General features: G+C 47.9%; 3 protein-coding genes and 3 long non-coding RNA genes across 15 annotated transcripts in view; 4 read left to right on the top strand and 2 right to left on the bottom strand.

Annotated features, from left to right (window-relative positions):
- Positions 1–18,461, top strand: part of Oga (O-GlcNAcase) — a 35,504-nt gene extending 17,043 nt beyond the window's left edge. For 2 of the 5 annotated variants that reach the window (XM_087600017.1, XM_087599947.1), the window contains exons 10-17: positions 723–1,336; positions 2,467–2,641; positions 5,821–5,906; positions 6,860–6,964; positions 9,764–9,849; positions 10,324–10,516; positions 13,653–13,812; positions 16,459–18,459. In XM_087600017.1, coding sequence (XP_087456143.1) covers positions 723–1,336; positions 2,467–2,641; positions 5,821–5,906; positions 6,860–6,964; positions 9,764–9,849; positions 10,324–10,516; positions 13,653–13,812; positions 16,459–16,595 — 1,556 coding nt within the window. In that variant the 3' untranslated portion in view covers positions 16,596–18,459. 5 annotated transcript variants of the gene reach the window in all.
- Positions 18,462–19,122: 661 nt separating this feature from the next.
- Npm3 (nucleophosmin/nucleoplasmin, 3) lies at positions 19,123–21,112 on the top strand. 2 transcript variants are annotated; one of them, NM_001401107.1, is made up of 6 exons: positions 19,123–19,284; positions 19,570–19,655; positions 19,881–20,000; positions 20,113–20,206; positions 20,539–20,649; positions 20,741–21,112. In NM_001401107.1, the coding sequence occupies exons 1-5, from the start codon at positions 19,167–19,169 to the stop codon at positions 20,640–20,642; spliced, it is 522 nt and encodes a 173-aa protein (NP_001388036.1). In that variant the 5' UTR covers positions 19,123–19,166; the 3' UTR covers positions 20,643–20,649; positions 20,741–21,112. The 2 variants fall into 2 exon arrangements, with proteins under 2 accessions (NP_001388036.1, XP_087440737.1); XM_087584611.1 differs by having other exon boundaries at positions 19,159–19,284; positions 20,539–20,653; positions 20,746–21,112.
- A 4,897-nt stretch (positions 21,113–26,009) lies between these two features.
- Fgf8 (fibroblast growth factor 8) lies at positions 26,010–32,261 on the top strand. 4 transcript variants are annotated; one of them, XM_087659651.1, is made up of 6 exons: positions 26,326–26,418; positions 26,519–26,747; positions 27,084–27,170; positions 27,401–27,581; positions 30,807–30,913; positions 31,796–32,255. In XM_087659651.1, the coding sequence occupies exons 1-6, from the start codon at positions 26,387–26,389 to the stop codon at positions 32,084–32,086; spliced, it is 927 nt and encodes a 308-aa protein (XP_087515777.1). In that variant the 5' UTR covers positions 26,326–26,386; the 3' UTR covers positions 32,087–32,255.
- Positions 28,342–31,960, bottom strand: LOC147997135 (uncharacterized). Its single transcript, XR_015655461.1, has 4 exons — positions 31,790–31,960; positions 30,567–30,879; positions 30,315–30,465; positions 28,342–28,688 (listed from the first exon to the last, which is right to left on the bottom strand). It is a non-coding gene; the product is annotated as an uncharacterized LOC147997135 (long non-coding RNA).
- Positions 32,262–37,701: 5,440 nt separating the features above from the next.
- On the top strand, positions 37,702–50,593 carry LOC102550220 (uncharacterized). Of its 2 annotated transcripts, none has more exons than XR_015653450.1 (5): positions 37,702–37,775; positions 38,229–38,410; positions 39,149–39,451; positions 41,531–41,616; positions 50,040–50,593. It is a non-coding gene; the product is annotated as an uncharacterized LOC102550220 (long non-coding RNA). The 2 variants fall into 2 exon arrangements; XR_015653449.1 differs by having other exon boundaries at positions 37,711–37,775; positions 38,237–38,410.
- On the bottom strand, positions 47,058–50,174 carry LOC147997134 (uncharacterized). Its single transcript, XR_015653451.1, has 5 exons — positions 48,825–50,174; positions 48,566–48,617; positions 47,887–48,043; positions 47,534–47,616; positions 47,058–47,278 (listed from the first exon to the last, which is right to left on the bottom strand). It is a non-coding gene; the product is annotated as an uncharacterized LOC147997134 (long non-coding RNA).
- Positions 50,594–69,263: the final 18,670 nt, after the last annotated feature.

The raw sequence follows: 69,263 nt of genomic DNA, 5'->3' as shown, positions 1-69,263 counted from the left end.
CATACATGACATGTGTGTGAATGTGCTCTGTAGGTTTTGGAGTCCCCTGGAGCTACAGTTACATGTAGTTGTCAGCTGCCTGCTGGGAATTGAACTCAGTTGCTCTGCACACACAGTACACACTTTCATTTGAAGACAGGGCAGGGTCTCACGTTGTAGCCTTGGATGTTCTGGAGACTTACTGTAGGCTAACCTTGAACTCTGGGAGATTCTACCTCCTGAGTGCTGGATTTTTTTTTTTTTTTAAAGATTTATTTATTATATATAAGTACACTGTAGCTGTCTTCAGACACACCAGAAGAGGGCATCGGATCTCCTTACAGGTGGTTGTGAGCCACCATGTGGTTGCTGGGATTTGAACTCAGGACCTCTGGAAGAGCAGTTGGGTGCTCTTAACCGCTGAGCCATCTCTCCAGCCCCCTGAGTGCTGGAATTAATAGCATGTGCCACCATGCCTGTCTACAGTATGCAGAACAGTGTGCCACAGTTTTTGATTAAGCTTATTGCTTGATTATGTGCACACACAGACGTGTACATACTGTGGCACAATTTTCATGAGTCAGTTCTTTCCATGGCAGTCCCAGGGATCCAACCCATGTTGTTGGGCTTGGTGGGTAGTGTCTTAACCCATTGGGCTATGTTCCTGGCCTGGGGTGGAGGGCAAGCATTTCCTAAAATGTGATGAGCCTAGTTTGTTTTGTTTCTTCCTCTTCCCATTGTAGGTAGACAGGTTGCACACAGTGGAGCTAAGACAAGCGTAGTGGACGGGACTCCGTTGGTTGCAGCACCTTCTTTAAATGCCACAACTGTAGTTACAACAGTTTACCAGGAGCCCATTATGAGCCAGGGAGCAGCTTTGAGTGGTGAGCCCTCAGCTCTGACCAAGGAAGAAGAAAAGAAACAGCCAGATGAGGAACCCATGGATATGGTGGTAGAGAAGCAAGAAGAGTCAGAGCACAAGAGTGACAACCAGATACTAACTGAGATCGTCGAAGCTAAAATGGCAGAGGAGTTGAAACCAATGGACACTGATAAGGAAAGCATAGCCGAGTCAAAATCCCCAGAGATGTCTATGCAGGAAGACTGCATTAACGACATCGCTCCTATGCAGACAGACGAGCAAGCAAACAAAGAGCAGTTTGTGCCAGGTCCAAATGAAAAACCTTTGTACGCTGCAGAACCAGTGACTCTGGAGGATTTACAGTTACTTGCTGATCTCTTCTACCTTCCTTATGAGCATGGACCCAAAGGAGCACAGATGCTACGGGAGTTCCAGTGGCTTCGAGCAAACAGTAGTGTTGTCAGTGTCAATTGCAAAGGGAAAGACTCTGAAAAAGTGAGTATGCTCACTGTCCTTCAGTGGCTTCTCACTGGTACCTGGAATGTGGACGGGTTTGTTTACAGAGTCTTAAAAGCATTTTAAAGTGTGTTTTGATTTGTTTGGCTGTCATGGAACTCAAAGATCTACTAGCCTTCACCTTACAAGTGGTGGGGTTAAAGGTGTGGCCACTACCGCCCAGCTTAAAGTTTATTTGTATTCAGTGCTGGTGTGTGTGTATGTGTGCATACAAGCGTTAGTCTGTGTTTCCATAGAGGGATCGATCCATTGGCTCTCCTGGAATCAGGCTTAGTGTTGTAAGCCCCTGATATGGATGGGTCCCTGGGTTTGAGACAGATTGTCAGGAGCAGTCCTATCTGCGCAGATTCTCAAGTATTAGGGCTGTGTGAGCCACCATTACCTGCCACGGAGAGCATTGGCTAATGCCTGCTGTGTTGGTTCCGGCACTTAAAGGAGGGAAGCAGGGGATCCAGGAGTTCAGGGTTGGTCTCCACTACCTCGGGTCGGGCTGACCTGGGTTATAGGAGACCCTGTCTCCCTCCTCCTCCCCCTCCCCCTCCCCAAGTTTCAGTTCTTCCTTTTCTCCGCTCACCCACACTGCTGTCAGGAGATTTCTATTTCATATATATGGATGTTTCCCTAAATAGATGTGTGTGCACTGCATTTGTGCCTGGTGCCTGAGTCCAGAACAGGGTATTACATTCCCTGGAACTAGAGTTAATGGGTGTTAGTGGAACCACTATGGGTGCTGGGAAACAAATTTGAGTGCCTTGTAAGAGCAACAAGTGGCTGAACTTGGGCCCTCTCTCTACCCTTGAGATTCTTAAGTGGACATAATTGTAACTGTAAACCTGACCATAATTAGAAATACGTTCCTTAAAATAATGGAGAGTTTTATACTGGATCTGGTGCCTTCACTTCCTTTGCTTGATGTTCTAGTTAGAAATGGAGGAAAGTCTGATCTAGGTATTTAACAGTTTAATTGTTCACCTAGAGTTTAAACCATGGTAATTGTTTAAGATAAATTGTGTATGCCCGATAAATAACTCAGTGTGTAACTCTTAGATCATTTTGTTAAACTTAAAATTTTTTAATCATTTCATTTTTTTCTTTTTAATTCTATATAGATTGAAGAATGGCGGTCACGAGCAGCCAAGTTTGAAGAAATGTGCGCACTAGTGATGGGGATGTTCACCCGGCTCTCCAACTGTGCCAACAGGACAATCCTTTATGACATGTACTCCTATGTGTGGGATATCAAGAGTATAATGTCTATGGTGAAGTCTTTTGTGCAGTGGTTAGGTAGGTGCACCGGCGGTGATCTCCTCTGCATTCATATATATTGTCCTTAAAAATTATCCCACAGGGAGAAAACCACTTAGGGAATTTGCAAATTTCCATGTTTTTCAGTTCTTTGCCTACATTTTTCTCAAAGGTGAACATAGCTAAAAAAACTTCAAAGCCTTAGTCATTGTTTTGAGCATATTAGTTTTTCTCCCTTGGGCTAATTTCCTAAATATCTTGGAAATATGTTAGAAAGTACTGACTTCAACGTGCTCTGACTGAATGCTCCCTGGATGGAGCCCTGAGAGAGTCCTCCACTGATCTGATGTGGAGGTAGAACTCTATGAGATGTGACTCCATGAGCGTTCTGCTGCTTGCTGTGTCTTGGTAACATTAGTGCTGTGTTGATAGAAAAACTGCTGAAATTACCCCAGGGGCCTGGCAAAGAGGAAGCCGTCCTCCCAGCCCTGTGCGCATGCGAGCTTTAGTGGAAGGCTATTCTGGTGCTACTTGGTAATTACTTCCTGTGGCTGCTCTTTATCCCTCTACCAGCTAATTGATTTTAGCACGGGATGGAAATTACAGTCCCCTATAAACTCTGCTTCATCCAGTGGACTTTTGTGTGCCTCTTTTTTCTTTTGGAAATTCCTAAACTTGGTAAAAAAGCGCCAGCATGGCCAAGTTTCTCCAGGGACCTCATTTCATTTTCAGGTTTCATGAATGGACGTACAGCACACAGCAGGCAGCAAAGCTAACTCCTGTGTCCATTTCATAGTAGGCACAGGTAGCGCAGCGGGGCTTCATAAGTAGATGTAAAATGGATGGTCTGAAACCGTCAGCGCCCAAGTTCTCTGTTCACATACATGTCTTTGGGCTCTTAAATATTAAGAAGAGAGAATGTGTGATTACTGATTTTAAAATATAGAAAGAACTGTATCTATTAGCACAGAGCCTTAATTAGCACCTTTGAGAAAAATAGGTGTCTCTATCTTAGACACCTATTAAGGGTGGCAGACATCTCCTTTTAGGCTCAGGGGAAACATCTCTATTGATAGTTGGATGATAGATAGCACTTAACTTCCAGGCTTCTTGCCAGGGAGTTATTAATCCTTACAGGGATTTACATCGTTAGTTTCTAAGGCCCCTAGGGATTTTGAACCCGAAATCCAGGCTATTTGAGAATATATCACTTAAATGTTACACTCCAGGGTTCAGCCCTCAGTATCACATCCTGCCCCCCAAATTCAAGAACTACTGTGAAAGTTAAATTTTATTATATCTAGTATTGTTCATTTTTCTTCTCAAGCTATCTCTGCCCTAGGCAGCAGTGAGGGTAGATCTCCCAAGTTGTACAGTCTCGGAAGGAACATCGTGGTTTTGAATAACTACCGTCAATGCTCAGTGCGGCTGTGCAGATGACCAGTTTCAGGGACTCGTGATTAGACTCCTTTGTTTTCTTCCTTTCTCCAGTCCAGCTGGCATTCAGTCCTTTAAAGAATGTGCTATGCAGTACTTTTGATGACTAACGACTTCTATTATCTTCTTCCCCATTGTGTACAGATGGGAGAGTCCTCAGCACAAGTGTCTACTACTATTGGATGGACAGCGGCAGATGTTCACAGCGCGTCCTGATTAATTAGTTTTAAGTTGAAGGGCTCTATCTGTGAGGTAGCTCAGGTAGAATGAATCTAGGGCAGTAGATATGAACTGAAGTCACGTTTGCGCAGCGTCTCAGGCATTAACCATGTTTTCATTTACACAGCTCTTCGCACATGCAGCTTTTACTGTACTAGTTGGAAGTGCTAGTTATGTTGGAGTCTCAAAGTGGAGGGTAGGGGAAATTGGCTGAATTTAAAGTTTGAGAAATATATTGGTGTTTTGTTTTTTTTTTTTTTTTTTTTTTTGTTTTGTGCTTTTTTTGGGGGGGGGCTTGTCATTTTTTTTCTATAGTGTAAATCACTGAATGGAATGGGGCAAGCTCTTGTTGTAGTTTAAATTTTGACCCATTTCATGTTTATTTTACAAATACTACATTTTATGGGGTTCATGTTGGTTTTTTTTCTTCTTTTGTGTGTATGTGTATATGTATGTTCTGGTTTTGCTTTGGGTTTTTTGTTTTGTTTTTGGGGGTTTTTTTTGTTTTGTTTTGTTTGCTTTTTTTGTTTTGTTTTGTTTTTTAAATAAATAACCCTACCCTTAAAACATAACAAACCTAGATGTGATCTTTTAATGGGCCGAATTGTCAACAAAAATTTGGTTTGCTTTGGGACTGTCTGACTAGCACACGGTGTCTTGTACTGATGAGACTGTTAACTTGAACAGGAGGTAGAAGGCTGTCTTCCAGTGGAAAAGAACTATGTTGCGCTGCTGTATCTTGTCAGAAAACTAGGCAGGTCATTTCTGTTTGGTGTCCAAACGTTAGCTATTAGTTATCTCCTGGCTGTTGGCTTTACTGCCTATGAGGCTGGCTGCCTTCAAGCCTGCTGTTCGCTGCCTGCATCCTTTACCTGTGGTGCTCTAGCAGATGCCTAAGAGCCACACATTGTCATACTTCTAAGAAGTGTGTTTTTAGCTTTAGACAATTATGAAATTTAGTTGGCTCTCCCTGGTTCTCGATCTTGTTAGATTGGCATATTTGACTGGCCGTGTCTGCATTAAGATAGTACTTGTTCACTAAAACCAAAATTTTTATTAATTCCATTTTTGTCAATAGTATCTGCTGACCTTAAGTTTTCTGACAAGATTGACTCCCTTTCCTTGTCCTGTACCCTTCCTCAAAATGTAAAATGTGACTTCAGACAGGTTTAATTCAGTTCCTTCATGGGCTGTGATAATAAAATGTCTATCTCATTGGCTTCAGTTTATGGTTACAGAATTTTACAATAGTTAAACAGTTGTTTTGATTTACTGTTGTATAAGGAATATAGAAGCTTTTATTTGGATAACCTCATTATTCCTTCTAAAAATTAAAGTGTAGAGCTGATTGGAAGTAGTGGTTTTCATTAACCAGAGGAAGGAGCAGAAGAATTGAAATGCTGTTACAAATTTTAAATAATTATTATCACAGCCTTGCCTTGAAACCCTTAATTAGAGCTTTTAGAGAGCTATTTCCAGTGTGTGTTAGTTTGTTGGACATTTTGAGACCCCAGGAAATCCCCTTTCTCGTAACGTTCTCCGCTTGGATCTGATCTCAACAGGGTGTCGTAGTCATTCTTCAGCACAGTTCTTAATTGGAGACCAAGAACCCTGGGCCTTTAGAGGTGGTCTAGCAGGAGAGTTCCAGGTATCAATATGATTCACAACTGAATTGACATTTTTCTTTGTTTTATGAGAAACCTTATGTTGCGCATCTGATGGCTGGAAGGATTGGTCTGCCGAAGGCTTTCTAGTCCCAAATTCAATTTAGTTACATAGCTGGATTTTTAAATCAAATTTTCCTCCTCTTTCACAGTAATTTCTGAAGGAGATGCTGTCAATCCCCCGCGCCTGCGAAGCGCAGCGGCTCTAGGTCTACACTTCACATTGTTTCTTTGCAGGTCGCACAGCATTTAAATCTGCGCCCGCAATGCACAATGCGCGCATGCTTGTCTGCCATAGGAAACTCCATGAGCAAAAAAAGATGGCTGATTATACAAGTGATTGACAAAGGGCTTAAAGGGCAGTTCCTTGGTAATTTAATGAGAATATACTTAAACAACAGAGACTTGTCTGCTAGTGACAGTCTGAACAAGACACGGGCTCTTGCTGCTGGGATTTGTTCATGGAATTTTCAGGTGCTCTCCTTTTCTCCCCCCAACAGGTGCTCTGCTGCGCACAGCAAACTGAAGCGCATTGCTTTGGGGATAAAGCGTCTCCTGGACAGATAACCCTCTTCAGACCAAACCTCTCCTCCTGACATTCTGTTCTGCCATCTTGTAGAAAGATGGTTCATTTAAGATTGGTTTTAAAAACATATTTATGTCATAATTGGACTAGTTTTTTTTTGTTTTGATTATAAAATTAGATTTCTATTAATATGCCATTAAAGCTGTGTATGTCAGTTTGGGTAATTTCTATTCTGAAACACCCCTCCCCCAGGAAAGAGGTATTATATTAGTAAAGTGTAGTATACCCTCCTCTTTAGGTCTGCCTGCAGTAGCCAGTTAATGTTAGTTGGTAATCTGCAGTGCACACTCATTGAAAGAAACGGGTGTCTCCTCAACACTAATCTGTCTCCCTTTTTTTCCCTTCCTACAGCGTTTGCTGCCAATTGATGGAGCAAATGATCTCTTTTTCCAACCACCCCCACTGACTCCTACCTCCAAGGTTTATACTATCAGACCTTATTTCCCTAAAGATGAGGTAACTTCCTTTTGCTTATCAATGTACTATATGGTTATATGCACCTTTACAACTTTGAACTAGATGGTTGAAAGAAATGCTTCTGTCTTTAATTACTGTTCACTTATTTGTTTATGGGATTAGGGATCAGACTCAGCTGCCACTGATCTTCATGCCTGCATTAGTCAGTCTTCCTTTAAACTACCCACGAAAGCCAGGCATGGGAGGTCGCAGCAGGCAGAGCTCTGATTTTGAGGCTGACTTGGTCTATACAGTGTGTTCCCGGCCATCCAAGGCTACATGGTAAGACTGTCTCAAAAAAGAAAAGAGATGGTCTTGTTTGGTCCGTGGTTTCGGTTCCTGGGCAGTCAGCTCCTTTCTTCTGTGTCATCATAGTACAGTGGCAGAGCAGAGCTGCTCATCCCAGGGCTGCCAGATGCCAGTCACAGTGACACTGCATCCTTCAAAAGATCCAGCAGTCCTCACGTCCTAGACTTCCTGCTGCCTTCCTAGAAGCCGATCAGCTGAGAACTAAACACATGGCCTTTGTGGGGAGTGGTGGGTTCCTGATGGAGATTGTGACTAGATGGCCAGCCCTTACAATACCACTGTGAGATTGAGGCAGTTAACTAAAACATTAAACCCGATGCTGAAACACTGAGGCTTAATTTAGGGAAATTGTAAGGAGGAGCCTAAGTAAGATATTTATCTCCTTTTGAACTTTTAATAACTTGAGCTGAGTCTTTTAATTCTTCCCTTTAAAAAGTCAAAATGGGGCTACATGTGTTGGGGCACACCTTGAATCTCAGTACTTGGGAGGCAGAGATGGGCAGATCTCTGTGAGTTCGAGGCCAGTCAGAACTACATGGTAAAACACTGTCTTAAAAGTTTGGGGGCTGGAGAGATGGCTCAGTGGTTAAGAGCACTGACTGCTCTTCCAGAGGGCCTGAGTTCAGTTCCCAGCAACCACATGGTGGCTCACAACCATCTGTAATGGGATCAGATGCCCTCCTCTGGTGTCTGAAGACAGAGAGAGTGTACTCATATACATAAAATAAATGTTTTTTTAAAAAATAAAATTTGGACCAGAGAGGTGGCTCATTAGTTATGCACACTTACTGCTCTTGCAGAGAAATGGAGACTATTCCCAGCACCTCATGGCAACTCAGAACTGCCTGTAACCCTAGTTCCAGGAGACCCAGAGCCATCTTTTGGCCCGTGGGCTCCCCCACACACATGGTCCACATACTCATCTCATCCAGGCAAACACATACAAGTACTAAGTGAGGTTTGGGGCCAGGTGAATAGCAAGTGTTCAGTGATTGAGATCTTACCAAGCATACACAGTGCTCTGCGTTGAATCACTAATATGTGGGGGAGGCAGGAAATATCCATTTAGACAATGAAATAACAGCTGGGTTTTGGTGGCACGAGGTTGTAATCCTGGCACTTAAGATGTTGAGGCAGAATTGGTACACGTTCAAGGCCATCATCGACCTTAGTTCTAAGACAACCCTAGCTAGGTGTGAAACCCTGTCTTTAAAAAAAAAAAAGCCCAGGGGGCTGTAGAGCGGGCTCAGCAGTTAAGAGGACTGCAGTTCTTTCAGAGGACCCAGAGTTAGTTCCCAGCACGCACATGGCTGCTCACAACTGTCTGTAATTCTAGGATCTGAGAGTCTCACATAGACACACAGGTAGGGAAAACACCAATGCTCATAAGATTAAAAAAATTAAATGTTTTTTTAAAAAAAAGCCCAGTAGGGGTTGGGGATTTAGCTCAGCGGTAGAGCACTTGCCTAGCAAGCGCAAGGCCCTGGGTTCGGTCCCCAGCTCCGAAAAAAAAAAAAAAAGAAAAGAAAAAAAAAAAAAAGCCCAGTAAATAAATAAAATGCCTAATTCACAGTAGGAATCACAAAATAGTACATCCTAATGATGTGTTGTCCTTGACTACTATTTCTCTCTGTCCTCTAATTTTCTATTGTAAAGTGCTTCCTGCCTGTTGACAGCTATTTACAAAAAAAGTTTCTGTAAAGACAGTAACATGCTTAAAGTGTTGTTGAACTATTTCAAAAAGTGAAGAATTAGCAAGGCCTTGTGGATCTATCCCAGAACCTGAGTCTGAGATCATAGGATCTGTCTGGGCAAGTTTGAAACTGTCCTCAAAAAAGAAAGGTTGAGAGACTCTTAAAAAGTTCACTAGCTTTTGTATCCACAATTTACTTTCAAAACTCATCTCCTAAGGCTGGAGAGATGGCTCAGTCAGTGGTTAAGAGCACTTCTATTCTCTTAAAGGAGAGCCTGAGTTCAGTCCTAGTAGCACCCTCTCTTCAGGCAGATCACAACTTCCTGTAACTAGCTCCCTGGGCATCAGGTACCTCAGAGAGCCTGTACTTAGATGCTCATACCCCATATGGAGACATGTGCACGGTTTTGAAGAAATAAAAATTAAAGGTCTCTCAAGTGTTCAGTCTTGATTAATGCCCTGCTTTTTCAACTAGTTTTACAGACATGATCCAATAACTAAAATGTACTGCTGGGGATCAAATGCAGTACCTTTTGTATGTCAGGTACCACTGAGCTCCATACCCAACTAATAATACTTAGAGTAATGAAGATCATTCTACCTTGCCCCATCCCTACTGAGGTAATGTTTCCCATAGGCCACACTTTTTTTATCTCAGACTTCGCGTGTAGCCCATTAAGCAGCATGGCTTTTACCTGTGCTCCTCCCTCAGCTCCTATGTGTTCCACACACAGCTGCTTACACTCGTTCTTCCTGACAGCTTTCTTGGTGTGTTCCTAACTAGATTATATTTCCAGGCTTCCGTGTACAAGATTTGCAGAGAAATGTATGATGATGGAGTGGGTTTACCTTTTCAAAGTCAGCCTGACCTTATTGGAGACAAGTATGTGATTCCTATTTGGTTTGCATCCTAGATAGATGTTCTTATAGCAAGTACTTTTGAGTTAAGGGGAGGTGTTAACTAGAAGGATTTTTTTTTTTTTAAATTCCAGTTTAATCTTAAATGTGAAAGCAGGACTGGAGAGATGGCTCAGTGGTTAAGAGCACTGACTGCTCTTCCAGAGGTCCTGAGTTCAATTCCCAGTAACTACATGGTGGCTCACAACCATCTGTGCTGGGTACCGATGCTCTCTTCTGGTGTGTCTGAAGACAGCTACAGTGTACTTATATATAGTAAATAAATAAATCTTTAAAAATGTGAAAGCAAATAATGTTTATTTTCAATCTTAAATGTAAAAGCGAATATGATGTCTATTTCAGTTTTTGCTATTTGAAGGTCGTGTTGGTAAGCTAGGTGTATTGTGAATCCTGTGTTACTAATTCACATGCTCACTCTGGCTTCCTTCTTTCTGAGCAGGTTAGTAGGAGGACTGCTTTCCCTCAGCCTGGATTACTGTTTTGTCCTCGAAGATGAAGATGGTATTTGTGGTTATGCCTTAGGCACTGTAGATGTGACCCCCTTCATTAAAAAGTGCAAAATTTCCTGGATTCCCTTCATGCAGGAGAAGTATACTAAGCCAAATGGAGACAAAGAGCTCTCAGAAGCTGAGGTAACTCACTGGTTTAGAATTATGATAATTTTAAAAAATTAAATTGTGGGGTTGGGGATTTAGTTCAGTGGTAGAGCGCTGGCCTAGCAGGTGCAAGGCCCTGGGTTCGATCCCCAGCCACAAAAAAAAAAAAAAAAGAAAAGAAAAAAAATTAAATTGTAAAATTCACCAAATGTGGTAGCACATACCTTTTGTCCAGCATTTATGAGGCAGACGTAGATTTGAGGCCAGCCTGGTCTACATACCGAGTTCCAGGCCAGCCAGATTGATAAAGGAAATTGTGTCTTTTTTTTTTTTTTTTTTTTAAAGAAAAAGCTCATGTAGACTGGGCTGGCCCTGCCTCCTGATGCTAAGACAAAAGGTATAAAAGGTTTGTGTCCCCACACCCAGCTTGCAGTGCTGCTTTTTTTTTTTTTTTTAACTATATTTTTATGCTGATTGGGATTGAATTTATGGCCTTGTGTGGACTGACGTTTTATTTCATGTGATGTACTTGGTTAGAAAATCAGTGCTTGCTTGTTTTAATGTTTTAAGTTTGTCTGCTGCGTGAGTGTTTTGTCTACGTGTATGTCTGTACCAGGTATGTACCAGGTACTCCCTTTGGCTATCAGATCTAGAACTGGAGTCCCATGGCTGTGAGCTGTGGTGTGGATCCTCCTGAGCCTCTGAAAAACAGCAAGAGCTGCTCATTCCTCAGCCACCTTTGCTCTGAATCACGTTTTTTTGGAGACAGAGTCAAATGTAGTAAAGGCTGTCCACAAACCTAAGGCTAGCCTTGAACTCCTGATCTTCTTCCCACTACACAAGTGACAGATAGTTGAGACTATCACTCGGCAGCTAATTGTCTTAAGGTTTTTTTTGTTTTGTTTTGTTTTTTAATAAAAATCCTGTCTGATGGCCACAGCTGGAGTCCTGAGTCTTGAGTGGAGATTCTAGTACGAGTTTTAAAAGATGATTGGAGAGTTCTTGATGGGGAGACTAGCATCATGTAGGTTGGGGGTATGGGAGAGCAGAGTTGTCCTGGGCATCAGTCCAGACCCCAGCTGGTGTTTAGTAATCATCAGTATTGGTAGTTTCTAGGGCACAGGAGCGGAAATGATTCCAGTGTGTGGGGGCTACAGAACCCTGTCACCATGCCTGGGATAGTCTGGGGTTGTCAGTCTTGTTCCCCCTTGTAGCCTCTGCAGAGGACAGTGAAAATCGTGACCCCAGCCTTTTGGATAGCAGCAGCTACCACCTTGGAGAACTCAGCATCTAGGGCAAGCATGACCATGCAGTGAGGCCCCAGTAATGACACTGCCCTGAGTCTGGTTGGGTCAGCCTAAATCTGCTTTTGTACTGGCAGAAATAAGCAAAAGAAAGGAAAAACAAAACAAAACAAAACAAAACCCTCATCCTTAAAAAAAGTGAGTAGTCTCAGATTTCTTGAGAGTCTGGGAGAAGAGGTTGATCTCCAGGTACAATCTTCCTGCTGGTTTTGGTGATGGGAATCCACCTGCAGCTCCAGTGAGACCCGTGTTGTGTGTGGCCCGTGTAGCTGGGTCCTGTGATCCTGTGTGGCTGATGCACTGGCCCCCATTACATCGTTCACTGACTGCTGTTTTCCCCAGGAGACTTTGCTCTTGTTGTGCTCTGGGTTCTACTCAGGGCCTTGAACGCTAGGCAAGCACTTGCCGCTGACCTAGATCTGCAGCGCTTTCCTCCTTCAAATAAAAGCTTAGTTAAGATCTGAGTCGTGAAGGGAAGCTGTGATTCTTTATTGTGTTGTAGCTATAGTCACACTTTGCAGATAAGATAAAGTACACAAACTCTTTAAGAGTTTCTTTAATAATTAATTTGTAGATTTCCAGGTCAAGTCTCAGTATAGAGTTTCAATCTATCCCTCGTTCATTTCCAACATCTCTCAAGGTTAGGAAAGCACTGGTCCATTATTAATAACCAATTCTGAACTATTTACCAGTCTTCCTACTGACATGCTTCCTCCATCGCAGTGCCCAGGTCAGAGTACAGCATTAATACTTGTCTATTTTCTTGGAAATGGGATTTTTTATGTTACATTGCCCTGGCTAACCTTAAACCTTCTGGACTCAAGATCTTCCTATCCTCCTGAATAGCTGAGTCAGATTTTCATTTGGTTTCTTTAAGTTTAATTTTCAAGACAGGGTCTCACTATGTAGCCCTGCCTGTCCTGGAACTAACTGGCCTTGAACTCAGAGAAGCCTCTGCCTCCCAGGGCTGGGATTACAGGTGTGTGCCATCATTCTGGGCCTTAGATTGTTATTTTCAAGTCTGTATATTGCTGAGGGTGGAATCTAAAGCCTCACACATGGAAGAAAGTGTTGTGTTGCTGCCTTTAGATTAGCTCTCTGGTCTTCTGAGATGGAATCTCCCTGAGTGGCCCAGCATTCGTGGAACTTAACCATGGCAGACCAGGCTGACTTTTAAACACACAGGACTCTGGAGGATACAGGCATGAATGACCACAACTGGTTTAAACAAACCATTTTAAAATGATTTTTTTGTATGTGTCTGTATGAGTATATGCATACATGTGTACCTGTGTACATACAGGGAGGCCTGAACTGAGCATGGAAAGTGTCCTAAGGTTAAACCGAGGGTTCACATTTTTTCAGATAGTTGGAAGCCAGCAAGCCTCAGCAGCCCTGTGTCTACTAAGCCCCTTCAGAGCAGGGTCAGAGGCATGTGCCAGATACCTGGCCTGTTACGTGGGTTCTGGGACCCGAAGTGCAGTCCTCATAATTGCGCAGTGAGTGTTCTTAGCGCCTGATGTCAAGGCCCCCTAAATGGTTGATAACTTGGTCTGAGGTCGGGTGGGGTGTGTTTGTCTATGTCTGTGTGTTCTTTCACTTTTGTAGATAAGGTCTTAACTGTTTATCTAAAGGTGATCTGGAATTCACTGTATAGAGAGCTCTGCCTGCCTCTGACTCCTGATTAGTGGGGTTAAAGGTGAAGCATCAGCACACCTGGCCATAAGTAATGCCTTTTAGAATTATAAGCATGTTCATTCTCTCTCAGCTGGGAAAGTTGTTACATATTGCTTTGCTTTTCCTGAGTTCTGCAATATCAATACATAAAAGATTTGTAAGTATAAAATATTCTAATATTTCTTTTGCAGAAAATAATGTTGAGTTTCCATGAAGAGCAGGAGGTATTACCAGAAACTTTCCTTGCCAACTTCCCTTCTCTGATAAAAATGGATATTCATAAAAAGGTCACTGACCCAAGTGTTGCCAAAAGCATGATGGCTTGCCTCCTGTCTTCACTAAAGGCCAATGGTGAGCACAAGTTGTGGGGCTGTAGTCTGTCAGCAAGACTTTATTATTTTTATACTTATTTGTGGGCATGTACATGCATGGGCGTGTATTCATTGAGGACATGGGGGAGCCGATTCCTTTACATGTGGGTCCTGGGGCTCAGACTCAGGTTGGCAGACTTATATTAGTAGCTAGCTGGTCCTTTTACTCACTGAACCAACTCACCAGCCCTATTATCTTTTAAAGCGTTTAATTTAGTTTTGGCCTTTTGCAACAAGGTCTTGTATGTGTTCACTCAATCTGGCTTAGAATCCCACAGTTTTCTGTTAGCGCCTCCTGAGTGCTAAGATTACCTGTGCGACCATGTCTGGCCTTAGCCAGATTGAGATTTATTGAAATTTATGAGTCTAGTCACTCAACGCAATCCCAAGACTCAAGAAACTAAGGCACTAGGGGGCTGGGGATTTAGCTCAGTGGTAGAGCACTTACCTAGGAAGCGCAAGGCCCTGGGTTCGGTCCCCAGCTCCGAAAAAAAGAACCAAAAAAAAAAAAAGAAACTAAGGCACTAGGATGGCTGCGTGTGCCAGGCCAGCTAGTGGTGAGGATGACAGTGGCACTAGATGAGAGAAGAAGGTTCATTGGGTAGGGCCCTTGCTTCACAGAAGTGCAGGTCTGATAACGTGAATTCAATTCCCAGAATCCACATTAACGTGGGAGGTGAGAATGGACTTGACAGAAGTTGTTTTTAACGATTTATTTATTTTATGTATATGAGTATACCGTAGTTGCTGTCTTCAGACAAACCAGAAGAGGATATCTATCAGTTCCGATTTACAGATGGTTGTGAGCCACCATGTGGGTGCTGGGAGTTGATTGAACTCAGGACCTGTGGAAGAGTAATCAGTGCTCTAAACTGCTACCCATCTCTCCAGCCCCAGAAGGCTTTTTGTTTTTTTTGTTTTTGATTTTTTTTGTTTGTTTGTTTTTGATATATTCATAAATCATATATACTCATGGCCTGAGTTCAGTCTCCAGAAGGAACCAACTCCACAGAGTCAGCATCTGGCCTCCATAATAAGCCTAGGCTCCATGTTTTTCCCATTTACATTGTTGTCCCTGTCCCCGTCCTGTCCCCCACCCCCACCTCATGGGTGTGGGTGTGTTGGGGGTGTGGGATCTCTATTGCCCAGATTACCCTCAAATTCTGGGGCTCAAGCTATCATCTGCCTTGTCTGTCCTCTTAAGTAATTCGGGTCTGCACCTACTGTGTCTGGCTTGTTGCTCGTTTATTTAGAATTACTAAGTGGTGCAAGAGTTCAGTGCATTGACCCTTGAAAAGGGCTGCTCTGCTGTAACATTAACACTAGTTCAGAGCCTCATCAATTGAATGAGAAATGAACACATGAGATAATTTATTCTGTTCAGAAGCCTGTAAATGGTTGAAGATTAAATAAACCTGACGAAAAAACTTTGTGCAGCTTTTGTTGGAGTGTATTATCTATGTGGAGTTTTCAAAAATTCCTTGCTTCACCATTAATACTTTGGGGAAAAATCTATATAGGGCAAGATGATGTTCTAGGCTCTAAGTGCCACAGATAGTATTCCTTGAATATCTTTTCAGGCAGCCTTTAAAAATGTAAGAACACATTTTAAGACTGAACATTGTGTAGTATACATGATCTCAGAATGTGAGAATCTGAGGTAAGATTAAAATGGCTAGTCCAGGATTCATGGTGAGAATCTGACTCTAACAGTTTAGCTCTAAGCTGGTAGGAAAGTGAGTAGTTTGTCAGCCATTTTCAGAGTTAGAGGTCTGGTAATGTAGCTCAGTGGTAAAACACTTACCAAGCATGCACAGAGCACTGTCCACCCAATCCCCAAATTGTTTTTACATTTTTATACCATAGGAGATTGAATCTATGTAGGGCCTCAGTAGGAAGACACACAGAACTGTCTCTCTAGACTTTTTTTTCCTTTTTGTCCTTTTTTCTTTCGGCTTTTTGTTGTTGTTGTTGTTGTTGTTGTTGTTTGTTTTGTTTTTAAAGACAGTTTCTCTCTGTAGCCCTGGGTGTCCTGTAACTCTGTCCCGCCTCTGCCTCCCGGGCAGTGGGTCTAAGGGGGCATGTAGAGCTGGCCTCATCCAGGAAGAGTTTTTTACTCACTGTTGGCTAAGTATTAAGAATTTTAAAGTAGTGCTGGAGAGATGGCTCAGCAGTTATAACTGACTGCTCTTCCAAAGGTCCTGAGTTCAAATCCCACCAACCACATGGTGGCTCACAACCATCTGTAATGGGATCTGCTATGTTTGAAGACAGCTGCAGTGTACTCACACATAACATAAATCTTTAAAACAATTTTTAAAGTCAGGTTTGGTGGCATGTACATTTAGTACCAGTACTGAGGCAGGTGGATTTCTTAAGTCAAAGTCGGCCTGCTATTCTGAGTTCTAAGCCAGCCAGGGCTACAGAGTGAGACCCTATCTAAAAAACAAAAAAATACTTTAAAATATTGTTGGGCTGGGAATATAGTTAGTGCCCTATTACCACAAAGTAAATGAAAGCTGTAATAGGAAATTTAGGGATAGGTAAAACTGTTAATCTATATTAAACATGATTCATATCTGTATGATACACTTACTTATATTTAAAATATTTGTTTTATTTCTAGGCTCCCGGGGGGCTTTCTGTGAAGTAAGACCAGATGATAAAAGGATTCTGGAATTTTACAGCAAGTTAGGCTGTTTTGAAATTGCAAAAATGGAAGGATTTCCAAAGGATGTGGTTATACTTGGTCGAAGCCTGTGACATTGATGGTACTGTGAACTGTCCAAAAGTCTCTTAACTCCACCTTGTGGTTGGTGGTTGAGGTCTTCACACAGTTCAGTGTCTGGAGCGGCAGCAGATCAGCCAGTTGAATTGGAAACAAAGATGACTGTAAAACTCACCCATCCCATTTTCAGCCGCTCGCTGGTTGAGAGAAGACAGTACTGCTGCATGTCCTGTGCAGCTTGTGATGTGCTCCTCTTTGGGTCTCGTGTTAGTGCCAGGGCCTCTTACATGGGGTTCTCTAGGGAGAGGGTCTTAAATAAATGTAGTCAGCACTGTTTTCTGCATCCAGTGTGGTTGCATTTCTCACCTAAGAGCAATGAAGATCAATCACTCTCTATTCTCCTTGGTGTGCAGAGTGAAATGTCTCTGTTCTTTGGAGACATGGCTGGAATGAGAATTTAGTGAGTTTCGATTTGAGGCAATTTTTCTGCTTTTTGTAAAGCTCTGGACAGCTGTCCCCTGTGACTGGTTGGTTCAGATCGTTGTGCTTTGTTAGGGACAAATGTGCATTTGTTTGTGGCAAAGGCCTAAATTGACAAACTTGTAAATCTCTTTGTACATAGACTAGCTGTAACCTGACTGTTCTTTGTTTACTGTTTTATATATTATGTTTTTTTTTCCTTTGAAACTGAAAGGTGTTGTTTTAGGATGGCACTTTGAATAATGTAAACCAGTGAGTGGTAGATTTCCTTTCATTTGTCCTTTTCTTCCTGAGAAGTTTTGTCTTTGAAGTGCCTCCCACATCGGGATAGGCCATGACTATTTGGGGTATGAGCACCTAACTTTAACTCCCATCTGTTGGGAAGTGCGGTTACTTCTGGGAATTCACCTTAATAGCAGATCCGCATGTGAAACATTTTGACATTGTCAAGTAAGGGTCAGGGGACTGACTAGTGGTCTCATTTGCCCTTAGTACACTTGTCATTTAATCGCAAAGACCTGTTAACTACTGGTTTAATTGAATCAGTCTTTAATTCTTGCATGTTTGTATCTAATTTTTAAGAGGAAGAATAAGTATATGTTAACCATGAGTATACTTTTCTTTTACTCAGATTCCGAAAACTTCATGTATTTTAATTTAGATTTGGTGAATTTAAGGGTTTTGAGCATGAAGCTGGCAGAGAGCCTCTGCAGGATTTTTTTTTTTTTTTTTAAATCATGGCTAGCTAGTAACTAGATTTTCAACAGTATTTTGTTACCTTGCTTTCCTCCAGTTTTACATCAGCTTTTGAACTTTTGAGCTGAGGAGGGAGAGAGAAAAGGAAGCTTGAAACATTTTCTTTTATAGAACTCCAGTGTGAGCTTGTGATATAGTTTTACGTTTAGCACTCTTTATAGTGGACCCAGTGACTTGCACCAGAAGCCCGGGTGTGTGTTGAAATAAGCCACCTCATTAGGGTACAAACCTTTGATAGGATGTATTGGAAAACTTAAAATCAAGTTTGGTTTTGAAGGCTGGGGTGAAGGGCAAAATTGTTACTAGGTGTTAAGACGGTTTAATGTTCCTCTTTCCGAATACATCCCATGCCTTAGTGGGAATTACAACATTTGGAGGATTTCAGAGTTTCATACTGAATCAGGAATTTTAAACAAGTTGCTTTTTGTTTAATGTTGGCTTTCAGTAATCACTTGGGATGATCTTCTGGACATAACTGAAAACCTGCCCAGGTCTATGCTGTCATCGCTGTAGGCTAAGTGCTATGCCATCTTCCATGGTTATGAATATTTACTGAGGTTGGAATAAGTTCATTGATTGTTTGGATCACAGCTCAGTTCCTATAGTAAAAGAACTGTAAAACTATCTGCACCATGCAAGAGGCACAATAAAACTTGAAGAGAATATGTGTGGTGTGCTGCCTTTTCTCCGGTTTCTCCCATCTTTTTTTCCTCACATCTGATCCCTCAAGTATCCAAACCTATTTCAATGTAGACTGGATTTTAAAGACAGCCCTTCCCTCCTGCCTTCCACAGCAAAGATTTTTCTCAGAAAAGTGCGTTTAAGTAAGTTGCTCTCTTACTACAGTTAAAGTTTATGTGAAGTAGAGGGATGTCTCACTGAGTTTCTCTATGGAATGGCATATGGCTTGACCTTAAATGGAGGAATATTGGAGGGGTCGGGGGATCGCCTAAGTGGAGGCTGTAATAGGAACAGTAGTTGGTTCCCACATCTGAGCTTCCGACTTTCCTGTCAAGCCTCCATCAAGATCAAGAAGCTTATGTAGTGGCTAATTTGGGTGGGAATCCCTGGGAGAAAGTAAAAATGGCTGCTCCGTACCCCAAGTTTACTGGGAAAGGAGATACGAAAAGTTTGCACCGACATCTCCATATTCCCGGGTTGGAAGAAAGGGGTTCAGTGAATGGACGCTGACTTTGAAGTCCGAGTGAAAATTTCTTCTGAGGCCTTGGGGAAGAGGCGACAGCTGCTCTCACGCCAGTGCGGCGTTTCACGTGCCTCGCGCCACGCGGCGCCTTTAATGGGCGGGGCCGGAACTGGCAGAGGTGCGGCGTTCGGTGCGTGGGGGGCGGGGCTCTCACGGCCGTTTCAGCATGGCCGCCGGCGCCGCGGCTGCTTTGGCGTTCTTGAACCAAGAGAGCCGAGCCAGGGCTCGGGGCCTCGGGGGCCTGAGGGTTCCGGCTCCGGTCACAATGGATAGTTTCTTCTTCGGTATTGAACACGGGAATGGAAGAGTGGTACGGGGTGGGTGAGGCGTCGGGCTGAGGAACGCGGCTGGGCGACGTGGGTGTGGGCCGAGGGCGCCTCGCTTTCCCTAACCCTTCGCGGCCTGTACGGGCCGAGAGACGCCGGTCCACGTGTTCTAGGCGAGTAAACGGCCCGTCACTCCCCGGCAGCACACGACCGGGTGGAGGGGACAGCGGAGTTTGTGAAACGCCCCCGCGCTCTGTCCTCTCCACGAGTGCTCCTCTCAGGCGAACGCACTGGCTCTTGCAGGTTGTGAGCTCTCCAGCCACACCCGCTCCTTTACTTTCAAGGTTGAGGAAGAGGATGATACAGAACATGTGCTGGCTTTGAACATGGTAAGGGGGTGCAGAGGGAGTTGGAGATGCGGGGGTCTCGCGGACACTCGCTTATCTCCCCTCTCCCCCACCTTCGGATTGAGAGTCACTTGTGGCTACCCTCAAAGGGCTACGTCTCTGGTCCCCCCATCGGGTACCACTGAGACTAGGCAGCTTTTAGGGCAAGATGCCTTCACCTTGGTGTCCGCCCTCACTTGAGACGCAGGGGTTCTGTATGCCTTTCAGCTGTGCCTTACCGAGGGTGCCAAGGACGAGTGTAATGTGGTGGAAGTTGTGGCCCGCGATCACGACAATCAGGAGATTGCAGTTCCTGTGGCCAACCTCAGGTTGTCTTGCCAGCCCATGGTGAGTTGTAGCCGTCCATTCGTTGGAGTATGTTGGGGATTGAGAACTTCAGTATTAATCTCAAAATGGATGGACCAGAATGAATTAGGCTTTCATCCTTCTTGTCTTCCAGCTCAGTGTAGATGACTTCCAGCTCCAACCACCTGTAACGTTCCGCCTCAAGTCCGGTTCTGGCCCTGTGCGGATCACTGGTCGGCATCAGATCGGTGAGAGGAGTGGGCCCTCTCCTCCCTCACTCTCCACTCCTGACTTTTACCCCAGCCTCATGGTTCAGTTTTATGTGCCTCTCATTGCCTCAGTCAGGCCTGTGAACTTCCTGGACCCCTCCCCAGGTGTCCAGCCCCAGCGGTGTGGGTGGGCTCTTTTGGGTTTTGGGCTTCCCCCCCCCCCCCCCCAGTTCAATTACTGAGCTTCTTCCCATGTAGACTTAGGAACTCTGGAAGATGAGGTTCCCTGTCAGCCTAGCAGCACGGGGCACTGAATAAGTGACCTGTGGTGTTTGGCTTTAACCTTCTGTCTTCCTGTGTGTATCCACCAGTTTGTATAAACAACGATCTTTCTGAAGAAAGTCCGGATGAGAGTGAAGATGAAATTAAGCTGTGTGGAATCCTTCCTGCCAAAAAGCATAGGGGCAGGCCTTAGCCCTCTGGTGAGTAGGAGGGGAGGGGGTTCCAGCAGGATCTGGGAAGTTAAGGGAGAGGTGAAGCCGAAGACACTGATTTCTTTCTTGCTTTTCTCAGGTCAGGGAGCTGCTTGCTACAGGTGCCATGTTCCATGTGTCCCTGGACAAGTTCAAGGATGGTTTTCTCGCTGAAGAGGATGGTTTAGGAAGGGGGTGGGTGGGAGGGACTTAGGCTGGTCTGAGAGACCAGTCATTCTCCTTAGGGTCCTGTGGTTCCTGAAGTTTCCCTTTTCTTCTGGAATGGGGATGACCTTTGAACACCTCTTATAACCCACCTACCCAGACTAAAAGTTTTGTAAAGCCCCAGGTTCAATCCCCAGCACTACAAAACAAAACAAAAAAAAACCACCATGAAGTTCAGAGCACATTTTTAACACTTTTTACATTTTTAGATAAATATCTAAATAAAGTGGTGTATGGTTTTTTGCAATCCTTGTGTGGCTTTTTTCAATGCTGAGATGACATTTCCCTAGGGACCACCAGGTGGCACTGTGGCAGCACAAAGGTTGGCCTAGTAGGTCTTGTGCTGGTGAAGTGTGGGATCGTATTCCCCAGGGCTTTGGGCCCAAAGCGGGCTTGAGTTCCTCACCCTTGCAGCAGAGGGACCTCCTATTCCAGCCTATCCCATGTTCCTGCAGGTGGGGGAGGGAGGGCCATTGCAGGAGGTTATCAGCTTCCAAACAAGGGGCCTGGGCCTCTGTCAGCACTCAGGTTGATGGGCAGAGGGACAGATAAGTGGGCTTAAGAAACCTGAGGAATGTGCATCCCTAACCCCATGAGGGGCTCAGCCCAAAGAGAGGGCCTGTGAGGGTGGGGACCAGCCTCTGGTCTGGTCTTTTGAGGTAGGTCGAGTAGAGCAGGGGCCTTAGAAACCTGATTCCCAGGGCCAGATGGAGGGAACTGGCCAGATTGGGTGACAGGGAAACCAGAATCCGGGTGGCCTGGCATATGGGGGCAGAAAGGAGCCCATGGGAATCAACCTCCTCTGCTGAGGGGTTACCCCTCCCCTCTGCCCCCAGCGCGCTGTCATACTGCCTTATCCCTAGAATGAAGTGGTTCTTGGGTCTGGCTACTGTTATGCCAGGAAGAGAAACGGGGTTGCTTGTGTGAGGACTATCCACCCTGGGGTCAGCAGTTCAGCAGTGTTGATGGGTTAGGATGGGTGGGGATCAATGCCTTACAAACAAACAAAAGGTTACTTCTCCAGACAAGCTGAAGACTGACAGAGAACAGAGTCCGAGAATCAGGCCAATTCACACCAGCTGACCAACAACTAGGAGGCCTCTCCATAATACAAAGAAGTTGGGTTGAGCTCAGTGTGTTGACTTCAAGAGTGTCCCCTACAATAGAGGAAAGCGGTACCTAACCCAAATGTGGTAGCACCGGAGAGGAGACAATTGGAAACGAGTTCAGCTTGGGCTCCCCCCATGGAGGTTAGGAGGGAAAGGAGGAAGTGGCTCCTCCTGACGGCAAAAGTTTTCCCCCAATCTATGTGATGAGTCAGGGGTAAATTTTCAACCTCCCTTGTTCAAGTGAGAGGTGCCTTTCTGTGTTTCAAGAAGCAGGGTTGCGGGTGCCTTTTCAAGAGTCCAGTACCTTCCAGGTGTTTCCACCACCGGCCCTGGCTAGGGGCCATTAGCAGAGTGCCGACCTGGAGGGGAAGACGAAACTAGCGCCCTCTGGTGGGCGTGTTTAAAACTGCTCGTGATCGTACCGCTGTAGGAGGCAGAATAGGAGGGAACAAAAGTTTTGAATGCATATATGTTTTCATTCACACGGAGCGCCCGCGCTAGAGGAGAAGAGTTAGGTGGAGGCACTCACTTTTCCTACTACCTTTCAGCTCCTGCCCCCAACTCTTTGATACCTGCTTAAGTGCAGCGAAGAGCCACCTCTCCCGGAAGCCTTCCAAACTTACTCGCCTAGCCCACGCTCACACTCCCCCACCATCAGTGTACCCCCTGTGACTCCACTGATCGCCCATTGTATTTCTCGCCTGTTTTCCTGGCGGGTGAACTAGGAGCACAGCCCTGCCCGCAGTGGGAGCCCAATCCACATTTGCCTGCTAGTTCAGGAGTTTCCCCGGCCCCTTGCGGCGCGGTACAGACAGACCTGAGAATTGTTTTTTCCTTCTTTCCAGATCACACCTTTTCGGGATACCCCTTTTCTGCACTCTCAGCACACAACAGGAGTGCTGCCAGTTATCTGGCCTCGGAGAACTTGCGGGATGTAGGCATAAGATGGTGTCTAGAGAATGCTTGAAAGAAGGGGGTTGGGGAACAGACGAGAAGAACCGCAGCTTTCTGTCGCGGTTCGAAGTGGCTGACACAGACGCAGAGATTTGCATTTGAACTATGCTGATAGAGTCTGTGGCACATTGAACGCTGGGCACTGGAGGCGCGCAATATTGTGACCTGCAGGCATGGTGGCCTGGGTGTGGATCTGGGGGTGGGGGGGCTGGGGCCGGGTGAGGGGTGCGTTTGGGTCCGGGCGACTGCATGTTTGCAGAGAGGGCCGTTTGTGTTGGCAAAGAGTGTGTGTTTGTGTTTGTAGGAGGGAGTGTGTGCATGTGTGTGTTTGTGTTTGCAGAGTGTGGGGGCGGCAGGGAAAGGTGGCCAGGCTGTCACTCAGAGATCAGGATGACAGGCGCTCCCTCATCTAGGCGCGGGAGCTCTGATTGCAGATTCGAGGAAACAAAATAGCAATTGTAATTACGGGGCTTTGATAAGATAAAGGAAGGAGGGAGCTGGCCAGGAGGCAGGCTAGCAAGGGAGGGAGGGAGAGCGGCCTGCGGGAGCCCGATGGAACATTTGCATCTGTCAGTCACCGCCTGCTCTGGGTGCCCACTGTGGGGGAGGCATATCTATCCTTGGCTCCCCCAAAGACAGGAAATTTTGGGGAGTTGAGAAGGATCCAGAAGATCTAGGTTAAGCTCTAATGAGTTCATAGGAGTTTTCACATGTAAAAGAATTTGGTCTCTCAGAGGTGGGAGGCAGAGTTCAAAAGTAGGAGTAAAACCCTGACCTGGGACCTTTTCTGAGGGGATGGGGGTGGGGGTGCTGGTGTCTCCTGAGGGCGAGGGAGGTGATTTGCAGATGGGCAGATGGTGAATCAATAAGGTTCAACTCTGGAGGATCCATAACTCAGGTGCTCCACCACACACACACACACACACACACACACACACACACACACACACACTCTCTCTCTCTCTCTCTCTCTCCTGGGAGGAACCAGAACCCAGACTCTACTGACAGGCTGCTTCCCTACCTGTGTTTTGTTCCTCAAACTTATTTTCTATTTTTTCCTTTTCTTTTCTTTTTTTCTTTCTTTTTTTTTTTTTTTTTCCGGAGCTGGGGACTGAACCCAGGACCTTGCGCTTGCTAGGTAAGTGCGCTACCACTGAGCTAAATCTCCAACCACTCAAACTTATTTTCAAAGTGTTGTGTCCATAGTGAAGAGAGGGCTCTTCCTTTACAAGTGGAGCCCGTCCTTTGCTTTCCATCACTCAGTAATAAATTCAAGAATAAACACTCTTATGATCCACATATGAAGTAAATTCTGTGAGCAAACAGACATCATCTCTGCCAGCTTGGAGCAATGCAAAAATAGACAAATAAATAAATAATTAAAGACAAGTCATCCCAAAGGCCCCTCTGCAAAGCACATGGGGAAATAAAAAAGAGGATGGACTTTGCTGAGGACCCTGGAGCCTCTCTAGCCCATTTTCCCCTTCATAGACTCACTTTGGGGGGGGGGGTGTTGAAAGGAGCTATTACCTGCCAAACTACTGACAAATGCAGGCTACCTTCCGTTGGCAGGTGAAGCTAAGTCTCCTTGAGAAGTCACCGTGGGTGGAAGACAGTCTAAATGCTCAGTCAGGTTGTCCCCATCCATCCATCTAACCAGCACTATCTGCAGAGCAACTCTGCCCCATCCTTGAGCCTGTAAGACAAATCCCTCACCTACTGGTCTGTGTGGATCAAAACAGAAAGGATTTGTGAGGAGAATCAACTCTGGGCTCAGGAAATCTACTTCTCTGAGGAAGGCTGAGCCTGACTCCTAGGAACCCGTGACATGGAAAAAAATATGCGTGTGTGTGTGTGTGTGTGTGTGTGTGTGTGTGTGTGTGTGTTCGCGCGGGGAGTGGGGAAATACGGAATGGAGGAAAGGGGGTGGAAGGCAGAACCAGATGCTTGCCTCTCCTTAGCCTACCAGGACTTCCTAGGGCCACCTCAAACCCCTAGTTCCACTCCAGAGGCACAGAGGGGTCGGTAGAGAGGAGACTGTAGCTGACAGCAGCAGCTGGGTGGCACATCAAGAAGTCACTTGTTCTTCGAAAATACCTGGCCTGAGAAATCTCTGCCTACCCAGGTTGTGCCCACAGAAATAAAATAATGGCTCAGGGTTCCCAGAAGCCCTATGAAGAAAGCAATGAGGTGAGGAGCTTGGAGAGGCTTACAGAAGTCTCTGCCTTCTCACCAGCACTTCCCCTCTTCCAACTGACACAAGACACCAAGGAAAACCTGGAACTCGGAGGGCGAAAGGCTAGGTAGCTTGGCTCCATGCCCTGAATGTTGCTGAATGTAGTTATTTCTTTCTTTCTTTTTTTTTTTTTTTTTTCGGAGCTGGGGACCGAACCCAGGGCCTTGCGCTTCCTAGGCAAGCGCTCTACCACTGAGCTAAATCCCCAACCCCGAATGTAGTTATTTCTGCCCCTGCTAATTGCTCAGTTTTTAGGTGGGAAGCAGTGGTTGTGGGTCCTACCACATAGACTCCTCAAGGTTCCTCTCAAGCTTCAGACTAATGGGAGTTGGATGGGGACGAACAGAAGTAAGGCTAAAGGTGATAATGGGGTGGCAAGAGGCTTTTCTCCCTCCCAGAGCCTCTTTGGAAACTGCGAGACAGGAAACCAATAAGGTTGAGTTCTCTGAAAGGTGAAGGCACCGGGTACCAGCGGCGCCCAAAGGACGCTCAGCACCCGGGCCAGTTCACTATGTTAGTTGCCGCTTCCAAGAGGAGCGAGTGAGGCCGAAACACACATTAGGCGACTCAGAGACCTTCGAAGAGGCCAGAGATAAGCAGATCCCGACCCCACGCGGAGAAACAGTTCTACAGGACTCAAGCGTACGGGTCCTCACCAAACATGCTGTCCCAGGCAGCCCCCAGGAGCGCTGGAAGAGACAGGCAAGGGTAGTGGGAGGCGCCCACGCCAGCGGCTCCCGCCCCTCCCGCGGGTCCCTAGACCCCTCCCCTGGGCCAGACCCCCCAATCCCAGCTCTGCCCGCCGCCCCGCCCCGGGCCGCCCCGCCCCCGCCCCGGGCGGCGACCCGGCCCCAGCGCCCAGCCCGGGGTGCGGGCTCCGGCCGCCCGCCCCGCGCTCCCCCCTCGCGGCCGGTGCGGCGCCCCCCGCCCCTGTCCTCCCCCTCCCTCCACACCCTCCCACCCACCCCACAGGCCCGTTACCCTCCCGCCTGCTCCGGCTCCTGAGCAGCCAGCGGCACCGGCTCCGGCAGCGGCGCAGAGGGAATCGGCGCGCGCGGCGAGCACGACATTCCACGGGACCCGCCGAGCCGCGTCGGGATAGCCGCTGGGCTCCCGCACCCCGACCTTCCTCGGCCTCCGCACCTTCGGCCTGTCCCCCCGCGGCTTCCAGTGGGACGGCGTGACCCCGCCCGGGCTCTCGGTGCTCCCGGGGCCGCGCGCCATGGGCAGCCCCCGCTCCGCGCTGAGCTGCCTGTGAGTACCGCGGTCGCCCCCGGGTCCCCGTCTGCCAGCGCTCGCCGAGCCCTCTCCGCTCACCCCGCGCCTCTCTCCTGCCCGCTTTTGTCTCCCACAGGCTGTTGCACTTGCTGGTTCTCTGCCTCCAAGCCCAGGTAAGGAGCGCCGCGCAGAAGCGGGGGCCGGGCGCGGGGGACCCAGCTGACACTCTCGGGCAGGGACACGAGGACCGATCCTTCGGCCAGCGCAGCAGGGCTGGAAAGAACTTTACAAATCCAGCCCCAAACTACCCCGAGGAGGGATCTAAGGAACAGAGAGACAGTGTCCTGCCTAAAGTCACAGAGCGAGTGAGTGGAGAGACTAGAACCCAAGGGTCTTGAGCCCAGCGACTCTCAAAGGCGCGCTAGCCAGTTCGGGTGGGTGGGAAGGCTACCTGTAGCCACACCTGGCCTCCTAAGAAGGCGGGAGCCGGAGTCAGCGGGTGTTCCTTGTCAAGGGTAGTTGGGATGTAGTTGCAGCAACTATCCTCTCCGCTGCTCTCTGGGGAGACGTGTGGCCGGTTTGGGCCAGCGTGTTAACCTAGGCCCTTTACACTCTCAACATTTGCTCCGTAAATTTGTCTTTATAAATGTCACGGGTCGGGTAGCGTTGCCTCGCTACTTAAAAGCACCCTGCTCCTCTAGGAAGGCCCGGGCGGGGGGCCTGCGCTGGGCAGGGAGCCCGCTTCCCTGCTCCGAGCTGGCCGGGAGCCCCAGGGTGTTTCCCAACAGGTGGGTTCAGACTCTCCTCATCCCGGGTTTATCCATCCATCCTGGGTGGGTCTGCGCGACTTCCCCGCGGGGGTTGGTGGCCTGAGCCGGCATGTTGTGGGGATGCCCCCAGTCCCTGCTGGCTGCCTGGCGCGGCGGGAGGGGGGTACAAGGGCAGTGGGGACCAACTCAGGGCCCCTGGGCGGAGTAGCATTATAATGGCGTGCTGTGTATTTTTCAATTTCCTAAAGGTAACTGTTCAGTCCTCACCTAATTTTACACAGCATGTGAGGGAGCAGAGCCTGGTGACGGATCAGCTCAGCCGCCGCCTCATCCGGACCTACCAGCTCTACAGCCGCACCAGCGGGAAGCACGTGCAGGTCCTGGCCAACAAGCGCATCAACGCCATGGCAGAAGACGGAGACCCCTTCGGTAAGGCGCATTCCCCGGACCCTGGAGAGGAGAGGTCGCTGTGAACCTCGCCGCTCCCTGCCAGCCCCAGCTGCAATGGGAGTCCTGCGGGCTCCCCAGCTGAGAAGGGAAGGAGTTAAGGCAAAAAGGTGCCTTGGGGTCAGCTGGAGAGAATAGTGGGGAAGGGACCCTGGGGAGGACGGGGCCAACAGGTGCCCTCTCTTCCCTGCTCCGCAAATGAATGAAACCAGGAGTCTCCCTTACAACCTCCCCCTCTTCACACACCTCTTCCCAGCTGCAGGTGGAGGCAGAGGGTTCAGGGGAGAGGCCCAGATTTAAGGGAAGTTCTTGAAAGAGGATATGTCGCCAGGGCCCACAAAAGGAGAATGGGAAAAAGAAAGTAGAGAAATCCCCCAGTTTGCCCAGCTTTAAAAAGGGAGATAGCGGCTAACTGATCAGAAGAGTCAACTGCACAGGGAAGCTTGGCCCTGAAAGTTAAGACTCCCGGCTCTACTGCGGAGACCCCAGGGGGCTGAGTCGGCTGGCGGCTCCCCGTAGGGTTGCTGAGAACAGGGAGCTACTGGGGCAGGGGTTGAGAACTGATTGATTTCTAAAACATTCAATATTCCTGTCTTGAAATGGGGCCAATTTCCAGACTCCTGGATGTACCACAAGGAAGGCAAAACCCTCTGGGTGGCTGGTGTTTTTAGAGAGCGGAATATTGTGAGTTTAAAAACCTTTAAATGATGACCAACTTAAACAAGCATGAAAGGAGAAAGGAAGGCTCTATTAAAATGTAATAAAAGGACAAGGCATTTTAAGAGCTAAGGAGAAAAATGAAGAATGATATAAAACAGAAAAAGAACGAGGCTTTCTTTCTTTTTTTCAGATGTAGAGTTTGAAAGGAGTTGCAAGTCTGTAAATGTTAAAAAAAAAAAAAAGGCTCGAGATTGTTCTCGAGGAATCTCTGGAGAGACCCCCGCGTCTGGCAGAGCGATTAAAACTCTTCTTACTTTCACCTTTTTTAACATTTCCTGAATACTTTCTCCTCTTCTCGAGCCAGTTTGGGGGATCGAGTATGTCTCGCTGCATTTTTTCAGCATCGACGTAGCTGACTTCCCTTCAAAGCTAGAGGAGGAGACATAATTTTCCTGGGATAAATCTGTCACTGGGGTGGAAGAATAGGTTCGAAATGTTAAGCTTTCCAAAAGCCTGGTTGGGAAAGCCTCTGTAAACTGCCTGGCCAGGCTCCCCTGATCGATCCGAGGAGACCGAGGGGGGGGTCCTTCTGGGTGGGGGTGGGGGCAGCCTGCCTGGTGGCCGCGCTCCCCCGCTGGGCTGGCAGCGCTGGCCTTCAGGTCCTTTGTCCCTCCAAATTGGCTGCTTGCTGCCCTTCTCAGTTTCCCAACAAGAAAAAGGAAAGAATGCTGGGCTCCTCCAGAGTTTACTGGAGCAAATGGCCTAGCATCCTTGGGTTCTGGGGTGGGAAGGAGAAGCTAGGCTGGCAGTGATGGAATTGGTCTTTAGGCATTAGAGAGGTCAGATGCCACTTCGTTCAGACCCAGAGGAGGCTTCCAGGATTTCTTGGTTTCTGCCTGAAGGGCAGAAGTTTGAATCTGGGCCTCCAAAAGGCCCATGAAAGAGGCATTAAGGTACACAGACTGAAGAAAGCAGAGGAGAGGTCCCAATTGCTACGTCAGGAGCCGAGAATGGGCAGAGGTACCCACTCTGCAATATGATACTCGGCTGGAATCCTCAGAGCAGGGTCCTGTAACCCCCTCTAGCCGGCATCTTTCCCTGGCCATGAAGCAATTGCTTCTTGCTTTACAAAGCAGACATGAGAGGAATCAACAGTTTGCCTGGAGAGGTGAGCAGAAGGAGAGGTAAACAGTTGTTCCTCCCAGCTGACTTTGGGGACAGACTGAGGACTTCAGCTTCTGCATCCCACTTTTGTGTCTATGTGAAATAGGCAATCAGGGGCTAGGCATTGTGAGGCCTTCCCTGGTGGTCCCTGTGCCTCCTTACCACTGGTATTGGTTGTATATAGAGAGCCACTTGTCAAGATAGGACTGCTTTCTCAAGGAGGAAAAGGTCTGGGCTTTGAGGCGGGGCAGGCAGGAGACGCAGTCTCTGCTGCTCCACCATCTAATTCAGCTCTTCCTCTCTCCTTGGGAATAGCCTCTAAGAGAGCAATTATAGGAAGAGGTGGTTGGGAGCAGCTTTTGGGGCAAGCAGGCTGTTCATGTGAACAGGAAGTAGAGGAGGGCACAGAATTCAGCCCTGAATTCTGAAAGCTTCACCTCTGAAAGCTTTGGCCAATGCCTAAGAGACCCTGCTATAATGGAGGTGAAGAGAGAAAAGACAATGATGAGTTGTCAGAGTCTGTACGTGTTGGAGCTGGACTCCAAAGATTGGCAACCTGAAGGAGAAGGGCAGGATCTGAGTCTGGTTCCAGACAGCAGGCTGCTAAAGTCTGTATAGGGAAAAGCACCCTCTTCCGCCTCTTCTCTGAGTCTCTTATTTTGAACTATATATGTATGTATGTATGGTGTGTGTGTGTGTGTGTGTGACCCCCTGGAATTAGAGTCCCAGGCAGTTGTGAGCACTGAACTTTGGCCCCCTACAGGAACAGCATGCTGGGCCATCTCTCCAGCCTCCTCTGCCATTTCTTGCAGAACAAGCCTGCCCAAGGGGTGAAGGATGGCCAGGGCTGGGAATTAGACCTGACTGGGAAGGAACAGTGGATGTTTTTACCTTTAGCTTCATGATAGGAGGTTACCACTGTTCCCAGATGTTCTTAATGATCTGTGGGGTGTGAGCTCATATTCTAGGTTGGAAGGATATTCAGAGACCTCTCAAACAGCTATGGAATCTACATAGCTTAAATTTTACTTGGCACCTCGACCTTAAAAAGAAAAGAAAAGAAAAAAGAAAAAGCTTCTAGCATGGAAAAAGGGGCTAAAGGAATGGAGATTCAATGCATCCAAACCTATCTATGAAACTTACCCTGTAAACTGTTATTTGTCCCAGACCCTTTGCAAGCCCAGAGGTGGAGTCTCAGGTCCTGAAGAGTCCATCTTCCTTAGGGCTATCCAGTGCGTCCGAAAATGGACTGGGCTGGAGCTGTGTTTTGTGTTTCTCGCCCTTGGAACGGTTGTTCCAGGGATAGGGTGCATCCCTGATAAAGCTATAGAGCACAGAGGTCACAGATCTACTGACCATCCATTCCCATAACTATCCTGACAGCAAAGCTCATTGTGGAGACCGATACTTTTGGAAGCAGAGTCCGAGTCCGCGGAGCAGAGACCGGTCTGTACATCTGCATGAACAAGAAGGGGAAGCTAATCGCCAAGGTGAGGCTCCAGAAGGGAAGTGGGGTTTGAGAGGTGGCATGGACTGACTGAGCCTCTCTAGTACACTTTAATCCCAGCAAGGTGAGTCTGGAGAGGCATGGATGGTACCTTGGTTACCTCAGGGTTTGCCTAATGATTAGACGGGAGGACTAAGAGAAAGAAACGAGAGAGAGAGAGAGAGAGAGAGAGAGAGAGAGAGAGAGACTAAAACCTATGAAGAAGATGGAGGAAGGCTAGGGAAGGGGATGGGGGTGGTGATGCAAATTCCATATATCTTTTTTACAAATCGCCAAATTGCTTTGCTATTATGTCCAATTACATGGTACCAGCATTTGGAATGTTCAGTAAGCCGCAGGCCCAGCCCCTCGGCCTAGCTCTGAAATGACCCCATTAGTCACGGCTCCTCTCCAGTCTCAAGCTCCCCACTTCCTAGGCTTCAGGGCCTGGGCCTCAGAGTCCCTCCTAGGCTTCCCCTCCCCCACATAGGGTGTCTGTCCCGGGTGAGTGGGGGGGCTGATTCTGAGTCCAGAGATGCTGGGGAGTTGGGGGGCAGGTGGAGAAACTCCCGCAACCCAGGCCAGACTGGTGGGCAGTAGGCCAGAACAGGCAGGCTTTGGGCCCCTCTGCCTCGGGCCCAGCCCCTCCGTGGAGAGCCATGTGTCACTGCTGCCCAGGAGGACAGGAAGTTGCCGGGTGGGCTGTGGGTTGTGAGGGATTAGAGAACGGGTGCCCGGGTAGGGGGTGGGGCCGGGCTCAGGCTCCCCTTGCCATCTGCTGGGGTGCCCACCTGCTGTCTGGGGCCGCTGGCCCTCTGCCTCACTAGGAGGGAGGCTCTGTAACACCTCGTCTGCCCCCTCACCCCTACCCCCCAACTACCTGCAGAGCAACGGCAAAGGCAAGGACTGCGTGTTCACGGAGATCGTGCTGGAGAACAACTACACGGCGCTGCAGAACGCCAAGTACGAGGGCTGGTACATGGCCTTTACCCGAAAGGGCCGGCCCCGCAAGGGTTCCAAGACGCGCCAGCACCAGCGCGAGGTGCACTTCATGAAGCGCCTGCCGCGGGGCCACCACACCACAGAGCAGAGCCTCCGCTTCGAGTTCCTCAACTACCCGCCCTTCACGCGCAGCCTGCGCGGCAGCCAGAGGACTTGGGCCCCGGAGCCCCGATAGGCGCTCGCCCGGCCCCTCCCTGCCTGCCTGCGGACTCCAGCGAGAGCTCGGCCGCACTGCGAAGGGGAGGAGCTGGGGAGCTGCCTTCTAGTTGTGCATATTGTTTGCTGTTGGGTTTTTTGTTTTGTTTTGTTCTGTTTTTTAAACAAAAGAGAGGCTCTATTTTTGTATTCCACTGGCTGTGGTGTCTGTCTTCTTAGCTCTCAGGAAAGCCCACTGGTGACCTAAGGCTGGGTTGCTCTGGGGCTCCCTGGGGTGGAGGGCTCTCTAGTCTGAAGTCCCAGCACTGGCAGGGCACCTGGTCAGGCCAACCAAGGCCACTCTGTACCCCAGGCAAGGGTAGGGAGAAAAAAAAAAGATTAGGCCTAGGTCAGTCCCTTGGGGTGGGTGTCAGTGAGGGGTGGTTGTGTACTGGTTACTATTAAATGACTAAAGTGTTAATTTAACTTGCATAGTAGAAGTGTGTGTTGGAGCTTGAGTCCTGCCAGGAATAGCCCCTTCCTACGGTGCTGTCCCAACTGCAGGTCCAAGGCCAACCTCCATCTAAGGAACTGTTTGCCAGCTTTCTCTTCTATTCCACTGAAAGGGTTTTGTGGGGAAGACAGCTAGGGGGCACAGAAAGAGTCTGAGCTGGCCTTGGATCTCTCAGATGGGGACCACCTTGCTCTAACACTTCCCAAGCCCCAGGGCCAAAATGAAGCACATGCTGGAGTCCTCTGTGGGTGACAGGTTGGGAGCCCCTTTGGCTCTGTAGCTCTAATCTATATGAGTAACAGGACAGAGGCCATAGAACTGATTATAGTCTATAGAACCTGACTTCAAAAGCTGAAGAGCAATTACCCAGTGTCCAAGGGGTTGGGGGTAGGGAGCACTGCCTAGGCTGCTGTTGACGTGGCGCTGAGTCAACTTTGGGAGAGCCAGGCCAAGGCTGTGAACAGAAAGTGCCAGGCTCAGGTGCTCCCCAAAAGCTTAAAGCACAGTTGCCCTTGAAGAGGCCAACCTGAGGGACCCTGGCATTCAGGAAAAAGAGCTAGGCATAGGCAAGAGTGGAAGAGAGGCCTTGGGATGAGCAAAGGAAGCTCAGAAGCAGGACCCCGGGGCCCAGAGCTGGCCCATTCATTCTTCATACACAGAGCTTCCATGCTGGCTCCTATAGCCCGGCTACTACAACAATCTGGAAACTTCCTTGTAGACCCCTTTTTGGCACCTCACTTGGCTTGGGTTGGGGCAGCCAAAGGCTTCCTAACCATGGGGGCATTCCTCCGGAGTTCTTCTAGCCCAAGTCCTGGGATCAGCCTTTCTAGGTCGATCACAATTGCCGAGGCTCACTGGAAAGCATGAAACAAGAAGCCGCAGAATCCTCACTCAGTCCCTGTCTACTCATCCCAGGGCCTCTGGGTAGAGCGACTCTTCAGGTGCACAGACACTGGGGGTACGGAAGGGGCTTCAGCTAGCCGTCTTCCAGCCCCCCCCCAAAGCACCCGGTGCCTTGTTCTCTGCTCCCCTCCCCCTTTAATTAATTCTGGGTGAGCAGCCTGGCTTTATTGTGCGAGGAGCTGGGGTCTCACTGTGGGAAAAGTCACACCTTCTGAGCAGCTTCTGATGCCATGCAAATGAAGGGACCGGTCAGGAAACGCTTTCATCTGCACGGTCGCCTGTCCAGCCCCCCAGCCCAGTAATTACCCACATGTCATTTGTTTAAGAGCAATTCCTGGGGAAAGCCACAGGGTGGGAGGGAGTCTAGGGGGTGATGGAATGTCAGGCCCTTCGCCTGTGATCCCCGCTACAAAGTGAGGCCTGGCTGGGCCAAGGGTGGTCAGTGGCTAGGCCAAAGCTAAACCTCTGGGCTGGGAGATCAGAGTCTTCGTCACATCTAGGTAGGGGAGGTGAGCAGGCGAGAGCGTCAGACCTGCCTTCTACAGGGGGAAGAGATGCCCTGCAGGGGAGAGGCCAGAGAGGTGGGCAGGAAGGTGGGAATCTGCCCAGGCTGCCTGAGGCTTTGGGAAGGAGTAGGCCCCCAAGCCAGGGACCCATGGGAGCCGAGCACAGAGCAGTAGGATGAAGCTAGGCCAGAGCACCCAGCAATTTGTTTATCTTTGAGTTGCTGCCTCCACAGAGCCCTCACTAATGGGGTTTTACAGCCCACTCAAGCTGCAACTGGCCAAGAATCAATCATTACCGTACTTAGTGGTTTGATAGTTAACAGCCTGAACTGAAGCCAAACTGGTTGTTAACTGTGATAACAACTGATTTCAAGGGGTTATTGCCGGCCCAATATGCTTAGCCATTTATTTTGGGGAAAACAAGCAGGGAGCTGTAGCAAGGCCCAGAATAGGGAGGAGGACAGAGCTTATTCTCAGCCAAACGGCAGACCACTCTCTCCCTGGGTCAGCTACAGTAAGCTTAGTGACTCAGGCTCCCTTCTGTCCTTACCAAGTCCTGCTTGGATTCGTCTTTCTCACTTGTCCATTTTCTTTAATGGTGTCTCATGCAACCTGGGCTGATGCTGGCTTCGTTGTGTAGCCTCCCAGCATTGAACTCCTGGGCCTCTCAGACATTGTGTCTTTAGTGCACGCTCAGCTCAGGCCTCTATTCAGCAGGTAAGGCCAGACCCCTCACTCATCCTCTCCGCTGGGATTCCAGAACCATGCCAAGTCCAAATCAGAAGCTTGCGTTTCATTTCAAAGCCAACAAAGACCTGACCCAGGTCTTGGCTGGAAGGCTATGGGTCCTGTCCACCCATCCTGCTCTCCACATGACACCACACGGGCTAGAACACCACTGTGCAAAGAACCTCAGGGCTCCCTCTCTCCAGATGGACAACCCGTGGCTCAGCAGTTACACAGAGTCAAAGCTAGAACATTTCCAGGTCTAGGCTGCCTCTTGAGCACTGTAGGTCTCACCCTGATACTATTCATTCATTCAATAAATATTTACCAAGTGCCTATTATTTGCCTGACTCTGCTCTGAGCAGATGGGATAGGATAGGAAGTTAAAAAAAAAAAAAAAAAAAAAGCAACTCGAAATCTCCATTGTTTTCTGCTCAGCTTCTCCAGGGAAGGGAGGGGGGGGGCACAACCAAGACAGTGTATCAGACACAGATTCAGAGACAGGAATGAGTGGGGAGGGTGCCGACTAGCTTAAATAGCGTGATCAAAGAAGGCCTTGCTGAGAACTTCGTGTTTGAACAGACACCTGTTGGGGTGAGGCTCTCCGATTGGGGGGGGGCACCCAGGTAGAGGAACAGGTCAAAAACCAGAGGGAACCAGAGAGGAGACCAATGTGGCTGGAACCAAGGTGAGGTGAGACCTCAGGAGTTGGGGCTGAGGAGTGTGCTAAAAGGGCTGGAATACTGACTGAGTTGATAGCCCAGGGATGGCAAGGCACCCAGTGGAGGGCAGATCCTACAGGGGCCACTTTGGCTTAACCTTGGTGGGGGGACGTGGCACCCCATTGTGAGGTTACAACAGCACATCGACATGATGTGAAGGCAGGGATGTGAAGATTGCTGTGACTGCTGTGTGTTAAGTAGAGACAGTGGGGGGCAAGGGAGACAGTTACAAAGCGACAGAGAGAAGCTAAGTGATTGATAATAGTGGATTGGGAGAGGTGAGAAGCGATTGGAATTTGGTGGGGGTTTTTTTTTTGTTTTTTTGGTTTTTTTTTTTGTCTCTCTCTTTTTTTTTTTTTTTTTTTGTTTTGGGAGGGGCAGGCAGGTGGGTTTGGCTATGGTTTGGGTAGGAAGAGAAGGTGGCTAGGGATACCTTGGAGGCTTGAGCAACTGAAAGTGCTCACCATGGAGTTGCTGTTGGCTGAGAAGGTTCCAGGTGGGGGCCACTTTACAGGGAGGCTCTGGAGTTTGAGCTGACTCAGTATTCCAGAGGAAGAGCAGTGAGTGGGGAGCTCCTCGGATCTGGAATTCCAGGGCGAGGTCTCATTCTTGTGCCATTAGGAGTGCTGAACAGACAGCAGTGCTCAAAGCCAGAAGACGATGGAGTCCCAGGGAGAGTGGGAGCTAAAGGAGGAAAGACCCATGTTGGAGTCTTAAGCCTCGGAGTGGAGGGGAGAAGGAACACTGACAAAGATGGAGGAAATGTGGCCTGAGGGAGGGTAGGGACCCCAGGAGACTGCTACACACTGCTGAAGCAGGAGGAAGAGCCCCGTCAGAACCTGGAGTTTAAGTGGTCAAGAGTCTGATTGCCCATTAGCTTCCCCTACCCCTACCTACCAAACCCAGAGCCAGGGAGTGACCAAAACTGAGAACTCTCATCTGGAGCCTCCTGATTCGTCTAACAAACTCAGTTCTGATTCACTCAGTAGGTCCTGCTGGCTTTTCTTCCAGAACACTCTCTTGTCCAGTCCATCCAATAGCTTGTCGGTTGCTACTGCTCTCCAAGCCAGCTCTGCTTCCCTTTCCTGTTTGTCTAATGAGTCACTATATAGGCCTAGCTGGCCTTGAACTCACAGAGGGTCTCTGTCTGCCTTTCACATGCTGTGATTAAAGACAAGTGTCTTGTTGTCTTGTTTTTTTGGAAACGAGAGTTTACATACTTAACCATGGCACAGCTATTGGGAAAAGAGTCTTACTAAGATGCCTAGGCTGGCCTTGAACTCCCTCAAGATCCATAAGACCTTGAGTTTGAAATCCTTTTGCCTCAGCTCCCAAGTAATAAGGTTTACAGTCGTCCTACTCTGTTGCTGTGATAAAAGCAGCTGACTAAAAGCAGCTTGGGGTTGGAAGGGACGTTTGTTTGGCTTACAGGCTCTAATCCATCATTGAGGGAAGTCAAGGCAAGGGCTTAAGTCAGTAACCCAGAGGCAGAAACTGAAGCAGAGACCCCGGAGGAGTGCTGCTCACTGGCTTTCTCCCCGTGGCTTGATCAGTTTGCTTTTTTATACAACTCCGGACCTCCTGCCTAAGGGCAGCCCTGCCCACAGTGAGCTGGGCCTTCCACATCAATCAATCACCAATCAAGAAAATTCCCTTCAGACAAGCAGACAAGGGCAGTAGGATGGAGACAATGCCTTACCCTTCTTCCCAGGTGACCTGCATTTCTGTCAAGTTGATACAAGCTAACCAGCAACAGGCCTGGCACCACCAAGGCCTGCCATATTCTCTATGTTAGTCTCCCCACTCTCTGGCATTTTCTTGGTTTCTGTGTACCTGGTCTGTCTAGCTGTACCTTCCCAAAGGGCAAGAACCTTGGTGTAACTTGCTCATTGCCTAAGGCAACGCCAGGCACAGCATTGCTGGCAGCAAATGCTGACCACCTAGCCCATCTAAAATATGCTACCTATTTATTTATTTATTTATTATTATTTTACTTATTTGAGACAAGATTGGGCCGACATAGAATTCACAACCTAGCCCAGGCTAGCCTTGAACTGTTGACAATCTTCCTACCTCAGTTTACTGAAAGTTGGGATTATAGCTGTGAGCCACTGTACCTGGTTCACACCTTTACGGTTTAACTAAAGGAGACCACAGACCCATTTTCCAAAGGCACGATAAATGTTCCCTAAGCTTGGACACATGGAGATCAAAGCAGGATCTACTGGGCTGGAAGTCTCAGAACCCCTCCAAATTCTGCTTCCTTGGTTGCATTGGGTTTCCATAGCAACCAAGGGGCTTCAGTAAAGATGGTGAATGGGGAATTAAAAGCCAGAGAGAGCTGAGCAGAGAGGAGGAGTAAGTGGTGGGGAGACAGATGGGGAGCTGGCAGGAACCCCAGGGGGATCCCCAAGTCCCATGTTATTGTGGAAGGTTGTGCCAAGAAGGTCCTTTTGGTTGCTCTCCTCCCCATCTGGGTCTCTCTGCATCCCAAGAAGTAACTGTCTGTCTGGACAGGCCCAGAGCTGATCGCTTGTGAGCCCCTCCCACTGGTTGGCAGATACTGAGCAAGGCCTGGACTCTATCCCTTAGTAAGAAACAAGAGGGAGCCCTGGGTTGACTGGGGAAACACTTGTTTCCCTTCCTCGCTTGGCTGTCCACGGGAGGAGTGTCAGGCACTATTCCCTGCTGAGCCTGGTCCTTTGCGCTGACATTTGGGGATCCTGGCCTGGCTCCCAGATCCTGGCCTGGTTAAAGATCAGATGGCTCAAGGGTAGGACCTAACTGGAAGGGCCTGGGTGCTACTTTGAGATATGCAGGAGAAGCCTGGAGGAAGCTTCAGGCAACCTGCCCCTCCCTCTGGGAAATCCCTGAGCATGAAGCCAGAGGATGACAGAACCTTCAGCCTGCAAGAGAGCCTGGGAGAATCCATAACGTCCACCAGCAGCCTGGACACCCTGTCCTGAGACCCAAGGCAGCTGTGTGGGGAACAGGTCAGTGACTTTCAAGGGGAGAAATGACCAGGGTTACCACCAGATTACATCTGTCCCTCTGTCTGAATGTACACATGGGAGACTTTAGGGAAATGTCTGGGACCTGAACTCAAGACAGAGCAGTCCCCCAAATGTCCATGGTCCCAAGAACCTCCACCGTGATGGACCTCACGGTATGTCCTCTAATTTAATAATTTCAATTTTTTCTTTTCTTTATTAAAAAAATTACTCTTTTAGAAAGGGTCTCACTATGTAGCCCCAACTGGCCTAGAACTCTTTATGTATACCATTGTCCTCAAACTCACAGAGATCCACTTGCCTCTGTTTCCTGGGTTCTGGGTTTAAAGGTATGCACCACATCCAGCCTTATCTACCAATCTATCATCTATCTATCTATCTATCTATCTATCTATCTATCTATCTATCTATCTATCTATATCTATTTATCTATCATTTATCATCTACCTATCATCTATCTGTCTATCATCTATCTACCTATCATCTAGCTATCTATCATCTATCCATCCTTCCATCTATCTATCCATCCATCCATCTATCATCTATTTATCTATCCATCCATCTATCTATCATCTAGCTAGCTAGCTATCATCTATCTATCTACCTATCTACCTATCTATCTACCTATCATTTATCTATTTATTTAACATCTATCTATCATCTGTCATCTATCATCTATCACCTATTTATCCTCCCCCCCCCCTCTCTCTTCCTTTCCAGTCTGGAATGGATCACTTGACCTTGGACAAAGGCTTCAGCTTCAACCACTTAAATTTGACAAACACCATCAAATCCTACGATATCTTTCTTCACAAAAGAAATCCTGTGTCTCATCCTAACAAATACCTGGGCTATACTGCACCCTTCCAACTTGACTCCTGCCCTGCCTCCTTCGGTTTCTTCTACAGCCTTCCCTGGAGTCACTACCTTCTACACAGTGCCTAAGAGCGAGCCCATGAAACATTCATGGTGGCTAATCCACTGTGGAGGACCTGCTGATGCCTGTCCTGATAGAACTGGCAGGTCAGTGGAGGCTGGGCTTGGGCTCAGGTTCCAGACACTTCCTTAAAACTGGTCCTGATCCTCCCAGGGGAAAGTTGGAGGTTCAGATCCTGAGCTGCCAGCAGAGCTTCCTGTGCAGGGAATGTAGCAGCCCAGGGAGGGAGAGTGGCTTCATGGCTACCCACAAGTGAGGTGTGGTTTGTTAGTCAAGCATCTGACTAAGAACCAGGAGACCAAATGAGCCAAATGACTCAAGCACAAAAAGGGCCAGGGTCTGTGCTGAGTGAGAGGACGGGACAGAGCCTAAGTTTGTGGTATCTGGAATTTCTAAAGTTAACTTAGATTGGGGAGCCTGAGACAGCCTCAGCCTTCCTAATGTTGCCACCCTTTAATACAGTTCCTCATGCTGTGGTGATCCCCAACTATAAATTTATTTTGTTGCTACTGTGACTGTAATTTTGCTACTGTTGTAGTGTAAATATCTGATATGCAGAATATTTGATATACGATTCCTGTGAAAAGTTATTTGACCTCCAAAGGGCTTGCAAACCAAAGGTTGAGAACAGCTGGTCTGAGAGATAGGCCTGAGAGACCAGGGGATGGAAAGATCCTGGATCTGATTAGAGTTGTCAGGATCAATGTTTGTGTGAGTAGGGGAAGTGTCCAGCAGGTGCTTTAGGATGTCACTCCTTGGAACAGTGGCCTCTGTGGGGAGGGATTCTGGGATAGGAGCTGGGCCACCTGAGTAAGGACTCAGGCTTGCAAATTGATACCACTCAATGGTACAATAAGAAGCTGCATTGTGTCTCCAAGGAGGCTGCTTTCTTGGGAAACAGTTCAGTAGCCCGAGGGCCTGCGGTCACCCAGAAGCTGGAGAAGATCAAGGGCAAGTTTCTATGTGCCCAGGATGCCTAGCCTCTCTTTCAACCTTGCATTTACTCAAGCAGGGGTGTTTCTGCCTGGACCCTCGGCAGAAGCAAGAGGTTCAGATGTGGTGATTGGGAGACAGTTCTCCTGCTCGTTCTTAGGCTGGGGCATAAGCCCGTACATCTTGCTGCTCTGAGCCAATCTTACAACTTCTCCCTCTGACTCTCCGAAAAGCACAGGAGAGATGGGGAGGTTAAGTCTGAGTTGCCTGGAGTTGGGGGAAAAAATAGGGAGGAGAGAAACTTTAAGGACAGTGTGGATGGACCCAAGAGGTTAAGACAGGAAAGGGAGGGGCTGGATGAGGAAGGAGGGCTGGGAAGGAAGGCGCTCGGCAGAATCCAGTGAAAGAAGGAAGCCCCATGTTGGCTCTGCTGGAGGCAGTCCATCCCAGCTCAGCTCAGCTCAGCTCAGCTCAGCAGCTCAGGTTCAGTTTGACTCTCACTGCTGGAGGGATGGGGTCAGTAAGGCAAGGTCCCCACTGGGCTCCCAAACTAGTAAACCTGTAGTGGTCACACGACAGTGGCAACAGTCTGGGTAGCTCATACACCAGCACCAGGTACCCTGCTTGTCTGAATCACTGAAGTGGTCACAGAGAAGACAGGACGTAAGAGTTAAGTAGCTCTGAGAGTCTCAAGGAGTTCGTCTTTTCCTCCTTCCTTCCATTTTCCATTTTTGATTTGGTTTGAGGAGACAGGGTCTTTGTAGGCCTGGAACTCACCGGGTAAGCCAAGGTGGCCTCGAATTTGAGATCCTCCTGTCTCAGTGGCCTGAGGTTACATGTGTTGTACGCTGACAACTTTCATCTTTTCTGTAACGTTGGTTTTCTTGTCTAGAAAGGGAAGGACTTGGCTAGGTCACATGTCAGTGGAGTGCTGCCTTGTATGTGTACGGCTCAGGCACAAGTTCCCAGCATTGCATACAGCTGGGCACGGTGACACACAGCTGTCAATCCTACCACCCGAGAGGCAGAAGAGGGAGGATGAAAACTTCATGGTTATCCTTGGCTAGATAGTGACTCTGAGCCCAACCTGTGCCAATAAATCAGGATTGAAGAGAGAGAGAGAGAGAGAGAGAGAGAGAGAGAGAGAGAGAGAGAGAGAGTACCAGTGAGACAGCTCAGCAGGTAAAGGTGCGTGCATGTCACCAAGCCTGACTCCCCGTGTTCAATTCCAGGCCCTACATGGTGGGAGAACCAAGCCCTACAAGTTGTCCTCTGACATCTACCAGTGCCATGGTGCGCCTGTGCACATGTTAAATAAGTGAGTATAATTTTAAAAGTTAGAATTTTGTGAGTTTTTTCCAGCAATAGAAACCGTCCTCTCCACAGGAGGCAAACCTAGACTGGAAAGGTATCTTGTAATATGGTTCTAATGTCTGCCTTGGCAGTATAGAGGTCCTTCCAGTGTTCTTGAGGTACAGCTGTGTGTGGCAAGAGGAGAAGGCAAGACTGAGCCCTTCAGGGTTCTTCCGGGTATTCAGGAAGTGATGCAGAGGACCCTCCAGCGAGGCAGAGGTGGGTGGGTGGGTTCTGGGCCATTCAGGGGCATTCTTAGGTCCCAAAGGAGAAGGCGCCTTCAGGATGACAAGTGAAACCCCCCAGCTTTCCTCAGAGCACCTGGGCTAGCAGAAATGTTCCCAGAGCAGCCTCTGACTCTTCCTGTGCTGACCACGAACACCTAGGTATTATCCCAACCAGAAACTTCCACTTGGAGCAAAGCTCCCAGGCATGAAACTCGAGCTGCCAAGAAGAGGCTCCTTAGCTGGGGAGTGGCTGGAAAGGGAGAGAAATCCTGCAAAGCGCTGGAAGCCTCAGAGAGGCCATGAAACCCTGAAGACAAACGACCAGGCAGTTGTGCTGCCCCTGCCTCCTGCAGAACCAAGGTCAGGGCCGAGACAGTGGGGAGTAAGTCTTGCTTCTAGGGGAGAGTAATTGGTACACCTGTGACCACGGCCAATATCCCCCAGGAGGCCTTCAGGGTTGGCCTGCAGTCACTCAAGCTGTCCCCTCTCCTCCCTGGTTCCCACCCCCCATACTTTCCAGCTGCTTCCACTTACTATAATGGGCTGCTGTTAACCTGAAGGGAAGGGCCAGCCAGGAACTCAGGGTCCTATGGTAGGCGATCAGGAAAGGGAGCCAGAGTCGACATCTAAACTCTCAGTTTACCGAAGGCCCAACAAGTGCCAGGCATGTGGCTCATGTGGCTCATGTCTGTGATCTAGGCAACAGTCCCACCGCATTTTACTGACGGGAAAACTGAGGCCCAGAGGGCATAGGCAATTGGCCACAGGTGATTGACCTAGCCGGGTAATACCTTATCCAGCAGGGCTTTCTGAGTATACAGGACTAATGGCTCTTCTGCCGAGTTGAAATCACTGCTCTAGAGCCCTAGAGGCCTGGTTAACGTCAAGGTAAGGCCTTTCTTTCCTTTCAAACTGTGGAAACAGGCAGAGGAACCCCAGAGTGCTCGTTTCTTTACTTGGGTTCTATGGCCCTGTGAAAGTTATTTCACCCAATGAGGCTCAGTCTCCTTATATGTAGCAGGGTTCACCATAGTATCTACCCACCGTGGAGTGCCAGAAAGAGAACATATCATATATAAAATGCTAACAACAGGGCTCAGCAGAATTTACACGACAAGAATTGAGCCCCTGGGAGAAAACCTCTAGGGAACTGAGTGGATCAGGTTCAATTTCTACCCTAGGTACAAAGACAGCAGGGAGAGGTACCTTGGTAGTCAGGAAGCCAGCAGGGACCCTTTCCATGGCCGCGAACCACTGAATCTTGTCACATAAACAATTGTGCTTAACAGACACTGAGTTGCCTTGACATGTCTCCAAAGGCTGAATGGGATTCCCAGTTCCTGTGGGAGGATCCTTAGAATCAAGCAGAGTTAGGACAAAGGAGACCTGGGCTCCTACACAGTCCTAACTTTGGACTCTTAACAAGGAGTCATGGACCTTTTGAAACTATGGACTCAGTCTCCCTCCAGCATCTATCCAAACTCAGCCTTCCTAGAACAATGGGAGCCCACCTCTGCTTGGCAGGAAGGGAGAATGCTGTGGTCTTTGGTCGTTTCCTGTCTCTCCCATCTCCCCCTCTGTCCTGCAACCCCCTTTTTTTTGGACAGGGTCTTACTATGTAGCTCCAGCTGGCTCTGTAGTCTAGGCTGGCCTATACTCAGAGATCCATTTGCCTCTGCCTTCTGAGTCCTGGAATTAAAAGGTGTATAGCATCACGCCCAATATCATTTCTTCGATATCTTAAGACTGGCATGTGGCTGCTGTCATCGGAGGCCTGGGGCTTCAGTTATAGATCTCAGGGTACTATGTTCAAGACATACTTGGAGAACACTTTCCCCACAACTGGGTTTGAGCCTGTTTCATAGAGGGCTGAGCGGCAGGACAACTTCTATGTTCAACCCTTACCTGTCCTGATATGGCATTGTCATCCACACAGCATGTGTTTGAGAGACATGCAACACACATTCATAATGTTAAAGTACATTTGGGATTTTGAACTAGGCTGCATGTATAGCTATTCCTGGTTGCATGTGGCCCACAAACCACAGAGTAGACACAGATGACAGAGAGTGGGGTTTGTGAAGGACTGATCCCACCAGCAAGCATCACAGCCTGTACTCTTCTTGTTCCTGGGATCTTGTTATCCAGCATGAGAAACAAGGTACCCTACTCTTCTTAGCCCCGGTCTCATAGTCTACCAGTTATTACAGTCATAAAGTACCAAGTGGAAACATTTCAGAAACAGACAATCCCCGCGTTTTATTTATTTTTTAAATTATTTTATTATTTGATGCGGATTGGTGTTTTGCCCACACATATGTCTAGATACCACATGCATGGGGTGCCTGAGAAGGCCAACGAGTTTCAGTTCCCTTGGAACTGGAGTTATGGATGGCTGTGAGTCTCCATGGAGGTTCTGGGAATCAAACCTGGGTCTTAAACACTGCTCCATCTCTCCAGCCCCAATTGGTAAGTTTTAAATTTCGCACAGTTTTGGTAGCATGATAGCATGATAAAGCCTTATGCTGTCCCACTCAGTCCTGCCTAGAACACGAATCATGTCTTTGTCCAGAGTATCCACACTGTATGGACTACCCGCCCGTTAGTTATTTAGCTGTCTTGGTTATCAGATCCACTGTTGTGGTAGTGCAGTGTCTGTGTCCAGGCGGCTCTCAGTACAGTGGTGGCTGGAAATTTCTCTAGATTGAAGAAAAGCCATGAAATTCTCTCTGAGCAAAAGGTTAAAAGTTCACAGCTTAATAAAGACAGGAAGACATTTTATGCTGATGTCTTTAAGACATTAAAAAAAAGAATGAATTGTCTATTCATGAAATTATGAAGGAAGGAACACCTATGCTTCTTCAACTGTGGCATCTCAGGATGCAAAAGAGGCAAGATGGCTCCAGAGGCATTTGCTGCCAAGCCTGACAACCTGAGTTTCATCCCTGGGTCCCACACAGTGGGGGGACATCACAGGCATCACTTAGCACCAGAGTGTCAGGTTGTTAAGATTCATTTGCTGTGGGTTGTGAACCATAAATGAGTACATTGGAAAAAGGACACCTGTCTGCTGCTCTGTGACTCAGACATGGGGACATTCCATTTGCAGAGGAGGAAATCAGAGTTCAGCAAGGCTAACTAAGTGGTCAAACCAGAATCTGAAGCCAAATCTGTTGACTCCAATGATGCCGGGCAAATCTAATGGGACAGTGACCAGGGACAGCGCCACCATGACGCTGGGAAGGTTTTGGCTGGGGGTGTTCTACCTAGTCAGAGAAAGGAAGCATGAAAGAGCAGAACCTTCCCTGCCCAAAGCCAGGAATTAGGTGGAATTCAGTTTTTTAGTCTGAGATCAACACTAGTTTTGAATGGTAGAAATAATGACCCGGACAGACCTTACCTCAGCTGCTGTATTAAAGCAGAAATTCTAAAATTTTGAGAACCACTGTGAAAATTGGGTGAATTAAAAGCATATTCCAAGGCTGGAGTGATAAGGCAGTGGTTTAGAGCACTGGCTCCAGGACCAGAGGACCCGGGTTTAATTCCCAGTTACAGGGAAGCTCTCAACTGCCTCTAACTCTGGCTCCTTGGATCTGACGCCCTCTTCTGGTCTATTCCGGCTCCAGGCATGAAGGCAGTGGCCAGGCATACACGCAGGCAGAATACATACGTATAAAATGAGTAAAACATGTAAAACCTTTTTTGAAAAGAGGAAAGGAAACGGATTGTTCCCGAGACTGGGGTCTCTTTCAGAGCTGTTGCTCTGATGGACTGGGGCACTGTTCTCCATTCCCAAAGTAGGGCTCATGCTATAATCATTGTAAGCAGCTAGAGTCAAAACTTCTAAAAAACAAAACAAAACAACAACAAAAAAAAACAAATAAAACCCAAGAAAATATGAATCCCCTTTGCAGGCTTAGAGATTTGCACTGCTCACTCGACTCCAGGATTAAAGTCAAATCTTTCAGCAGGCATGGGATTGTAACATCCTTCTAGACTAACCTTCTGCTTTAAAAAAAAAAAAAAAGGCTTCATCTGTCTGTCTGTCTATCATTTATCTCTATCACGTATCTATCATCTGTCTATCTAATATGTTCGAGTGCATGCCTCTCTCTCTCTCTCTGTCTCTGTCTCTCTCTGTCTCTCTCTCTCTCTCTCTGTGTGTGTGTGGGGGTGCATGGGTGTGTGTGTGTGTGTGTGTGTGTGTGTGTGTGTGTGTGTGTGTACACATATAGGCCAACTTACAGAGTTGCTTCTCTCCTTCTGCCATGGGTTCTAGGGTTGGCAGCAAGATTTCATCTTTATCTGCTGAGCCATCTGTTCTGACCTCCTTCTACTTCTATGGAAGGTTCTAGTAATTCAGATACTCCCACCTTACCCCCATCTTCCAAAGACCCCATGCTTTTCCATGTGTCTGCCTTTCCATGTGCTTCCTCTGCCTCAGGAAACTCCTGTGAGTTCTTCAAGCTCTCATTGTCTCCCAGGCAGTCTTCTGTGCTCTGGAACATTCTTCCCTTGTAATAGCCACTTGTAATTCCTTACCTAGACCACAGTTCTGCAAGCAGTCTTGGAGCTTAGTCAATGGTCCTACGTTTTCATGAATGAGTAAACTCTATTATGGAGGCCTTAGTGCTTGGTCCCAGAACTGTGGGCTCAGTAAGAGAGCAACAACATGATCTCTGGAGAATTGATCAGAGAGTTCTCAGAGTTTTGGATTTAGAGGTAGTGTTGGAGAAGATGGTAGCTTTTTTTAAAATACAACTTATATGACATTTATTTGTGTGCACAACACATGATACAGCACACAACTGAAAGTCAGAGGACTGCTTTTAGGAGTTGGTTCTCTCCTCTCCTCACATTGGATCTCAGGCATTGAACTCCTTGTCAGGCTTGGTGGCAAGCACCTCCACCCACTGAACCATCCCACCAATCCTATTTACCTCTTTGTAAGGGTTTGCTGTCTGCTAGGAGCTATGCTGAGCTCTTGTACTTCCATCCCACTGAGCCTCTTAATACTACTACAGCTGTTACTACCCTCTTGAGAATATTTTCTCCCCAATAAGTCATTAACTCCAGTTTGCAACTGAGGAAACAGGTTCAGAAAAGTGAACAGATTTTCTTCCTTCCAAAGCTGTACAGCTGGGATTTAAATACACATCTGTTGGCTTGTCAAACCAAAGCTCTTAAAAATTATTTATTTTTTACGTGTATAGGTGTTTTGTCTATATATATATGTCTGTGCACCACGTGGGTGTCTGGTGCTAGAGGAGGCCAGAGGAAGGTGTGGCTCTCCTGGAACTGGAGTTACAAACATGTGGAGGCTGGGTGTCGAATTTGGACCATCTTCACCGCTGAGCTGTCTCTCTGGCCTCTGATTCCTCCAAGTATGAACTTCTCCATCTGCATCATGGAAGAGCGTTATGCTGCCTCAGCTCAGCGACACTGTTAGCCTCTGGGTTTAGGAACAGCTTGGTACATAGTCTGGGGTCGCATAGGCAGGCTGGGTGAGATCAGTGTCCCAGCCTGACATATACCAATACCTCATCTGGGGAAGACTGAGGCATCAGTAACCGTTGGCTCATTGCTGTTTCTGCCACCACCCACCCTGGAACAAACTAGGCTAAGAAAGAACAAAAATATCAAAGCAAGACTGACCAGGGATCGGCTGGGTCTCCCTCTTTAGGACATAGGAACTCTGTTGGGAAAGTTTGTTGTTGTTTTGGAAACATTTTCATCACCTACAAGAAGTTCCATGTCTATTACCAGTCATTCTCCATGCTTTCTCTCTCCCCAGCAACAAGCACCCCACCCCCGACCCCCATCAGAAGGCCAGAAGGACTCCCATCTTGAGAACTGAGATGGGATTCTAGCCTGCCTTTGGTTAGCCATCAGCTTGGGAAGTGGTTTAATCTTATAGGCCTTCTTCCTAAGAGGCCAGGGATGTGGGCAAGAACACAGAGTCAGGAGGCAGGGAAGGCCAGGGTATCCTTCAGAAGCTAGAGCATTACCACAGCAGCGCAGCTTGTGTGCCGCCATTGCCAGGATCCTGATGTGTTGTCCCAGGGGCATGTCAGAGGAAGAAGGGATTGAAGGCAAAGGCATTGTTCTCCTCTTCTTGTAAGGGAGACCAAAAGAAGGTTCTGCCAACATAGTTCCTCCTGGATCCTGAAGCGATAGGCATCTAGAAATTCCCACCTTTGGAAAAAGTGACCTTGCCCCTTCTCAGGCCTCCCTGGGCTCAGTGCATGCTTCTGTATGAGGAGTGGTTTCACTCTCTTAATGCTTAAATGCCAGCTTCTTAGTCAAAGATCAACATTTTCCTCTGCCCATTTGAGATGATGTCTACAATGTATTTCAAAGCACATCTGGAACTTATGAAGTAGCTCAGGCTGGCCTTGAACTCATAGCAATCTTCTTGGCTCAGCCACCCAAATGCCAGGATTACAGGTAGAAGCCATCATACCTGGCTAAAAATGATCTTGAGCAAAGGAAAAAGTCACAAACTTCTTCATGTGTGTTTGCTAGTTGCTGCTGTTACATTGCCTACCTAGCCACAGTACAAACCTCACTGTTGTCTGGGCGAGGGCTGAGGATGTAACTCATTTGAGTTCTTGCCCAGAATGCATGAAGCCACGGGCTTAATCACAACATGAAACGCGTGTGGTGGGAAACACCTATAATACTCACATTCAAGAGGTAGAGGCAAGAATATCAGAAGTTTAGTTTTGAACATGAGACCCTGTTTTGAAAAACAAAACACAGCAAAACAATAAGGGGTGGTGTAAGGATCTCGAAGGTGATTAGGCAATTTTAGGAACTCACTACAAAAGAAGGGGTGCATTAAAAATAGAGTTCGGGGACTGGGATGGGGGGGTGGGGTGGGGGGGTGGAGACTGGGGTCAGGTGGGGGTGGGGTGGGGGTGGGATGGGGGTGGGAGATACTCACTCAGGTGGTAAAGCACTTGTCTTGCAAGCATGAGGACCTAAGTTTAGTCCCCAGATTCCACATAAAGATGCTGGGTGGGCATGGACATTATCCCAGCATGGGGAGGTAGAGGCAGGAGAACCCCTTTGGTTCACCAGTCAATCAGTCAGCTTAGCCTGACTGGGGAAGTCAGAGCCAGTAAGAGATCCTCCTGTCTTAAAGGAGGCAGGCAGTGTTACTGAGGATGACATCCAAGGTTGTCCCATGTCCTACACATCTGTGAATACACATACACCTGCACGTATACAAACACATGTGTCTTTAAAAAAAAAGTAGAACCCCAAGTGTCTCTGGGAAAGTTAGGAGCAGAAGAGCTAGAAGACCAAGAATCCCAAACTGTGTTGTCTCTAGAGGGCTAACAGTAGCCTGGGCATTCACGATGGGGGAGCTTCTAGGCTGCTGTAAGCTCCTTGGGGCTGTAAAGGCCGATGACAAAGAGTTCGTTCCCCATCTGTAGCTGCAGTAGCCACATAGCCGGCTTGAATCATCCCATCTTTTTCCAGGATAATAGGAATATGGAACCGCCTCACTTCTGGTTTCTTATCTTTGTTGTTGATACAGAATCCAAATACCACTAAGTCTACCCCTTTTGAGTATATAAGGGCTTTTTGGCTGTTGACAGAGCTGTGTAACCATCATCACCATCTAATCCTGTAACATTGCTCATCCCCCTTTAAAACAGCCCCCGCTCGTGAGCAGGCCCTTTTCCAGATCCACCCACTCTAGACATGTGGATGGAATCACTTTAGCATAGAGTCTTTGGGGCTCCTAGGCCATAGCAGGAGTCACTAATTCATCCTTTGAACACTAATATTTCATTCACCCTTCATGTAACCTTTGTATCTTAGCTATTGTATTGTGGACCAAAGACAGAGTCAGAGGCAGGAGCTCTGACTAGAGAGACCATTCTGTTGCTTCAGTGGAAGAGGTGGGTGGGGGTGGGGAAACCGAGGAGGAAAAGGTTCTAAACGTGTGGTTCTGGACCTCCTAGATGCCACTTCTATTGGCTCTGAGGTCTTAGCTTCCAGACAATAGTTATGGACAAATGTCAGCAGTCTGATCTAGTGCCGACTTCTTATGGAAACAAAGGGAAATGGGACTGTAGGCTGTAGATCTGAGCTTTGCTCAGGCCCCGACTTGGACAGTCCTGAACGGGTTCTCCCATTTTCTCCCTAGTCTCTACAAAATCATCATAGGGACAGCAAGGAATCCCAAAGCGGTTTGACTTGAACACACGTCAAAGAGTCTTCCAATAACTTCTGGGCCGTGCTATTGGACGATCTCAGATGCACACACTGGAGCAGGCTGGACCTCGGGAAAGGAAAATGGTTCACCACCTCATGCTTCAAGTGCTCATTGACCTGGGTAGTTAGTGTACTAGGCAGTTAGACCAGAATAGTTTGGGCATCTGTCATACTCTGTTAGTGGCATGAGGTCAAGGATGAGGGAATGGTATGGATGTTTCTAGAGATCCACAATCACTTACCTCATTTTGTCTAAGGGGTTGAGTTTTCAGGGTCTAGGATCTTTTAAGAAAATTTTGTGGGGCTGGAGAGATGGCTCAGTGGTTAAGAGCGCTGACTGCTCTTCCAGAGGTCCTGAGTTCAATCTCCAGCAACCACATGGTGGCTCACAACCATCTGTAATAAGATCTGATGCCTTCTTTTGGTATGTCTGAAGCTACAATGTACTCCATACATAAAATAAATATATCTTTTAAAAAAAGAAAATTTTGTTTGTTATTTTTTAAAAAGATTTTATTTATTTATTTTATTTATATGGGCACACTGTAGCTGTCTTTAGACATACCAGAATGAGGGCATCGGATCTCATTACAGATAGTTGTGAGCCACCATGTGGTTGCTGGGAATTGAACTCAGGACTTCTGGAAGAGCAGTCAGTGCTTTTAACCGCTGAGCCATCTCACCAGCCCTTGTTTGTTATTTTTAAAGTGCCATTCCTCCTACAATTGCAATACAGTCCTTATATATGTGGGGGCACAGTGTGCACCCCCTAGGGAAGAGGACGAAAGAATGAGCAAGTGATATGGAGCCTTGCACAGAAGTATTTCCTCTTCCAGGGACCAGTACAGCAATCTTGCCCAAGGCTTTGGAACCATCCTGAGGAGCTCCGCACCTCTAACTCTGGCAATAAGAAACAGTTTTGAATTGCCACCAGACCGCAGGCCAGCAGCGGGACCACGCAGAATCAGGGAGCCTGGCCTCAAGGGAATAGCGAGGAGGGCAGGGCTTGTGCTGGCTGAAAGCTGCAGACGGGTAATTTCCAAATGACCATTTCAAAGGAAGGTTAAATTTCTCCAAGATAAGAGGGAGAGCAGAGAGCATGCCTATATCTCTAACCCCCTGAGCTCCGGGCCGTGATAACAGCTGTGGGCTTGGAAACCTAATGCTGATGAAAGAGTTAAAGGGTGACTGCAGGCAGCTATCGGTGACACCCGCTCCAAACTGAGCATGCTCCCTGAGCGGCTGGGGACTGGGGTTACTCCATGAATAGAGGCCACTCTCAGGGAGATTTTCCAGGAACAGAATGGGGTCAGAGAGCCGCTAGGGGAACAATGGTTACCACCGACTAGCTGAATTTCTTACAATCACACACCATACCCCCTGATCAAATAGCTCCTTTGTCCGGCTCATATAAGAACATGTCATACCATGATGATTTGGAAGAATGACACGGGTTTGCCTTTCACAGAGATCAGAAGGGCTTGTTGTGCAGCAGGGGGAAAAACATCAGAGTCAAGGAAAACCTGGAGAATAAAAGGAGCAAATGGAAACAGCAACAATGCTGGCCGCTGGAGAGGCGGATCGGGCCTGGTTACCAGCAGACTCGGCTACCGGGCTGCTCTGCGGGGAGAAGAGCCTGCGGCTTCACAGCGCCCCCTTGGAAGTTTGGGATTAAGGAAAGGCAAACTGCTGGCAAAGGTGGCCGGAATGGGCTGGTGGATGCCGGGCTGTGTACACAGACCAAACAGAAAGAAGGAACCTGAGAGGTTTTGCTACCTAAGCTGTAGTGCTCTCCCTCTCCTCCTCCTCGTCCTCCTCGTCCTCCTCCTCGTCCTCCTCCTCGTCCTCGTCCTCGTCCTCGTCCTCGTCCTCGTCCTCGTCCTCGTCCTCCTCCTCCTCCTCCTCCTCCTCCTCCTCCTCCTCCTCCTCTTCCTCTGCGGTAGTTTTCATCTTCCTTTTTTCCTTCTTCTCCTTCTCTTGCCTCCTCTTCCTCCTGTCTTCCTTCTCCTTCCTTTTTTCTTCTCTTCCTTTTCTTCTTCCTTTTCCTCCTCTTCCTTCCTCTCCTTTTCTTTTCTTTTGAGGGTCTTACAGACAGGGAATTTACTATGTTAACCTGGCTGGCCTGGAATTTGTGGTAATCCTCTTGTCTAAGGTTCGCAAGTGCTGAGATTTTGCAAGTGGGTGCCACTATGCCCACCCAAGTCATTGTTTTTAATGGCCAGGGATACTGAAGCCTGGTGCGCAACAGTGGCTTGGTGGTCTGCTGGTTTTATTGACTCCGAGTAGCTTTAAGGACTACGTCTCTCCTTTCTCTAACTTTGAAGATGGAGTTGAAATACCCACCACCCCACCCCCAAGCATTTTGTTCAGAGCGGAAGAGATGAGCTTTAGGGCTATAACTGGGTCACCTACCTGACTCAGGGACTCCTGTAAAGAAACTCCTTCAGAGTACCCCTCTTCTGTGTACCTCTCTTTCCCCATCTCTAAAGTGGGATGGAAAGCACCATCTGGACGACAGATAGACAGACAGACAGATACTCAGCTTCCAGTTTTAAAATACCTTCAGTGGGCTTCCACTCTGGGTAATAACACTGGTCAGAGCAAAGCCTAGCTGCTCTAAGAGACATAGTCACTGGACTCAGACAAGCAAACACTGTCTAGCTAGACCACAGGACTCCCAGCTTTGATCGTAGCTGAGTCCCTTAGTCAAGATGAGCTGGTTCCTTTTCTGTTTCAGGTAAGTCAGATGAAACAGAGACAGAAAGCTCAAATAGCAACACTCCTGCTGCACCCCGCCATCAAGCAGGATCACAGAAAAGATGACAATTGTTAGTCACTAATTGACATTCACCTTGAGTGCAGCCACTGTAAGTGGATCTGATGTCTTTGTATTGCGTTTCCCTAGAACTATGTGGGGTTAAAAACTGGGGGTATTTTCTGTTAATATATTCTCTTTCATCCTCAGACCCTTGAAATCCTTTACCAACCGATAGGCAGCTTTCAGTGCTGGCCCTGTGGGGAACACGGCCAGTGCTGGCATTCCCCATCCCCCACCCCAGCCCGCCCAGCTGGGAGGCCTGACCCACAGAAGGGTCCTAAGCCCGGCAGTAGGTCTGGAGATCAAGACTGTCACCGACTTCTTCATTGCTCCAGCTTTGAAACTAAAGAGCCAGGTTCTGGAAAGCAACAGTGGAGACTTGGCCCTTATGGCCACTCTGGCTTAGCTCTTTAGACCAAAGCCGGGTTCTTAGAGACTCACGTGTTTGTTTGTTTTGTTACATTTGTTTGTTTATTTAATGTGTATGGACGCGTGAGTGCCATAACACAAGTGTGGAGGTCAGAGGACAATTCGTGGGGGTCAGTTCCCCCCCCCTTTCTTTCTCTCTCTCTTTTGAGACAAGATTTCTCTACGTAGCTCTGGTTGTCTTGGAACTTGCTCTATATATCAGGCTGGCCTCGAACTCAGAGATTCTTCTGACACACTCAGTTTTTATTTATTTATTTGATTTTATATATTTTTGAGTGTTTTGCCTGCATATATGTATGATTACCATATGTGCGCTTGTTGTCTGTGTAGATGAGAAGAAGGCATCAGATTCCCTGGAAGCACTGTTACAGAGAGTTGTGGATTCTGGGAATTGAACCCCATCCTCTGCAAGGGCAACCGCTCTTAGTTGCTGCGCCATGTTTCTGGCCGCAGTTCTCTTCCTCTGCCGTATGGGCCCCAGGGATCGAACGTGGGTCATGAGACTTGCCAGCAAGTTCCTCCACCTGTGCTGTCTCACTTGTTTTAATAGACAATGTACGTGGTACCCACCCTGCATTTCCTTTGTCCTGAGAGTGGAACCCACAGGGCCTCTGAGCAATGAACCCCATCCCTAGGGGCCTGGAGCAGCCGCTCAGCAGTTAAGGGCACTGACCAGTCTTTGAGAGGACCCAGGCTCCGTTCCTAGCACCCCTATGGCAGCCAAAAACTGTCTGTAATTCCAGTTCTAGAGGCCCTAATGCCTCTTCTGGCCTCCATGGGCAACACACACACACAACACACAGACTTTCATGCAGGCAAAATACCCATACACACACAATTACAATTTACATAAAAAAGCGAGCATGGTCCCAAGCATCCAGGCGGACACGAAGTACACTGTAGCCTAGGACAAGGGAGAAGGAGCTGAGAGGGTCCCCGGGCTTTCTGACCAGCCAGAGTACCACCAGAGACTGCCTCACAGATACGTGGAGAGTAACTGAAGAGGACACGTGGAACTGGCTCCTAACCTCTGCACACATGGATGTATGGAGACAGATACACGGAGACACACACACACACACACACACACACACACAGACATACACAGACACAGACACATGGACACAGACATATCACAGACAGACACACATACATATACAGACACATGGACACAGACACACAGACATACACAGACACACGGACATACACAGACACGCGGACATACACAGACATATCACAGACACACGGACACAGACATAGACACACACGCACACACACATGCACATACAGAGACAGACATACACAGACACACGGACACACACAGACATACACAGACACAGACACATGGACACACACACAGACATATCACAGACACAGACACATGGACACACACAGACATACACAAACACAGACACATGGACACACACACAGACATCACAGACACAGACACATGGACACACACAGACACACACAGACACAGACACATGGACACACACAGACACACACAGACACAGACACACGGACACAGACATAGACACATGGACACACACAGACACACACAGACACACACACACACACACACACACATGTTAGGCATGGTGATACATGATAGTATTTACAGCACCCAGAAGGCCGAGACAGTAGTATCATGAATTTGAATCCAGTCTGGGCTCCATAAACTCTGTCTCAAGAAGAAACACTCAGTTAGTTCTTCTCTTCAGGGCCCTTCACTAAGGTAGCTGGGGTAAATCTGCACAGAGCTGCAGCAGAAGCTGCGCCATGTTTCCTTTGGCCAAAGTACAGGGAACCAGCCCCAAGGCTGACAAACTTAGTGAACAATGACCAGGCGCAGCCCTAGAAACAGATACTCAGTTTCCAGGACAAATACGGTACCAGAAACTGGGAGACGTTTCCTGTATTGCTGTATGGACATACACAGCAACACAGACTTCAGTAGAATGGAACCTGGCCCCTGCTGTCCGAGTCATCCCAAAGGAAAGGAGAGCTCAGTGGTCACGCCAGCTGGTGGTGAGTTAGTCCATGAGTTAGTCAAGACCATGCCAAGTAAAATAATCATGCATTCATTAACATATGGTACACCGAGAAATAAAGTAGCCTTGAAACCCTTTCCAAAAGAGAGAAAAAAGCAAGCAAGCTGTGTGAGGCGGTGTACAACTTTAGCCCCAGTACTTGGGAGGCAGAGGTAGGTGGAACTTAACGAATTCAAGGCCGGTCTGGTCTACACAGCAAGTTCTGGGTCAGCCAGGACTACATAGAGAAACCTTGTCAAACAAAAAAACAAAACAAAACAAAACAAAACTAAACTAAACTAAAAAATCAGAGCACGGAACAAGTTTCCTCTCGACACTGTTTCTACATATACCATTCCGCATGCTAGAGAAGACAGCTAATTTAAAAATCTAGCCTATGCTCTCACGAATGCAAGTATTTGAGGCTTGCTTAGAAAATACACACATTGCGTATATTCTGCACACAGAGCATTTTAAAAAGATGACTTTGTGGTGGATGAAAACTCAGGTTGGGAGAGTCCTGCAGAGCTACAGGCCCTGGGGAACGAGCCAGCACCTGTCCCAACTGAGCTGCTGGCTTTCATTCGTGTTTGTTTCTAGGCAGTGCCTCCCTTTGTAGTCCTGGCCGGCTCTGACTCAGGACTCAGCCTCCCAAGTGTTAGCATTACAGGCTGGTCCCATAGCTTCTAGCCTAAGCTGCCGGCCTTCTCACTCTGCTTCGGAAAAATTGTATAGACCACCAGGGGCATGGTGTAGAAACCACTTCCAGATGGGCTTAGTGGACTCACAGCTACTTTTCTAAAGAGATTTATTTTTAATTATTTGTATGAGTGTATCTGCATGTGGGTGTGTACACATACATATAGGTGCTGCTGGGGGCCAGAAATGGGTATCAGAGAACCAGGAGCTGCACTTACAGGCAACTGCAAGATGCCCAATGTGGGCCTTTGGGACGGAACTGCAAAATCTGTCTTCACCCCTAACTGCTGAACTCCTGCCCATTACGGTCACTTCCCACCTTAAGAGATAGAAGGCCAAGTGTGGTGGTGCAGAACCCATGAGGCACTGGCAGGGAGATGATGAGTTTGAGGTTAGCCTGTGTTATATAGCAAGTGTCAGGCTAGCCTGGGCTACAGAGCAAGACCTCGTGTCAAAATGCAAGGAGATTACTGAGTGTGACAGCTCACATCTGTAACTCTAGCATTCAGGAGGTAGAGACAGGAGGATCAGGAGTTCCAGGCCACCATGGATTAAACTGAATTTGAGGCCAGGGTATGCTGTATCAGACCCTGCCCCATAAAAGTCAAACCAAGCCAACACGAACACACACAGGTGCACATGCACACTCGCACACACACACAGGCACGCACGTACGTGGTGTGCACGTGTGTGTGTGTGTGTGTGTGTGTATGCGCACTTGTGTGCGTGACGGGGTGTTGGGGGTGTGATGAGAACATAGCCAGGGTTCAAATTAGAGGTCAGACATCCCAAACTGGAATCTTGTCCCTCAGGATGGCCTGCAGCAGTAATTCCGTGAGACCTAAGGGCCCTGGGCACCGCATGTGGGCTTCAGAACTGCCATTTTGAGTGCTTGTTGTCTTTTACAGTCTCTGAGGAGACTGAGCCTCAAATAGCAACCACCCAGGTAACTCACTGGCAGTCCCTCGTCCACAAGAGTCAGCCTGGAGTTTAAGACCCCGTGCCTTGTGTTCCTTCCTGGCTTCTCCCCTTCTGTTCCTCACCAGGCCTGACATCATGTCTCTCACCATCCTTGGTTCCTCCCATCCTTCAAGCCTTTTGTATAAGCTACTCTCTCCCTCTGGAATCTTCTTTCCTCTTCCCTCAGCCTGGCGGACTGCCAATGTGATTTCCCCGCAAACTCAACCTGACAGTTGCTTTGCTGTTTAAATCTCTCTGCGTTTCCTCACCATCTACTGTAAGCGAGACAGAGTTTATTAACTTCAAACAGAAGGTCTCCCTGCTCTGGGTCCTGCGGATCGTCTAGAAGTGATGGCGTCTCTCTTCAGCACCGTACGGACTCCGTGTGCTTTATGTACCACACCTCCCAAGTGTGCCTGGCGATTGGGAGGTGGAGACAAGAGGGACCCCAGTGTCTATGTGAGAGCCCGTTTTTTAGAAGGGGGTGGGACAAATACTGGATGGATGAGGTAGAATTCAGAGCCCCCATGCTGGGCCTCCGCTCAGTCTCCCCTCATGCCCTGCCTTCTCTGCTGACCGCTGCCTGATAGTCTTGTAATTACTCCTGTTGTTTGGAAGCTCTGGGATCGCTCTCAGTCTTCTCAAAGGTAACATGAGCAGGTAGGAGCACCGGATCCCTTCTAGATCAAATGATACATGGACTCATGCTGTCTCCTAAGGCGAAGGAGTTTTCCAGGCACTTTGTGCTTCTGTTGGGAGACAGCGTCAAGGGCGCCACCACTGGAAGAGATTTTCTTTTTTCTTTTCTTTTCTTTCCGGAGCTGGGGACTGAACCCAGGGCCTTGCGCTTGCTAGGCAAGCGCTCTACCACTGAGCTAAATCCCCAACCCCACTGGAAGAGATTTTTCAGACTTTAGCTTAATTCCCTTGGAGTTTGAGAAACTGTGACCCGAGAGCCCAAGTCCACCTGCCACGCAGTGTTTGCTTTTTTATAGACCATAAACTAAGAAAGGTGTTTGCGTTTTAAATGATTGGGAGAAAAAGGAAGACGATTATTTAGTTCATGGTGTTAAAAGGGTTGCGTGAGGGCTGTGGACATAGATCAGTTGATGGAGCACACGAATGGCAGACGTAAGGACCTGGGACCTTATATTCAAGTGTGGTAGTATCAAGGTTACATATCTGCTCCTTTGATAGAACGGCAGATTTGTATATTTCCCAAAGGACAGCGAGGTGCTTGAGCCTGAAGGTTTTTACCACTGGGTTGTTTTTTCCTTTGTTATGCTGGGGCTAAAAGCCAGGTAAACACTCCGTGCGTAAGCTATATTGCTGGCTTCAACATGACTTTACCGTGTTTTTATTGTATGTATTCACCTGTGTGTTTTTACACACGAGTGTCCCAGCATGCCTTGCCACACAGCTCCGTCTTTTCTTCTAATAGATTCCTCCATTCCTATCCCTCCTCCTCAGTCTTTTTCCTCCTCATTCTCCATCCTCTCTGTCTCTTGTCTTTTCCCTCTCTCCTCATTGTTTAACTCTTCTCTTTCCTTGTTCTGTCTATTCTCTCACTTTCTCCTTACCTCTCTCATCTCCCTTCACTGTCCCTGCTCTCCCATCCCGCAGAAGGTTGCATGCACATGCGCATACGCATGCGTAGAGAGATGGAGGGAGGGAGGGAGGGAGACCTGCCTTACAGAGGACAACCAAGGCTGAGGACTGCCTCCCACTTTTCCTAAGAGCAGATCCTCTGCCAGGACCACAGGGAGCCCACACTGTCCCTCATCTTTCTCAAGGTGGCACTTGTCAAGAACAGAGCCGGAAGAACTGGGCATCTGGATCATTTGGTGAAGAATTTGTGATGCGATCTTGAAGACCAGAGTTTAACCCTCCAGGCTGGCTGGCTGTAATTCCAGCCCTGGGGAGGTGGGGACCAGAGGTTCCCTGGGACTCCCTGGCTGGCCAGCTGAGCTGAATCAGTAAACTCCAGGTTTACTGAGAGACCCTGTCTCAGAAAATACGGCGAAGGCCAGTTTTGGAAGACGCTTGACGTTGACCTGAGACCGCCATCCACATGTGCACACACCGGCAGCTAGGTGTACTTGAACACAGCCACACGGGCCTGTGCTGCTTCCTGTGCCTCTCCTCTTGTGGGCCTCTGCTGCTCATCCACCAGAATTCTTCCAGCTTCTGAGGCTGCCTTTCATGCCTTACACTCACTGTGCCGGTGGTATAACGTTGCTGTGTCTAGAATACTTGACAGAAAGGTATTTTGTCTGTAAGGGGGGCTTGTTTTTCTAGGCTCCAGATTTCACAGGTTTCAAGCCTAGCCTTATAGGGTAGAGCAGAAACTGACTGAGGGAGTGTAATGGAGACCTGTGTATGGCATAGTGGCCCAGGAAGCAGAGAGACAGAAAGTAGCCGAGGAGAATATACTTCCAAAGACCTACCTAGCCTCAGAGGCCTACCTCTCTAGCTGGACTCCACCTCCCAACGTCTCCTAAAGTGACACCACTAGCTGGGGGTCCACGCGTCTGAAACACCACCCCATCTTTGTTCTCCTGTGCCTTCCACAGCTCTGCTGTGCCTTCTTTCTGCTCCCCAACTCTTTTAAGAGCCCCTCTTCAATCAAGAGACTTACCAGGCTGGCACTAGTGATATTCAGCACCAAAGTTCTTCAGGCCCTGGGCCTTGCCCGCAACAGAGAACCATACCAAGCGCTTTCTAATTAGCTTGTTCAGGTCCTGGAGCTCTGAGCATCTGCTGTTTCCTGCTGTGCGAGCACACCCGTCACGTCACGTGGGGCAAGCACCTGAGACTTGGGTTTAAAGAAAGCTCTCCTCCTGTCTCTTCCCCAGACTTCCCTTCCTCCCCCTTATCCCTCCCCTTCACCTCCACCTCTTTAAGTGTGTGTGCACACTTGTGTGGTGTTAATGACACGCGGTGCATGTGTGAAGGTCATGCCTGTTCTCTCCTTCTGCCACACAGGTCCTCAGGGTACAGCTCAGTCACCAAGCTTAGTGGCAAGTGCCCCTACCCACTGGGCCATCTTGCCAGGGGACTCTGCTTAAAAGCAAAACAAAACCAAAAATCCAAAACAAAAACATGACAAAAACCTAAACATGGGGTTGGGTAGTGGTGGCACACACTTCTAATTCCAGGACTCTGGAGACAGAGGCAGGTGGGTCTCTGTGAGTTTGAGGCCAGCCTGGTCTACAGAGTGAGTTCCAGGACAGCCAGGGCTACATAGAGAAACCTTGTCTTGAAAAATTAAACCAAACCAAACCAAACCAAACCAAACCAAACCAAACCAAACCCATGGGTTTGGGGGATTAGACTCGGGTTGTCAGCCTTGTACAGTAAGTTCTGTCACTCTCTGTCATCTCATTGTCCCTTAAGCTTTCCACATGACCTTAATCACTAGTCCTAACTGAAGAAACGAGACACATACACAGATGCAGACCCAGCTTATCTCTTCAAAAGCCACACCATGGCTCTGCGCTCAGGTGGGACAGTGAGCTCACCACACACTATGACAAAACACGGGGGTGGGGAGGAAGTAAGCAAGAACAGGTAAAAGTTTTGTGCTTTTATGTAACAAGCGCTCTTGGCATTTAGCCCTAGGACTGTTGGTTCCTGGATCTGAGTGAGGAGGTAGGGTTTGTTGAAGCCTCTATCCCAAGACTTAAGGCACCAGTTACTTATTCAGTGCAAGGGTTGGCTATTTTATTAAAAAATAAAATAAAATAAAATAAAAAAAAAAACCCAGATAGTTCAGGGTGGCCTGGAACTTGGCATGTAGGTTTGCTTGGTCTGCCATGGTTTGAATATGCTTGGCCAAGGAAGTGACACTATTAAGAGGTGTGGCCTTGTTGGAGTAGGTGTGTCATTGTGGGTGTAGGCTTTAAGACCCTATCCTAAATGCCTGGAAGCCATTAGCAGCCTTCAGCTGATTAGAACTCTCAGCTCCTCCTGTACCATGCCTGCCTGGATGCTGCTATGTTCCTGACTTGATGATAATGGACTGAACCTCTGAACCTGTAAGCCAGCCCCAACTACATGTTGTTTTTGTAAGAGTTGTTTTGGGGGGGTTGGGGATTTAGCTCAGTGGTAGAGCGCTTGCTTAAAAAAAAGAACCAAAAAAGGAAAAAAAAAAAAAAAAAAGAGTTGTCTTGGTCATGGTGTCTGTTCCCAGCAGTAAAACCCTAACTAAGACTGTCCCTGGAGAGAAGAGGTACCCTAGGAATTAGTAATCCTGCAGCCTCAACCACCAATGCTTGGTAGTAATACTATTTATTGACCACCATTGGCTAGTGTCAGGCAATGGAGAGGCATTATCTCAATCAGTCCTAACAATTGAGGAGACTGTCATGAGCCAGTCTTGCTACCGGGTGTCCCTTCTCGAACAAGCTTTATCTCACTGGAGTGTGCAGTAATCTTTTCTGCAAGATTTTACACGCTCACCTTAATGGGTGAAGAAGCTGAAGCTCAAAAGAGTTCAGCAGTTGAACAAGATCCGTAGACTACAGAAGCAGAGGGATCAGCTACAGGTCAGAGGCTGCATGCTTGCCAAGCAAGTGTGAGGTGCAGAGCTTTACACACACACACACACACACACACACACACACCACACCACACACACACACCACACACACACACACACCACACACACACACACACACACCACACCACACACACACACACCACACACACACACCACACACACACACCACACACACACACACACACCACACACACACACCACACACACACACACACACCACACACACACACCACACACACCACACACACACACACACACACACACACACATGAGAAACTGTTGGAGACTGGTTCCAATGTTTTGATTCAACTGGGAATCTGTGTGTCCAAACGCTGAAAGTCCTTATTTCCATTTGGTTTTTGGTCCATCAATAAAGATACCAGCGGCCAATGGTTAGGCAAAGGGAGACGGGGTGGGTGGGATCTGTCAGCTACCAGTTTCCCATCGAGATTGATGCACTTTGTCTGGTTGCTCTTCCAAAGGACCCAGGTTCGATTCCCACCACCCACATGGTGGTTTCACACACATCTGTAAGTCTGGTTCCGGGGGAGCCAACACCTTCTTCAGGCCTCTTCAGATAACGGGTGCAGGTGTGGTGCCCAGACATGCATGCAGGCAAAATACCAACATACACAAAATAGAAACTTTCGTAATAATACTAGAATAAATTGGACATGGCTCCATGTGCCTATAATTCCTCCTCTTGGAAGGCTGAGGCAGGGGATTGCTGTAAGTTCTAAGCAAGTCTGGGCTTCATAGTGGATTTTAGACTAGCCTAGTCTACAGAGAAACGCCTACCAAAGAAAACAAAGGCTTTATTTGCCTTGTCTACTTTCATTTGTTCTCTCAAACTATACAATGGAATTTTTCAAAATCTATAGAATATGTGACATTGCGACAGACTGAATAGTGTGTGTGTCAGATATGAGAAACCTGTATAGGAAATCAAAATTCCGCAGGTGCAAAACTTTTACACCAATGCCACTCTCCTCACTCTTTTGGGGGAAAATTTATGCTTAATAGAAATGTTATTTATCCGGGGATGCTGGGACATGCCTATGATGAGGGCTGTCCGAAGGTTTGGGCAGGAAGATTTTAACTTCATCGCCAGCCTAATCTACATAGCAAATTCCAGGCCAGTCTAGAACACGGTAAGACCCAGTCTCAAAACAACAGAGATCAGCCAGCTTATGTCATATGTAACGGGGGTGTCGTTTTGAAAACAAATGAACTGTCTTTAAAAGTTCCCAGCTGTCACCCCTGGTTTTGTGACTATTGATGGATATTGTCCACACAGACCTTTCCAAAGTCTGGAAAGAGCCCCAGACGTAAAAGCTGAGCACTGGGAACTGGGGGGTGCAGCCCAGGGGTAGAGCACATGTTTGGCATTTGTGAGGTCCTGGGTTTAATCCCTAGCACCCCCCAAACCCTGCTGAGAACCTGCTTCATATCATCACTCAAATCACACTGACACTGTGGCAAGCCCGTGTGTGCAACAAAAGAATGTCTAGAACCACGGGCTGACTGACGGTGTTTCCAGTGAGAAGACCCAGTACCACTAGCTCTTCCCCAGGACCCAGAGGCAGAGCCTGAGAGTCTGAACCTGCGGCCTCACGGACCCCAGGTACCAACAGAACAGAGGAAATGCCTTCGTGGAAATTGTTAGTGGGTGGGGATTTCAGCTTTCCTTTAAGGATTTTGTTCTTTTTTTTTTTTTTTTGGTTCTTTTTTTCAGAGCTGGGGACCGAACCCAGGGGCCTTGCGCTTCCTAGGCAAGCGCTCTACCACTGAGCTAAATCCCCAACCCCGGATTTTGTTCTTTTTCGTTCTTTTTCTTTTTTCAACATTTATTTACTTGTTTGTTTTGTTTTGTATGTGTGTGTCATGGTGTGAATGTGGAGGTCAGAGGACAACTGTGGGAGCCGGTTCTCTCCTTTCACCTTGGGAGTTTGGGGGATCAAATTTGGGTCATTAGGTCAACGAGTACGCTTATGTGATGAACCATCTTGCCAGCCCCAAACTGAGGGTTTTCTTTTCATTTATTATTATTTTTTAATTTTTTTGAAACAATGTCTATTTATGCATCCTTGGCTACTCTGGAACTCGCCTTGTAGACCAGGCTGCATTTGAACTCACAGGGAGACACCTGCCTTTGTGATCCAGTTGCTGAAACTAAAGGCATGCGTGTCATAATTTTTGTTTTTCAGTAACATGGAGAGAGAGAGAGAGAGAGAGAGAGAGAGAGAGAGAGAGAGAGAGACTGGAGTGATGCCTGTGCCATGGTTGGTGTATGTGTGTGTGTGTGTGTGTGTGTGTGTATGTATGTGTCTGTGTACACGCCCCCTCACTGATACCACATTGCACTTATGATCAGAGGACAACTTGACTGGGGATTGTGTCTCAGGACTGTGTCTCTCTTTCTACCCTATGGGTTCTGTGGGTCCATGGAATGATTGTCAGGCTTGGTAGCAGCACCTCTCTTTATGGCTGCCCCTGCATGCGATTTTAACATTCTTTGTTCTCAGTCTTATTAATTTGAAATGCACTACTTTGTACACAATTTTGAATATTCTTTTTTTGTTTTTAATGTATTTTATCTGTATGTTTTATGAGGCTCTGCATGTATGCCTGTACCAGAAGAAGGCATCAGATCCCATTACAGATGGTTGTGAGCCACCATGTGGTTACTGGGAATTGAACTCAGGACCTCTGGAAGAGTAGTCAGTGCTCTTAACCGCTGAGCCTTCTCTCCAGCCCCAATTTCGAGTATTCAATTTCATCAGTTGCACGTTTCTTTGTAAACCTCCCTTCCCCCTTATTCCATCGCTGTCTCTGCCTAGTTTCTTTTACTCTGCATGACGATTCTGACATTCATCTGTGTTGAGGGAAACGTTAGAAGTCACATTCAGGGACTGGAGAGATGGCTCAGTGGTTAAGAACACTGACTGCTCTCCCAGAGGTCCTGAGTTCAATTCCCAGCAACCACATAGTGGCTCACAATCATCTGTAATGGGATCTGATGCCCTCTTCTGCTGTGTCTGAAGACAGCCACAGTGTACTCATATACATAAAATAAACTTAAAAAAAAAAAAAAGAAGTCATGGGGTTGGGGATTTAGCTCAGTGGTAGAGCGCTTGCCTAGCAAGCGCAAGGCCCTGGGTTCGGTCCCCAGCTCCGGAAAAAAAAAAAAAAAGAAGTCACGTTCAGCTGCCTATTAACTGGGTGACTTTGGGAAAATCGCCTTCTTCATCTGTGCCTCAGAGAGAAAAAACAATTTCTACCTCGCATAGTTAAGAAGATAAAAATTCGCCTGTGTGAGTAACGGAGAGACAGGGTTCAGTTCCTGGTACTCACTGGGCACTTGATAAATACAAGTTATTTTTGAATCTGTGTTTGGTGTGGAGTGAGGAGGCCAACTTGCCAGGCATGCAGTGGGGGAGGACTTGTTTAGACGAATCTGAGTCAAGGCTCGATTTAACTACTTGTTAAACTTGTCTCACTTCTGTACCTCAAATCTCCACAAACGCCAACCTCACCAGGAAATTTTTCTTCAGTGAGCGCCTGGGGACAGGGAAGTTTGTAGCCATGAAAGCCCTGCCAATTTGTGGGGGGAAAAATTCCACCAGGCTGCTTTGAAGATAGAAAAGGTGTATTCCTCTGTCACCCTCACTGACTTCCAGCCTGACTGGGTGGGTTGGCTCCAACTTTGACCGAAAGCACCTGGTCTGGGGACCAAGAGGGCTCTAGAAGTCTCCTGGCCTGACATGGTCAGAGGGTGACGTTTCTGCACAACTTGTCCCAGAGCAGCCTGTGTTGAGATGCTGGTGGTCAGAGAAATTTCTCAGAGAATCTGAGAAGGAGCCCAGGCTGCTCAGACCTCAACAGACCTGCCAGGGCCTGCTGCAGCCACACTGACTTCTTCGCAGTGGAGGACAGCGACTTCTCCTGTCTTTATGCTGCTGTAATTGCCTTTCTCTGAGCTTGAAGACAGTGTGTGGGGGGAGAGTAGGTGGGTGTTTGGGGCGGGGCACAACAAAACCACAAAGAGGACTGGAGAGAAAAAGAGAGCAGGGAGGGGAGAGAGGGCTGATCGTCTGTTCAGGTCTAGCTGGAAAAAACAATGACAGAGGGAAAGCCTTCTTGGTCTGTGTGCCATTCCTCATTTCTTTCCCAGGGTTTGAAGTGCGGAGGGAGGGATAGGAAGAAAACTGGCAGCTGCCAGCCAGCATGGCCTGGGCAGAAGCAGCATGAAGCCTTTGGGTTTGGGGAGGGGAAAGTTGCTTGAGGATTCTGGGAGGTCCTCTGGGTCACCCTCTTTACCAACCAATGCCATTTTTCCTCAAGACACTGCGGCCAAGATGATGCGCCGATAGTGCTTTTAATTGATTAATTAGTTAACTTTTTAAAAAATGAGAGTTTCACTATGTTGCCCAGGCTGGCCCTAAATTTCTGGATTCAAGCTACCCTCCCACCTCAGCCTTCAAAGTAGATGGGGGCGGGGGGCAGGCGTATGTCACAACAGACATTTTGAAGAAGACAGAGATGGTTACAGGAGCCTGCATGTCTCTATCCGGGGGTGTGGGGGAAGCGCTATATGGCTTTTTTACCCATTTGGATGGGGTGACAGTTTACATTTGACTTTATATTTCCTGGTTCAAAGTGTTCACCAGCTTTAGAACTTTTTCTTGGTGTCAAGTACTGTCCAAGATTCACATGCCACTGGGTGGTGGTGGCGCAGGCTGAGGCAGGCAGACTCTGAGTTCTGGGCCAGCCTGGTCTACAGAGCAAGTTCCAGGACAGCCAGGACTACACAGAGAAACCTTTGAAAAAACAAAAACCAAAAACCAAAATAAGATTTAATGCGTCTTAATCCCAAAGACTTTGTGAGTTCTAGATCTTATTATTTTTCCCCATTTACATATAAACAAGTCAAACCTTGGGGCTGGAAAGGGGGCTAAGCTGTTAAAAGCACTTACTGCTCTCTCTCAGAGGACTGGAGTTCAGTTCCTCCACCCATGTCAGGTGGCTCCCTGGTGTCTGTAATTCCACTCCAAGGGAGCTGACATCTTTTGGCTTCTGAAGGCGCATGTGCACGTGAGTACATACGTACACACGCTCATGAATAAAAAATAAAGTAAATCTAAGGAAAAGAAGACAAGACATAGAAATGTTAGGGCTTAGGAAGGTTAAGTAGTAGGGCATGGTGTGCATACCTTTGGTCCCAATATCAAGAGGCTGAGGTAGGAGGATTGTGCAGTTGAGGCCAGCCAGGGCTATTTGTCAAGATTTTGTCTCTAAAGAAAAGATAACGATAGAAATACTCCAGACAGATCAAGACCGAAGAAGAGAGACATTGTTTCTAGGAGTCTGGGCTGATAGAGCAAAGAAAGCCAAATGGTGGGCCTGGAATGAGGCCATGTTTCTTAGAGCCTGTGAACTTGTGTTCCTCAGCTTCTGGGTGAGCAGATCTTATTCATCCAGTTGATGTTTGGGGAAGCTGTTTTGGGTCAAGCAATGTTTCAGGAAACAGGAAAACAGGGCTAAGCAAGACAGATGGGGTCTCTCTGAGCACAGAACGGACAGCCTAGGAGACTCATCACGGCATTTACCTCATGGGGCTGCTGTGACTGGAACAGTCTCTCTCTCTCACCCTTTCCCTTTCTTGCCTCCACTCAAGCTCCATTTCCTCACAGACATCTTTCTCAGTCAGTTTCTATAGGTTGTCCTCAGCTGTTTGATTCTTTTTGTTTGGTTTGGGTTTTTGTTTTTTTTTTTTTCGGAGCTGGGGACCGAACCCAGGACCTTGCGCTTCCTAGGTAAGCGCTCTACCACTGAGCCAAATCCCCAACCCCGGTTTTTTTTTTTTTTTAAAGACAGAGTTTCTCTGAGTAGCTTTGGCTGTTCTGAAACTCAGGCTGGCTTCTAACTCACAGAGACCCACCTGCCTCTGCCTCCTGAGGGTTGGGATTAAAGATGTACACCACTACCGCCCTGGAGGTGATTTATTCTTTGATCCAAGTCTATAGACTTCTTGAGTATTCCTGTTTGATTTAGTTTGTGCTGTCTGTCTATCTGCCTGTCTCTGTCTCTGAATCTTTGTGTGTGGGTGTGTGTGGGGTGTGGGTGGGTAGCAAGGCCTGAGGAGGACATTAAATGTCCCACTATTGAACTATCTTATCCCTTGAGCCAGGCCCCAGAGATCCTGCCATTCCTACCTTCTGAAGCATTGGAATCACACGTACCAACTTGGCCTAGCCTGGCTCTTTGCCTAGGTGCTGGGGATTCAAACTCAGGTCTTCATGCTTACATAGCAGGCATTCTTATCAACTGAGCCTCCAATCCAGACCCTTCTTCATTTTGTTTTTAGCTGAATGTTGGCTGGTCTTGTAATGGTTTGAATAGGTTTGACCCCCATAGATTTATCTTGACTATGCTTGGCCCAGGGAATGGCATTATTAGGAGGTGTGACCTTGTTGGAGAGGGTGTGTCACTGTGGGTGTGGGCTTTGAGACATTCCCCCTAGCTGCCTGGAAGACAATCTTTTCCTGGCTCCCTCTGGAACAAGATATAGAGCTCTCAGCTCCTCCGGCGCCATGCCTGCCTGGAGGCTGCCATGTTCCCTGCCTTGATGATACTGGACTGAACCTCTGAACCTGAAAGCCAGCCTCAATTAGATGATGTCTTTATAAGAGTTGCCTTGGTCACGGTGTCTCTTCACAGCAATGGAAGCCCTAACTCAGACAGGTCTATTTTGGTTTTTTAGGAGATACTTAAGACTAAATAAACAGCATGGGGTACATGTAAAGGGCTTGGTGTTGCCTTGGCATAGTCAGTACCAGAGGAAATACTGTGTCCTCCCGTGGCCTGACATTGATGGTCCTGACTAGAAACCATCAAGGAGCTCCATCAGTGGTCTCAGCCACTGCCCTAGATGCTTAGGATGGTGTTACAGGTGTGTTGGGTGCCAGCTTAACTGCCAGGGTTTAAGATGTGCCGGGTGCCTTGGCCATGGCTCTGTCTTCCTGGATGCCAAGCTCCAAATTTTGTATGGTTGGCCATCTTTTACTCTAGGTTAGCAAGTGGACTGGGGTTTAAAGTCACGCTCCATAGCCTGAGCTTCTAACTTTAAAACGTCAGGTATGAAGACCTAGTGAGATAGCCCAGTGGGTAAGGTGTTTGCCACTGAGCCGATGACCAGAGTTCAAACCCCAGTGTCCATATGGTGGAGGGAGAGAACCTACTTCTGCTGATTTTTCTCTGACCTCCACTCATATACCACTGCAAACTCAAAGCCAGCCTGGTGCCAGCTTCTGCCTCCCAAGAGCTGTAATTACCAACATGTATACCACCATTCCCAATACAAAACAGAACTTCTGTGACTTAGGAGTTCATAGAAACGGTCTGAGGCATTTCCTGCCCAATTCTGTGTCTACACCTCCCTCCCTCTCGTCTCTTTTAATTTTTGTTTTTGGGACAGGGGCTTACTATGTAGTCCAGGCTGGCCTCGAACTCACAGAGACCCGTGGCTCTCTGGTGCCTGAGCACTGCAATGGAAGGCATGCACCACCACATCCAGTTCTGCTTCCTTTCTCGCATGTTTCCCTGGTGGTCTCCCAGACCCTCAAGCTCCACACCTCACCATTCCAGAGTCTGCTTTTA

This window comes from Rattus norvegicus, chromosome 1 (genome assembly GCF_021556685.1).
Source record: "Rattus norvegicus strain SHRSP/BbbUtx chromosome 1, alternate assembly SHRSP_T2T, whole genome shotgun sequence".
In the NCBI taxonomy this organism is placed as follows: Eukaryota; Metazoa; Chordata; class Mammalia; order Rodentia; family Muridae; genus Rattus; species Rattus norvegicus.
Note: the sequence above shows the minus strand (reverse complement) of the source record. Positions and strands in the feature narration are given on the sequence as shown.

Coding starts and splice junctions, on each gene's coding strand:
- Npm3 (NM_001401107.1), top strand. CDS start 19,167: ATGGCCGCCGGCGCCGCGGCTGCTTTGGCGTTCTTGAACCAAGAGAGC. Junction 19,285..19,569: donor AATGGATAGTTTCTTCTTCG/GTATTGAACACG, acceptor TGGCTCTTGCAG/GTTGTGAGCTCTCCAGCCAC. Junction 20,207..20,538: donor CACTGGTCGGCATCAGATCG/GTGAGAGGAGTG, acceptor TGTATCCACCAG/TTTGTATAAACAACGATCTT.
- Fgf8 (XM_087659651.1), top strand. CDS start 26,387: ATGGGCAGCCCCCGCTCCGCGCTGAGCTGCCT. Junction 26,748..27,083: donor TGCCTAAAGTCACAGAGCGA/GTGAGTGGAGAG, acceptor CTGCTCCTCTAG/GAAGGCCCGGGCGGGGGGCC. Junction 27,582..30,806: donor AGAAGACGGAGACCCCTTCG/GTAAGGCGCATT, acceptor CTATCCTGACAG/CAAAGCTCATTGTGGAGACC.